Source organism: Bufo bufo, chromosome 2, assembly GCF_905171765.1.
Source record: "Bufo bufo chromosome 2, aBufBuf1.1, whole genome shotgun sequence".
NCBI classification, from domain to species: Eukaryota; Metazoa; Chordata; class Amphibia; order Anura; family Bufonidae; genus Bufo; species Bufo bufo.
In genome coordinates this window covers 323194002-323266090 of record NC_053390.1, presented here as the reverse complement: position 1 = coordinate 323266090, position 72089 = coordinate 323194002, and the positions used below count along the sequence as shown (strand labels likewise).

Below are 72089 nucleotides of genomic sequence, written 5' to 3'. Positions count from 1 at the left end.
CCTAGCGATATGCCATCAATGGCAGATTGGCACAGCTCCTAGAGGTGTGACCCACACCCATCTCCAGAATGGGTGCCCAAAGCAAAGTCACATCACACCCGCTCTTGCCACCCGCCAGCGCTCAGCCATTTCCACAACTCTGCCAGCGGTGACCGGACAGGTTGCCCGCTTTCATGGGGAGCTCTTCAGGGGTCAGTTCTGGAGACAGGAGCGGGTACCAGAGGTGGGGCAAGTATGCAAGCAACATGTCAAAGTCTGAGACAGGAATACCCCTTTAAGTTTTCTTTTTCCCAGCATCCCGTCAGACAGAGAACAAGCAACCCCTTTAAGAATGCCAACTAGTGGCAGGGAAGACAGGACGAGGCTGGCAGTGCCCGCATCACATTACCACGCACCCTCAGAGAGGCGTCCTCCGAGCCACTGCCGCCCCCGGCGGCTCCGGTCCTCACCACATCATGGACAGTGGGCTCGGGGGGAGGCGGTTGGTGCCTGGCCGGCGGTCCGGGGCTCAGGGTGACGTTGTGCGCGTTCTCTCCCCATCGCCACGGATAAACCATGAAGTCACTAAAGCCGGGGCTGGTCGGGACGGGGCTCAGCTGAGCGGATCCCGGGGTCCCGGTGGAAAAGGGCGGGCGGCGGGGCTTGAGAGGTGTGTGGGCGGAGGACGGAGATACCGCCTTGATCACGGACACCAGAACCCGGCGGGGAGGAGACGAGTCTTGAGATGAAGGACACTGCGGGACAGGAGACGGGCACACATCAGACATCATGCTGAAGAGACGCGGCGGTTTCTTCTCTGCCCTCGGAGGACCTCACTTCACCACCCATCCGAAAAGCCTAACCGCTGGACGAGACGACCGGCCGCTGTCACGGAGCGCAGAGCTGGAGGCGATGGATGGAAGGAGGCGGCTTCTCGGTGCTTCTCTTCTCTTTTTCCCGCGTTAGATTTCGCGCCTGACGAAAACCAATCATTTTCCTTCCTCCTGGTAGTTCTGGACGGGCGGATCTCGCAGCCAATCGCAGCATATGTAACAAAGAACTAGCCGCGTATGGAGGGATTCTATTGGGTGAGGGTAATGTCACACACATCACCCTGTGCTCTGATTGGTGGTGGCTGTGTAACATTTGTTTCCCTCTAGTTTGACACATTCTCATCCGTCAGTGAACGGGATACGTCATTTCTTTCAACGCCTCAGAACCACGTCAGCCAATGAGAGCATGGAAAGTGACAGGAGGCGGGGAAGTGACTATGACTGGCACGCACAAGCGCCAATCAGAATGGCGCTGCTAATAGGTGGGATTTGGAAGTAACAAGTGGCGCCAGATTTCTCACAGAGATTCCCGCGTTTATGGTTTAAGCTATTTCTGGCAGTATTGTGTGTGGTGATGCGTGCCACGCCCTCCTATCTGTCCTCACAGAGCAGGAGATGTAGTGCAGCAGCTGCTAGTATGAGGGCAGTTCTTACAAATGGTATAATTGTTAGGAAGACCCCCAGTCTCATGGAGTTTACACCTGTTCTTGCATTTCCTGACACCAGAAGAAAGGGGGAGATTTATCCAAATTGATGTAAAGGAAAACTGGCTTAGTTGCCCATAGCAACCAATCAGATTCCACCTTTCATTTTTCAGAGCTCCTTTGGAAAATGAAAGGTAAAATCAGATTGGTTGCTATGGGCAACTAAAACAGTTTTGGTAAATCTCCCCCATAATGCATGATAATTAGCAATGGTAGCGCAGATTTAGGCCCCTTACAGATGACCGTTCCTCCCGCAGCGCATCTCCCGGCCTGAACTTCCAGCACTGACCGGGTCACATAGCATCAAAAATCAATATAATGCTATGTAACCCTCATAGCATAAATTAGGCGCAACCTCCAGCAGCGCAGGGGATATGAAGGCAGGCACAGAAAGTGCCGATCTTGTTAAATCCCTCCCCCCCTCCTCCAGTTAGGCGCCACTTCTTGGTCTGTACAGATCACTTTTTCTGCAGTTACCTGCTTATCTATCATTCTAATCCTGCCTGTAATGATATCACCTCTGTGTATAGATAAGACAGGATCCACCATTCACTGTAGGTGATTGTCAAATCTTATCTATCCTTTCCTTGTACAATGACCTCTGCACAGGTCACAGAACATGTCTAGAAAACTCTCCTATAGAAGTCAATAAGGTCCCCTCCTGACCATTGTGTCTGTGGACCAGGGGGCTGCCATAAAGCAATTTTCTTAAAAGATCTTTATACTGATGACTAGGGATGAGCGAACCCGAACTGTATAGTTTGGGTTCGTACCGAATTTTGGGGTGTCCGTGACACGGACCCGAACCCGAACATTTTCGTAAAAGTCCGGGTTCGGTGTTCGGCGCTTTCTTGGCGCTTTTTGAAAGGCTGCAAAGCAGCCAATCAACAAGCATCATACTACTTGCCCCAAGAGGCCATCACAGCCATGCCTACTATTGGCATGGCTGTGATTGGCCAGTGCAGCATGTGACCCAGCCAGGGCCGGCTCCAGGTTCATGTGGGCCCTTGGGCGATAAATCCCAGTGGGCCCCCATGAGGCATTTTTTTACATTGACATGTCCCCTTGTGGCTCCTACACGGTATAATGACCCCCAGTGGCCCCTATACAGTATAATGACTACTAGTGGCCCTTCACACAGTATAATGAACCCCCAATTCCCCCCCACTGTATAATGACCACCTGTGGCCCTGCATTCAGAATAATAACCCCCAGTCGCCCCCATTTAGAATATTGACCCCCAGTAGCCCCCACACTGGGGGAATACTGTATGGAGGGGGCTCTGGGGGTATTTATACTGAATGGAGGGTCATTGGTGATCATTACTAAATGGGGGACACTGGGGGTCATTATACTATGTAAAGGGCCCTCACAGTATAATGACCCCACAGTGGCCCTCCATTCAGAATAATGACCCCCAGTCGCCCCCACACTGGGGGTTATACTGTATGGAGGGGGCACGAGGGGTTATTATATTTAATGGGGGCTCTGGTGGTCATTATGCTAAATGGGGGGCACTGGGAGTCATTATACTGTGTAAGGGACCCTCACAGTGTGATGAATGACCCCCCAGTGGCCCCCTCACATACCTATCATTGCAGGGGAGCTGGTGGTCCTGTCATTCACTAACCGCAGCTCCCAGCTCCCCACATGAACCTGGAGCCGGCCCTGAATGACCCCCAGTAGCCCCCACACAGGGGGAATACTGTATGGAGGGGGCTCTGGGGGTCATTATACTGAATGGAGGGTCATTGGTGATCATTATACTAAATGGGGGACACTGGGGGTCATTATACTATGTAAAGGGCCCTCACAGTATAATGACCCCACAGTGACCCTCCATTCAGAATAATGACCCCCAGTCGCCCCCACACTGGGGGTTATACTGTATGGAGGGGGCACGAGGGGTTATTATATTTAATGGGGGATCTGGTGGTCATTATGCTAAATGGAGGGTCAATGGGGATCATTATACTAAATGGGGGGCACTGGGAGTCATTATACTGTGTAAGGGACCCTCACAGTGTGATGAATGACCCCCCAGTGGCCCCCTCACATACCTATCATTGCAGGGGAGCTGGTGGTCCTGTCATTCACTAACCGCAGCTCCCTGCGCTCCTTCTCTCCTCCGGCCCGCTGCAGCAGCGAGCCAGGCCTGGAGGAGAGAAGGAGATGTGCAGTGATGGAGCTAGAACTGACTGGGCCCCACAGCGAAATTTAGTACGCCCCCCTCCCCCCCAATGTGTGTTCACATTACGTTTTTCCTATCGGTTTGATGTATACACATGTGCAGCACTCCACGTTTTTGTATCCTGCAGAGTCAAGTAAAAAATGCATACGTTAACGTATATGTTTTTTCTACCATGGAACTGTATGGTGAACGGACGCCACTATACGGCATCAGTCTGAGGCATCTGTTAACGCATACATTTTCAGTATGCATTAAATGGATGGCAAAAATGTGATGTGAACCCAGCCCTAGTGTCAGAATAAGCCCCAGTACACAGCGGAGCAGCGTGGCGGAGAGGGGAGGCCGCCATGTACTGACAGAGCGCTACCTGGTCCTGGTGGTCAGGGATGAGGACTGTGCTTCCCAAGGATCGTTTTCTACTGGGAAATACAGGGAACAGTATAATACACTAGAATCTATATAATATAAAGATATTAGCCCCACCCCCCGAATAATCATACGATTAGGGGGTCATTTATTATATAGAAATACGTCTATATTAGGCGTATTTCTGACACAGATGTGGCGCAAAGGTCCTTAACACCGCAATCTGTATCTTTTCCCGCTCATGCCAGGTCTAAAAAAAGTGGTGTGGGCAGAAAGGGATACAGTTATGGCCATCCAGTTATTGGATACCACCGCCATATAGTGATAACACCGCCATATAGTGATAACACCGCCATACAAGGATAAAACCACCATACAGTGACCGGATAAAAGGGTATAAGAGGGCATAGTACAGGGAATAACTATGGGCACTGCACAGAGTGTGGTAAGAGGGCACAATGCAGGGTATAAAGGGGTACAGTACGGGGTGGGGGGCACAGTCACATGACCCTGTGATGTTAGAAGGTCCTTATGGTGAATGCGGTTCAGATGCCACCATAATGAGAGGCAGAGGAGTGAGACAGGGGCCCGGGGCCCTGGATGGACAGGAGGGGTGGACACAGCAAGTAGGTTGAAGGGGCTCTGAGGGGGATTCATACAAGTAGTGGCAGGAGGTCTGTGCAGGGCAGCAATAGGAGATAGGAGGGTGGGACAGGAGCCCTGGATACATGAGGGAGGAAAGGAGACAGCAGGGGCTCCATGAGGGTGATATAGGACAGGATATGCGGGGGGGGGGGGCAGGTGTCATGGAGACAATCAGCTTAATAAAACAGTAACACAACTAAATAGAATGAAGCAGCAGTGTCCCCCCCTTTCCTTCTATCCCACAGAGAAGAGACAGTCACAGTGCAGACTCACTCACAGACTGTCTCCACACTTCTCTGCTCCAGCTCCAGCCGTGCGGTCTCTCTCCAGTCTCCTCAGGCAGCAGTGTCCTGTGTAGAGGGGGCGTGTCCTGAGTCTCTGCAGCTCAGGGGGCCCACCAGAGGGGTACTGCGTATGTGAAATGACAGCAGTGAGAGCTCCCATCTGTATTGATGGAAGTGCTCATAGCAGCTCAGTGGGCCCCCCCAGGAGCATTGGGCCCCGGCACTTGCCCGGGGATGCCGGGTTATGACGTGGCCCTGGACCCAGCCTCTATATAAGCTTGGGTCACGTAGCGCTGCACGTCACTCTGCTGATACAAGTGTAGGGAGAGGTTGCAGCTGCGACGTTAGGGCGAGATTAGGCAGTGATTAACTCCTCCAAAAGACTTCATTCAGTGATCGATCTGCAGCTGTGGATCATTGAACTGCTGATATTCAATTGCTCAGTGTTTTTAGGCTGCCCAGAGCGTTTTTCAGTCCCTTTTTTCTGGGGTGATCGGCGGCCATTTTGTGGCTTGTGGTGCGCCAGCAGAAGCTGCCACCAAGTCCATTCAACCATCAATAGTGTGGTTATTTTTTGCTATATCCTACATCAGGGTCAAGCTTTCATCGAGTGCATTTAACCATCAATAGTGTGGTTATTTTTTGGCCATATACTACATCAGGGGCAAGCTGAGCCTGTCACCCAAGTGCATTTAACCATCAACAGTGTGGTTATTTTTTGGCCATATACTACATCAGGTGCAAGCTGAGCCTGTCACCAAGTGCATTTAACCATCAATAGTGTGGTTATTTTTTGGCCATGTACTACATCAGGGTCAAGCTGTCATCAAGTGCATTTAACCATTAATAGTGTGGTTATTTTTTGGCCATATACTACATCAGAGGCAAGTTGAGCCTGTCACCCAGCGCCTAAAAAATAGGCCTCACATTTATATTCATCCAAATCTGTCATTACTGCTTTAGCTGGTCAAGTTATTTAGTGTCCGTCAAAGCACAGTTTTTGTTCTGGGTTGAAATACAATTCCCAATTTTGCAATTCTCAAAATTAGTGGTTTCTGCTGTATCAGGCCTACTTTAAATCTATCCCTAAAAGGGTATATTAGATTCAAGGTGCTGATAGGGTAATTCTCAAGAACTTCACACACACGCTACAGTGCAGATCCAAGTCTAATTCTGTGATTAAACGTATACCTGTCACCCAGCACCTAAAAAATAGGCCTCACATTTATATTCATCCAAATCTGTCATTACTGTTTTAGCTGGTCAAGTTATTTAGTGTCCGTCAAAGCACAGTTTTTGTTCTGGGTTGAAATACAATTCCCAATTTTGAAATTCTCAAAATTAGTGGTTTCTGCTGTATCAGGCCTACTTTAAATCTATCCCTAAAAGGGTATATTAGATTCAAGGTGCTGATAGGGTAATTCTCAAGAACTTCACACACACGCTACAGTGCAGATCCAAGTCTAATTCTGTGATTAAACATATACCTGTCACCCAGCGCCTAAAAAATAGGCCTCACATTTATATTCATCCAAATCTGTCATTACTGCTTCAGCTGGTCAAGTTATTTAGTGTCCGTCAAAGCACAGTTTTTGTTCTGGGTTGTAATACAATTCCCAATTTTGCAATTCTCAAAATTAGTGGTTTCTGCTGTATCAGGCCTACTTTAAATCTATCCCTAAAAGGGTATATTAGATTCAAGGTGCTGATAGGGTAATTCTCAAGAACTTCACACACACGCTACAGTGCAGATCCAAGTCTAATTCTGTCCGTAAACGTATACCTGTCACCTAGCGCCTAAATAATAGGCCTCAAATTTATATTCAGCTAAATCTGTCATTACTGGTGTGCCTGTATTAGTGTAATACGGTACCTAAATAGATAGCCAGATAGTGTTAGGTGTCTGTAAAAAAAGGCCTGAATTTGAATTCAATACATTGGCCCGAATAATATTTTTCTTATTGTGGTGAACGGTAACAATGAGGAAAACATCTAGTAAGGGTCGCGGACATGGTCGTGGTGGTGTTAGTGGACCCTCTGGTGCTGGGAGAGGACGTGGCCGTTCTGCCACAGCCACACGTCCTAGTGTACCAACTACCTCAGGTCCCAGTAGCCGCCAGAATTTACAGCCATATTTGGTGGGGCCCAATGCCGTTCTAAGGATGGTAAGGCCTGAGCAGGTACAGGCATTAGTCAATTGGGTGGCCGACAGTGCATTTAGCACGTTCACATTATCTCCCACCCAGTCTTCTGCAGAAAGCGCACAGATGGCGCATAAAAAACCAAGCACATCAGTCTGTCACATCACCCCCATGCATATCAGGGAAACTGTCTGAGCCTCAAGTTATGCAGCAGTCTCTTATGCTGTTTGAAGACTCTGCTGGCAGGGTTTCCCAAGGGCATCCACCTAGCCCTTCCCCAGCGGTGGAAGACATAGAATGCACTAACGCACAACCACTTATGTTTCCTGATGATGAGGACATGGGAATACCACCTCAGCACATCTCTGATGATGACGAAACACAGGTGCCAACTGCTGCGTCTTTCTGCAGTGTGCAGACTGAACAGGAGGTCAGGGATCAAGACTGGGTGGAAGACGATTCAGGGGACGATGAGGTCCTAGACCCCACATGGAATGAAGGTCGTGCCACTGACTTTCACAGTTCGGAGGAAGAGGCAGTGGTGAGACCGAGCCAACAGCGTAGCAAAAGACAAAGAGGGAGCAGTGGGCAAAAGCAGAACACCCGCCACCAAGAGACTCCGCCTGCTACTGACCGCCGCCATCTGGGACCGAGCATCCAAAAGGCAGCTTCAAGGAGTTCCCTGGCATTGCACTTCTTTAAACAATGTGCTGACGACAAGACCCGAGTGGTTTGCACGCTGTGCCATCAGAGCCTGAAGCGAGGTATTAACGTTCTGAACCTTAGCACAACCTGCATGACCAGGCACCTGCATGCAAAGCATGAACTGCAGTGGAGTAAACACCTTAAAAACAAGGAAGTCACTCAGGCTCCCCCTGCTACCTCTTATGCTGCTGCCGCCTCGGCCTCTTCTGCTGCTGCCGCCGCCTCGGCCTCTTCCTCCGCCTCTGGAGGAAAGTTGGCACCTGCCGCCCAGCAAACATGGGATGTACCACCAACACCACCACTTGCGTCACCAAGCATCTCAACCATGTCACACGGCAGCGTTCAGCTCTCCATCTCACAAACATTTGAGAGAAAGCATAAATTCCCACCTAGCCACCCTCGATCCCTGGCCCTGAATGCCAGCATTTCTAAACTACTGGCCTATGAAATGCTGTCCTTTAGGCTGGTGGACACAGACAGCTTCAAACAGCTCATGTCGCTTGCTGTCCCACAGTATGTTGTTCCCAGCCGCCACTACTTCTCCAAGAGAGCCGTGCCTTCCCTGCACAACCAAGTATCCGATAAAATCAAGTGTGCACTGCGCAACGCCATCTGTGGCAAGGTCCACCTAACCACAGATACGTGGACCAGTAAGCACGGCCAGGGACGCTATATCTCCCTAACTGCACACTGGGTAAATGTAGTGGCGGCTGGGCCCCAGGCGGAGAGCTGTTTGGCGCACGTCCTTCCGCCGCCAAGGATCGCAGGGCAACATTCTTTGCCTCCTGTCTCCTCCTCCTCCTACTCAGCTTCCTCCTCCTCTTCTTCCACCTGCTCATCCAGTCAGCCACACACCTTCACCACCAACTTCAGCACAGCCCGGGGTAAACGTCAGCAGGCCGTTCTGAAACTCATATGTTTGGGGGACAGGCCCCACACCGCACAGGAGTTGTGGGGGGGTATAGAACAACAGACCGACGAGTGGTTGCTGCCGGTGAGCCTCAAGCCCGGCCTGGTGGTGTGCGATAATGGGCGAAATCTCGTTGCAGCTCTGGGACTAGCCGGTTTGACGCACATCCCTTGCCCGACATGTCAGAGCTGCTGCATAAAGTGCGGGCCGTCTGTTCGCGCTTCCGGCGTTCACATCCTGCCGCTGCTCGCCTGTCTGCGCTACAGCGCAACTTCGGCCTTCCCGCTCACCGCCTCATATGCGACGTGCCCACCAGATGGAACTCCACCTTGCACATGCTGGACAGACTGTGCGAGCAGCAGCAGGCCATAGTGGAGTTTCAGCTGCAGCACGCATGGGTCAGTCGCACTGCGGAACAGCACCACTTCACCACCAATGACTGGGCCTCCATGCGAGACCTGTGTGCCCTGTTGCGCTGTTTCGAGTACTCCACCAACATGGCCAGTGGCGATGACGCCGTTATCAGCGTTACAATACCACTTCTATGTCTCCTTGAGAAAACACTTAGGGCGATGATGGAAGAGGAGGTGGCCCAGGAGGAGGAGGAGGAAGAGGGGTCATTTTTAGCACTTTCAGGCCAGTCTCTTCGAAGTGACTCAGAGGGGGGTTTTTTGCAACAGCAGAGGCCAGGTACAAATGTGGCCAGACAGGGCCCACTACTGGAGGACGAGGAGGAGGAGGAGGATGAGGATGAAGCAGGTTCACAGCGGGCTGGCACCCAACGCAGCTCGGGCCCATCACTGGTGCGTGGCTGGGGGGAAACGCAGGACGATGACGATACGCCTCCCACAGAGGACAGCTTGTCCTTACCTCTGGGCAGCCTGGCACACATGAGCGACTACATGCTGCAGTGCCTGCACAACGACAGCAGAGTTGCCCACATTTTAACGTGTGCGGACTACTGGGTTGCCACCCTGCTGGATCCACGGTACAAAGACAATGTGCCCACCTTACTTCATGCACTGGAGCGTGATAGTAAGATGCGCTAGTACAAGCGCACGTTGGTAGATGCGCTACTGAGAGCATTCCCAAATGTCACAGGGGAACAAGTGGAAGCCCAAAGCGAAGGCAGAGGAGGAGCAAGAGGTCGCCAATGCAGCTGTGTCACGGCCAGCTCCTCTGAGGGCAGGGTTAGCATGGCAGAGATGTGGAAAAGTTTTGTCACCACGCCACAGCTAACTGCACCACCACCTGATACGGAACGTGTTAGCAGGAGGCAACATTTCAATAACATGGTGGAACAGTACCTGTGCACACCCCTCCACTTACTGACTAATGGTTCGGCCCCATTCAACTTCTGGGTCTCCAAATTGTCCACGTGGCCAGAGCTAGCCTTTTATGCCTTGGAGGTGCTGGCCTGCCCGGCGGCCAGCGTTTTGTCTGAACGTGTATTCAGCACGGCAGGGGGCGTCATTACAGACAAACGCAGCCGCCTGTCTATAGCCAATGTGGACAAGCTGACGTTCATAAAAATGAACCAGGCATGGATCCCACAGGACCTGTCCATCCCTTGTGCAGATTAGACATTAACTACCTCCCCTTAACAATATATTATTGTACTCCAGGGCACTTCCTCATTCAATCCTATTTTTATTTTTATTTTACCATTATATTGCGGGGCAACCCAAAGTTGAATGAACCTCTCCTCTGTCTGGGTGCCGGGGCCTAAAAATATCTGACAGTGGCCTGTTCCAGTGGTAGGTGACATGAAGCCTGATTCTCTGCTATGACATGAAGACTGATTCTCTGCTGACATGAAGCCTGAATCTCTGTTATGGGACCTCTCTCCTCTGCCTGGGCCTAAATATGTGACAGTGGCCTGTTCCAGTTGTGGGTGACGTGAAGCCTGATTCTCTGCTATGACATGAAGACTGATTCTCTGCTGACATGAAGCCTGAATCTCTGTTATGGGACCTCTCTCCTCTGTCTGGGTGCCGGGGCCTAAAAATATCTGACAGTGGCCTGTTCCAGTGGTGGGTGACGTGAAGCCTGATTCTCTGCTATGACATGAAGACTGATTCTTTGCTGACATGAAGCCAGATTCTCTGCTACAGGACCTCTCTCCTCTGCCTGGGTGCCTGGGCCTAAATATCTGACAATGGACTGTTCCAGTGTTGGGTGACGTAAAGCATGATTCTCTGCTATGACATGCAGACTGATTCTCTGCTGACATGAAGCCTGAATCTCTGTTATGGGACCTCTCTCCTCTGTCTGGGTGCCGGGGCCTAAAAATATCTGACAGTGGCCTGTTCCAGTGGTGGGTGATGTGAAGCCTGATTCTCTGCTATGACATGAAGACTGATTCTCTGCTGACATGAAGCCAGATTCTCTGTTAAGGGACCTCTCTCCTCTGCCTGGGTGCCTGGGCCTAAATATCTGACAATGGACTGTTCCAGTGTTGGGTGACGTAAAGCATGATTCTCTGCTAGGACATGCAGACTGATTCTCTGCTGACATGAAGCCTGAATCTCTGTTATGGGACCTCTCTCCTCTGTCTGGGTGCCGGGGCCTAAAAATATCTGACAGTGGCCTGTTCCAGTGGTGGGTGACGTGAAGCCTGATTCTCTGCTATGACATGAAGACTGATTCTTTGCTGACATGAAGCCAGATTCTCTGTTACGGGACCTCTCTCCTCTGCCTGGGTGCCTGGGCCTAAATATCTGACAATGGACTGTTCCAGTGTTGGGTGACGTAAAGCATGATTCTCTGCTATGACATGCAGACTGATTCTCTGCTGACATGAAGCCTGAATCTCTGTTATGGGACCTCTCTCCTCTGTCTGGGTGCCGGGGCCTAAAAATATCTGACAGTGGCCTGTTCCAGTGGTGGGTGATGTGAAGCCTGATTCTCTGCTATGACATGAAGACTGATTCTCTGCTGACATGAAGCCAGATTCTCTGTTACGGGACCTCTCTCCTCTGCCTGGGTGCCTGGGCCTAAATATCTGACAATGGACTGTTCCAGTGTTGGGTGACGTAAAGCATGATTCTCTGCTAGGACATGCAGACTGATTCTCTGCTGACATGAAGCCAGATTCTCTGTTACGGGACCTCTCTCCTCTGCCTGGGCCTAAATATCTGACAATGGACTGTTCCAGTGTTGGGTGACGTGAAGCATGATTCTCTGCTATGACATGCAGACTGATTCTCTGCTGACATGAAGCCTGAATCTCTGTTATGGGACCTCTCTCCTCTGTCTGGGTGCCGGGGCCTAAAAATATCTGACAGTGGCCTGTTCCAGTGGTGGGTGACGTGAAGCCTGATTCTCTGCTATGACATGAAGACTGATTCTTTGCTGACATGAAGCCAGATTCTCTGTTACGGGACCTCTCTCCTCTGCCTGGGTGCCTGGGCCTAAATATCTGACAATGGACTGTTCCAGTGTTGGGTGACGTAAAGCATGATTCTCTGCTAGGACATGCAGACTGATTCTCTGCTGACATGAAGCCAGATTCTCTGTTATGGGACCTCTCTCCTCTGCCTGGGTGCCTGGGCCTAAATATCTGACAATGGACTGTTCCAGTGTTGGGTGACGTAAAGCATGATTCTCTGCTATGACATGCAGACTGATTCTCTGCTGACATGAAGCCTGAATCTCTGTTATGGGACCTCTCTCCTCTGTCTGGGTGCCGGGGCCTAAAAATATCTGACAGTGGCCTGTTCCAGTGGTGGGTGACGTGAAGCCTGATTCTCTGCTATGACATGAAGACTGATTCTTTGCTGACATGAAGCCAGATTCTCTGTTACGGGACCTCTCTCCTCTGCCTGGGTGCCTGGGCCTAAATATCTGACAATGGACTGTTCCAGTGTTGGGTGATGTGAACCATGATTCTCTGCTATGACATGCAGACTGATTCTCTGCTGACATGAAGCCTGAATCTCTGTTATGGGACCTCTCTCCTCTGTCTGGGTGCCGGGGCCTAAAAATATCTGACAGTGGCCTGTTCCAGTGGTGGGTGACGTGAAGCCTGATTCTCTGCTATGACATGAAGACTGATTCTTTGCTGACATGAAGCCAGATTCTCTGTTACGGGACCTCTCTCCTCTGCCTGGGCCTAAATATCTGACAATGGACTGTTCCAGTGTTGGGTAACGTAAAGCATGATTCTCTGCTATGACATGCAGACTGATTCTCTGCTGACATGAAGCCTGAATCTCTGTTATGGGACCTCTCTCCTCTGTCTGGGTGCCGGGGCCTAAAAATATCTGACAGTGGCCTGTTCCAGTGGTGGGTGATGTGAAGCCTGATTCTCTGCTATGACATGAAGACTAATTCTCTGCTGACATGAAGCCAGATTCTCTGTTACGGGACCTCTCTCCTCTGCCTGGGTGCCTGGGCCTAAATATATGACAATGGACTGTTCCAGTGTTGGGTGACGTAAAGCATGATTCTCTGCTAGGACTTGCAGACTGATTCTCTGCTGACATGAAGCCTGAATCTCTGTTATGGGACCTCTCTCCTCTGTCTGGGTGCCGGGGCCTAAAAATATCTGACAGTGGCCTGTTCCAGTGGTGGGTGATGTGAAGCCTGATTCTCTGCTATGACATGAAGACTGATTCTTTGCTGACATGAAGCCAGATTCTCTGTTACGGGACCTCACTCCTCTGCCTGGGTGCCTGGGCCTAAATATCTGACAATGGACTGTTCCAGTGTTGGGTGACGTAAAGCATGATTTTCTGCGAGGACATGCAGACTGATTCTCTGCTGACATGAAGCCAGATTCTCTGTTACGGGACCTCTCTCCTCTGCCTGGGTGCCTGGGCCTAAATATCTGACAATGGACTGTTCCAGTGTTGGGTGACGTAAAGCATGATTCTCTGCTAGGACATGCAGACTGATTCTCTGCTGACATGAAGCCAGATTCTCTGTTACGGGACCTCTCTCCTCTGCCTGGGTGCCTGGGCCTAAATATCTGACAATGGACTGTTCCAGTGTTGGGTGACGTGAAGCATGATTCTCTGCTATGACATGCAGACTGATTCTCTGCTGACATGAAGCCTGAATCTCTGTTATGGGACCTCTCTCCTCTGTCTGGGTGCCGGGGCCTAAAAATATCTGACAGTGGCCTGTTCCAGTGGTGGGTGACGTGAAGCCTGATTCTCTGCTATGACATGAAGACTGATTCTTTGCTGACATGAAGCCAGATTCTCTGTTACGGGACCTCTCTCCTCTGCCTGGGTGCCTGGGCCTAAATATCTGACAATGGACTGTTCCAGTGTTGGGTGACGTAAAGCATGATTCTCTGCTAGGACATGCAGACTGATTCTCTGCTGACATGAAGCCAGATTCTCTGTTATGGGACCTCTCTCCTCTGCCTGGGTGCCTGGGCCTAAATATCTGACAATGGACTGTTCCAGTGTTGGGTGACGTAAAGCATGATTCTCTGCTATGACATGCAGACTGATTCTCTGCTGACATGAAGCCTGAATCTCTGTTATGGGACCTCTCTCCTCTGTCTGGGTGCCGGGGCCTAAAAATATCTGACAGTGGCCTGTTCCAGTGGTGGGTGACGTGAAGCCTGATTCTCTGCTATGACATGAAGACTGATTCTTTGCTGACATGAAGCCAGATTCTCTGCTACAGGACCTCTCTCCTCTGCCTGGGTGCCTGGGCCTAAATATCTGACAATGGACTGTTCCAGTGTTGGGTGACGTAAAGCATGATTCTCTGCTATGACATGCAGACTGATTCTCTGCTGACATGAAGCCTGAATCTCTGTTATGGGACCTCTCTCCTCTGTCTGGGTGCCGGGGCCTAAAAATATCTGACAGTGGCCTGTTCCAGTGGTGGGTGATGTGAAGCCTGATTCTCTGCTATGACATGAAGACTGATTCTCTGCTGACATGAAGCCAGATTCTCTGTTAAGGGACCTCTCTCCTCTGCCTGGGTGCCTGGGCCTAAATATCTGACAATGGACTGTTCCAGTGTTGGGTGACGTAAAGCATGATTCTCTGCTAGGACATGCAGACTGATTCTCTGCTGACATGAAGCCTGAATCTCTGTTATGGGACCTCTCTCCTCTGTCTGGGTGCCGGGGCCTAAAAATATCTGACAGTGGCCTGTTCCAGTGGTGGGTGACGTGAAGCCTGATTCTCTGCTATGACATGAAGACTGATTCTTTGCTGACATGAAGCCAGATTCTCTGTTACGGGACCTCTCTCCTCTGCCTGGGTGCCTGGGCCTAAATATCTGACAATGGACTGTTCCAGTGTTGGGTGACGTAAAGCATGATTCTCTGCTATGACATGCAGACTGATTCTCTGCTGACATGAAGCCTGAATCTCTGTTATGGGACCTCTCTCCTCTGTCTGGGTGCCGGGGCCTAAAAATATCTGACAGTGGCCTGTTCCAGTGGTGGGTGATGTGAAGCCTGATTCTCTGCTATGACATGAAGACTGATTCTCTGCTGACATGAAGCCAGATTCTCTGTTACGGGACCTCTCTCCTCTGCCTGGGTGCCTGGGCCTAAATATCTGACAATGGACTGTTCCAGTGTTGGGTGACGTAAAGCATGATTCTCTGCTAGGACATGCAGACTGATTCTCTGCTGACATGAAGCCAGATTCTCTGTTACGGGACCTCTCTCCTCTGCCTGGGCCTAAATATCTGACAATGGACTGTTCCAGTGTTGGGTGACGTGAAGCATGATTCTCTGCTATGACATGCAGACTGATTCTCTGCTGACATGAAGCCTGAATCTCTGTTATGGGACCTCTCTCCTCTGTCTGGGTGCCGGGGCCTAAAAATATCTGACAGTGGCCTGTTCCAGTGGTGGGTGACGTGAAGCCTGATTCTCTGCTATGACATGAAGACTGATTCTTTGCTGACATGAAGCCAGATTCTCTGTTACGGGACCTCTCTCCTCTGCCTGGGTGCCTGGGCCTAAATATCTGACAATGGACTGTTCCAGTGTTGGGTGACGTAAAGCATGATTCTCTGCTAGGACATGCAGACTGATTCTCTGCTGACATGAAGCCAGATTCTCTGTTATGGGACCTCTCTCCTCTGCCTGGGTGCCTGGGCCTAAATATCTGACAATGGACTGTTCCAGTGTTGGGTGACGTAAAGCATGATTCTCTGCTATGACATGCAGACTGATTCTCTGCTGACATGAAGCCTGAATCTCTGTTATGGGACCTCTCTCCTCTGTCTGGGTGCCGGGGCCTAAAAATATCTGACAGTGGCCTGTTCCAGTGGTGGGTGACGTGAAGCCTGATTCTCTGCTATGACATGAAGACTGATTCTTTGCTGACATGAAGCCAGATTCTCTGTTACGGGACCTCTCTCCTCTGCCTGGGTGCCTGGGCCTAAATATCTGACAATGGACTGTTCCAGTGTTGGGTGACGTGAACCATGATTCTCTGCTATGACATGCAGACTGATTCTCTGCTGACATGAAGCCTGAATCTCTGTTATGGGACCTCTCTCCTCTGTCTGGGTGCCGGGGCCTAAAAATATCTGACAGTGGCCTGTTCCAGTGGTGGGTGACGTGAAGCCTGATTCTCTGCTATGACATGAAGACTGATTCTTTGCTGACATGAAGCCAGATTCTCTGTTACGGGACCTCTCTCCTCTGCCTGGGCCTAAATATCTGACAATGGACTGTTCCAGTGTTGGGTAACGTAAAGCATGATTCTCTGCTATGACATGCAGACTGATTCTCTGCTGACATGAAGCCTGAATCTCTGTTATGGGACCTCTCTCCTCTGTCTGGGTGCCGGGGCCTAAAAATATCTGACAGTGGCCTGTTCCAGTGGTGGGTGATGTGAAGCCTGATTCTCTGCTATGACATGAAGACTAATTCTCTGCTGACATGAAGCCAGATTCTCTGTTACGGGACCTCTCTCCTCTGCCTGGGTGCCTGGGCCTAAATATATGACAATGGACTGTTCCAGTGTTGGGTGACGTAAAGCATGATTCTCTGCTAGGACATGCAGACTGATTCTCTGCTGACATGAAGCCTGAATCTCTGTTATGGGACCTCTCTCCTCTGTCTGGGTGCCGGGGCCTAAAAATATCTGACAGTGGCCTGTTCCAGTGGTGGGTGATGTGAAGCCTGATTCTCTGCTATGACATGAAGACTGATTCTTTGCTGACATGAAGCCAGATTCTCTGTTACGGGACCTCACTCCTCTGCCTGGGTGCCTGGGCCTAAATATCTGACAATGGACTGTTCCAGTGTTGGGTGACGTAAAGCATGATTTTCTGCGAGGACATGCAGACTGATTCTCTGCTGACATGAAGCCAGATTCTCTGTTACGGGACCTCTCTCCTCTGCCTGGGTGCCTGGGCCTAAATATCTGACAATGGACTGTTCCAGTGTTGGGTGACGTAAAGCATGATTCTCTGCTAGGACATGCAGACTGATTCTCTGCTGACATGAAGCCAGATTCTCTGTTACGGGACCTCTCTCCTCTGCCTGGGTGCCTGGGCCTAAATATCTGACAATGGACTGTTCCAGTGTTGGGTGACGTGAAGCATGATTCTCTGCTATGACATGCAGACTGATTCTCTGCTGACATGAAGCCTGAATCTCTGTTATGGGACCTCTCTCCTCTGTCTGGGTGCCGGGGCCTAAAAATATCTGACAGTGGCCTGTTCCAGTGGTGGGTGACGTGAAGCCTGATTCTCTGCTATGACATGAAGACTGATTCTTTGCTGACATGAAGCCAGATTCTCTGTTACGGGACCTCTCTCCTCTGCCTGGGTGCCTGGGCCTAAATATCTGACAATGGACTGTTCCAGTGTTGGGTGACGTAAAGCATGATTCTCTGCTAGGACATGCAGACTGATTCTCTGCTGACATGAAGCCAGATTCTCTGTTATGGGACCTCTCTCCTCTGCCTGGGTGCCTGGGCCTAAATATCTGACAATGGACTGTTCCAGTGTTGGGTGACGTAAAGCATGATTCTCTGCTATGACATGCAGACTGATTCTCTGCTGACATGAAGCCTGAATCTCTGTTATGGGACCTCTCTCCTCTGTCTGGGTGCCGGGGCCTAAAAATATCTGACAGTGGCCTGTTCCAGTGGTGGGTGACGTGAAGCCTGATTCTCTGCTATGACATGAAGACTGATTCTTTGCTGACATGAAGCCAGATTCTCTGTTACGGGACCTCTCTCCTCTGCCTGGGTGCCTGGGCCTAAATATCTGACAATGGACTGTTCCAGTGTTGGGTGACGTGAACCATGATTCTCTGCTATGACATGCAGACTGATTCTCTGCTGACATGAAGCCTGAATCTCTGTTATGGGACCTCTCTCCTCTGTCTGGGTGCCGGGGCCTAAAAATATCTGACAGTGGCCTGTTCCAGTGGTGGGTGACGTGAAGCCTGATTCTCTGCTATGACATGAAGACTGATTCTTTGCTGACATGAAGCCAGATTCTCTGTTACGGGACCTCTCTCCTCTGCCTGGGCCTAAATATCTGACAATGGACTGTTCCAGTGTTGGGTGACGTAAAGCATGATTCTCTGCTATGACATGCAGACTGATTCTCTGCTGACATGAAGCCTGAATCTCTGTTATGGGACCTCTCTCCTCTGTCTGGGTGCCGGGGCCTAAAAATATCTGACAGTGGCCTGTTCCAGTGGTGGGTGATGTGAAGCCTGATTCTCTGCTATGACATGAAGACTAATTCTCTGCTGACATGAAGCCAGATTCTCTGTTACGGGACCTCTCTCCTCTGCCTGGGTGCCTGGGCCTAAATATATGACAATGGACTGTTCCAGTGTTGGGTGACGTAAAGCATGATTCTCTGCTAGGACTTGCAGACTGATTCTCTGCTGACATGAAGCCAGATTCTCTGTTACGGGACCTCTCTCCTCTGCCCGGGTGCCTGGGCCTAAATATCTGACAATGGACTGTTCCAGTGTTGGGTGACGTAAAGCATGATTCTCTGCTATGACATGCAGACTGATTCTCTGCTGACATGAAGCCTGAATCTCTGTTATGGGACCTCTCTCCTCTGTCTGGGTGCCGGGGCCTAAAAATATCTGACAGTGGCCTGTTCCAGTGGTGGGTGATGTGAAGCCTGATTCTCTGCTATGACATGAAGACTGATTCTTTGCTGACATGAAGCCAGATTCTCTGTTACGGGACCTCACTCCTCTGCCTGGGTGCCTGGGCCTAAATATCTGACAATGGACTGTTCCAGTGTTGGGTGACGTAAAGCATGATTTTCTGCGAGGACATGCAGACTGATTCTCTGCTGACATGAAGCCAGATTCTCTGTTACGGGACCTCTCTCCTCTGCCTGGGTGCCTGGGCCTAAATATCTGACAATGGACTGTTCCAGTGTTGGGTGACGTAAAGCATGATTCTCTGCTAGGACATGCAGACTGATTCTCTGCTGACATGAAGCCAGATTCTCTGTTACGGGACCTCTCTCCTCTGCCTGGGTGCCTGGGCCTAAATATCTGACAATGGACTGTTCCAGTGTTGGGTGACGTAAAGCATGATTCTCTGCTATGACATGCAGACTGATTCTCTGCTGACATGAAGCCTGAATCTCTGTTATGGGACCTCTCTCCTCTGTCTGGGTGCCGGGGCCTAAAAATATCTGACAGTGGCCTGTTCCAGTGGTGGGTGACGTGAAGCCTGATTCTCTGCTATGACATGAAGACTGATTCTTTGCTGACATGAAGCCAGATTCTCTGTTACGGGACCTCTCTCCTCTGCCTGGGTGCCTGGGCCTAAATATCTGACAATGGACTGTTCCAGTGTTGGGTGACGTAAAGCATGATTCTCTGCTATGACATGAAGACTGATTCTCTGCTGACATGAAGCCAGATTCTCTGTTACGGGACCTCTCTCCTCTGCCTGGGTGCCGGGGCCTAAATATATGACAATGGACTGTTACAGTGGTGGGTGACGTGAAGCCAGATTCTCTGCTATGGCATGAAGAGACTGATTCTCTGCTGACGTGAAGCCAGATTCTCTGCTATGGGACCTCTCTTCAATTGATATTGGTTAATTTTTTATTTTAATTCATTTCCCTATCCACATTTGTTTTCAGGGGATTTACCTACATGTTGCTGCCTTTTGCAGCCCTCTAGCTCTTTCCTGGGCTGTTTTACAGCCTTTTTAGTGCCGAAAAGTTCGGGTCCCCATTGACTTCAGTGGGGTTCGGGACGAAGTTCGGGTCGGGTTCGGATCCCGAACCCGAACATTTCCGGGAAGTTCGGCCGAACTTCTCGAACCCGAACATCCAGGTGTTCGCTCAACTCTATACATGAGCGATTTTTTTCAAGCATCAGTTCAGCATGTTCTATATTCTGCATTTTTCACGCAGCCCTGGCCCCATAGAAGTGAATGGGGCTTCAGTGAAAAACGTATTGCATCCGCAAGCAAGTGCGGATGCAATGCGTTTTTCACTGATGGTTGCTAAGTGATGTTGTATGTAAACCTTCAGGGTTTTTTTATCACGCGCGTGAAAAACGTATCAAAACACATTGCATTCGCGCGGCAAAAACTGACTAAATTTGCTTGCAAAATGGTGCGAGTTTCACTTAATGCACCCGGAACGCCTCCGGAGACAATCTGTCATGCTCGTGTGAAAGAGGCCTAACAGATGCCCACTGACCGACTAACAAATGGACAGTGACAGATGCCCCCTGACCACCAGTGACAGATGGACAGTGACAGATGCCCACTGACCTTCAGTGACAGACGCACACAGGGTCCCTAATGAAAGTAACTGACCGTCCCTAATATACGCCTAATGACGGATGCCCACTGACCGCCAGTTACGAACGGACAGTTTATAAATAGATTTTTCTTTTTTCCACAGTAAATCGCACAGCCAGGACAGAAGTCTGATCTCTCTCTCTCCTCACAGAACAACTGCACTGAGGGAGAGAGAAGCACAGCCCATGTCCTGGCTGTGTTAGTAAATATAATGGATGTGATCTCCAAGATAGGGTTATCATGGAGACCACATGATCAGGGACCAATAGTAATGGTCCCCGATGGTTACTGTGCTGAAGGCAGATCTTCAGCCCAGTAGCCAGTGCGCATGTCTGCACCATTTGGTTTGTTTGTTTTATTTTATTGGTAGGCCCTTTATTAAACTTTTTTAAAACCTAATTAGGCGCCATATTACCCCGATCGGGGTGCTGGGGGACCCGATCGGGGCGTCCTTGTATACACTCTCTCCTTTTCTGCGGAGAGAGAACTATTACGGGGGCGGCGGTAGCCGGCATATAGTTGCGCATGCGCCGGGCCACCGCCATCTTTGTTGAGGTACTGGGGGGGTGGGATGAGGATCGGGACCCAGCTTTCCCTTATCAGGAAGCTGGGGGACCCTATCCTTGCACCGGAGACTTTCTCCCTCCTCTCTTACATGAGAGGAGGGAGAAAGTTTACTGCCGGCAGCTCCACTGCTGGCATTTTTGGTGATCATCACGGCGATCACGTGATCAGAGACCGCTTGTCACGGTCTCTGATCACTGCCCACAGCTATCTCTGGTAGCTGCGGGCAGGGAGCTCCTGCGCTTTTTTGTAGAGCTAGCCTTTTCCACCGTAAAAAGACAACGCTCCAGCCCAAGGCCCCTTAGTGAACGCCGTAAAAACACGTATGAGTGGTCACTAAGGGATTAAATGATTTATAATGGCTTATTTAGTTTAGGGGGCAACCAGTAGTGAAATTAACATGGCTGCTGTCAGATTAGGCCCCTTTACACTGCTCAATTCCTTCCCAACAATCGCCTTCTCGTCAGTGAAGGAGACTACTGCATTTACATGCAGTGATCCCCTCCACAGTATCACATGATCGCAACCCGCAGTTCCTGCTGAAATCCTCACGCTTACCAACTCATGTGACCTCACGTTGTCATGGGGGATCATCAACAAAATCATATCATATAGGTCACGGACTCTCCACTATGCAGTGCTCTAAATTCTCAAACAAATATAGAGGAATATAATCATGAAGATAACTGTAGCCTACATAATATGCTGATTTTGCAGATCGCCAACCATATATCTTCATGCATGATAAGGGTCCAGCGCCGAAAACCCTCCACCTATATGAACAAAACACATGGGAGGTGACAGGGACATGATTTTGAGGAAGAAAGAATTAAAATGGATTTTTACTTTGAGATCACTGCAACCGTATGGATTGAACATAGAGTTTAATGTAAGTGGCATTGAATAATGTATCTTCGTCAATAGGATTTTCTAGGTGATTAGTATGAAAACTGTTTTTAAATTGATTTTAATAATTTCCCATATGTTTTGTTCATATAGGTGGAGAGTGTTCGTCAGGACGAAGCCTTCAGGGTGAAGCGCGCGTCGAGGTTGTGCGCGTGGGGCTCTATGCCTCTACTGCTTCAACCATGTCCCAGGGTATGTTCATTGGATGACTGGACTGTGGATATACCAATTTATGCCATAGTGTCTATACCTACCTTGGTTTTTCCTTTGAGGTCGGTGTCTTTCTATTTTCCAACATTACATTTGCACTCTATGGTATACCCCTGGTCTATGTATGGTCAGTATATTTTGTTTCTTGCATCAAACCTATATTGTCTGTTTTTTGCAAGAATCATTTATTTTGACTCCTTATTTGGTAGTCTTGATTTATCTTTTTTGTTCAGTAGAGACGTAATGCACTCTCTGTTCAGTAGAAGCTTAATGATTCTCTGTACCATCCATGATTCATATAGGGATTTTAATATAGCTATATGTTTGGCATTATTATATCATATTGCGGGGCATATGGTGGACGTGGCTATTCAGTGAGGTTTTGCCCCTCGCTTTTCTTTGTATCTTTTTCCAACTCGCCTTATTTTTCTCCTGATCTTTATATATGTACTACTTAATAAAGTTATTTTATTGATATATGGTTCCACCGGTTGTTTCTGTTGTGATATTAGGAATCAGTCAATGACAGCACCGCTTGTAGGTTTCCCTGACCTCCTCTTGGCATCCTGATGTCCTTGCCCTGGTGCTCAGCCTCTGGTCTGTTCCCCTCCTCATTCCTCGTTTGCACACTACCAATGGCAGAAAAAAACACCTGGTTTTGGCCTCATGCACACGACCGTTGTTCTGGTCCGCATCCGAGCCGCAGTTTTTGCGGCTCGGGTACGGACCCATTCACTTCAATTTGTTCAAGTTGCTCCGTTCCGTGGTCCGCAAAAAAATATAACCTCTCCTATTCTTGTCCGCGCTTTGCGGACAAGAATAGGCAGTTATATTAAAGGCTATCTGTGCCGTTCCGCAAATTGCGGAACGCACACGGACGCCATCCGTGTTTTGCAGATCCGCGGTTTGCAGACCGCAAAACACACAGTGGTCGTGTGCATGTAGCCTTTTGCAGACTGTCCATAGATTTATGGATGGCTGACAACCCCGAATGTTGTCATGGCATTCTTTTCCAAATGAAAAAAATGAGGGAAGAGAATGTCTTCATTAGTCAGTGGATGTAAGAAGCATCTAGCGCTGTATCCTCTTGTATGACCAGGCAGGGTGCTGAAGGTAGGGATGGCTTCTAGCGCTGTATTCTCTTGTATGACCAGGCCGAGTGCTGAAGGTAGGGCTGGTGTCACGGTGGGGAGTGGGGGAAACCCCCCACCGCACAATATGGGGAATTGGGGAAAGCAACTAGGCCTGAATACCAGGATAAGGGAGCAGGACACCTCTTATGCATCCCTAAATACAATCCCTGACCTCCTGACTGTATGAGCCAACCCTGATGGTGGGAGGGCTCATACCCGGAACCTCGGGCCCTACTAGCCCTCGAGATCCCTTGTAATAATGTCAGGGCTAGGAGACGATCGGTTCATCCACGACACGGATGAACCGGAGTCTCACACAGGCCTAGCAACTAGGAAGGAGAAGACAGCAAGCAAAACACATAGCAGCAGGTAAGAGCCCAGTGCAAAAGGACATGCACTGGAACAACAGCACTAAGGCTACTTTCACACTCACATTTTGGCTTTCCGTTTGTGAGATCCGTCATGGGCTCTCACAAGCGGTCCAAAACTGATCAGTTTTGCCCTAATGCATTCTGAATGGAAAAGGATCCGCTCAGAATGCATCAGTTTGCCTCAGATCAGTCTCCATTCCGCTCTTGAGGCGGACACCAAAATACTGCCTGCAGCCTTTTGCTGTCCACTTGACGAAACTGAGCCAAACGGATCCGTCCTGGCACACAATGTAAGTCAATGGGGACGGATCCGTTTTCTCTGACACAATCTGGCACAATAGAAAACGGATCAGTCCCCCATTGACTTTCAATGGAGTTCATGACGGATCCATCTTGGCTATGTTACAGATAATACAAACGGATCCGTTCATGACGGATGCATGTGGTTGTATTATTGTAACGGATCAGTTTTTGCAGATCCATGACAGATCCGCCCAAAACACGAGTGTGAAAGTAGCCTTACCTGCCACAACGACTGGGTGGAACAACTACTGCTTTCTGACTTGTGGTTCCCGCTCTGAAGAACCCCTGGGACACCCTCACCGGAGGTACAGACAAACGGGGGGATGTCTAGAAACCATGCCGGGCATTATACCAGACATAGAACACCAAACTAGACATGACAACAAATCCCCAAAACAAACCCACACCAAACATAACAACAGGTAAGGTAGAAAACAAGGAGGAAAACCTAGGGAGACATCGCTAAAGACCTTGATGTTCCACAAGGAGGCTGTCACGGACAGGTGACTCATCCAGAGAGGAGCAAAGCTCCTTCTCATACAAAGGCAAACAACTGTCCTCCTACTCACAACTCCAACATAAGAAGAAACACACCCAGCTCCACCTTGCACACACCTTAACCCCGTACACACCAAAATGGGAAGGAACACCAGACTAAAAGGGGAAGTGACCACACATGCTAAAACAACACATTGCCACCAACAATAAGCATACATGGCACAAGTGTCACTGTCCACTACCACCAGACCATGACACAGCCGTGACAGCTGGCTTCTAGCGCTGTATTCTCTTGTATGACCAGGCAGGGTGCTGAAGGTAGGGCTGGCATCTAGCGCTGTATCCTCTTGTATGACCAGGCAGGGTGCTGAAGGTAGGGCTGGCATCTAGCTCTGTATCCTCTTGTATGACCAGGCAGGGTGCTGAAGGTAGGACTGGCTTCTAGCGCTGTATTCTCTTGTATGACCAGGCAGGGTGCTGAAGGTAGGGCTGGCATCTAGCTCTGTATCCTCTTGTATGACCAGGCAGGGTGCTGAAGGTAGGGCTGGCTTCTAGCGCTGTATTCTCTTGTATGACCAGGCAGAGTGCTGAAGGTAGGGCTGGCTTCTAGCGCTGTATTCTCTTGTATGACCAGGCAGAGTGCTGACGGTAGGGCTGGCATCTAGCGCTGTATTCTCTTGTATGACCAGGCAGGGTGCTGAAGGTAGGGCTGGCTTCTAGCGCTGTATTCTCTTGTATGACCAGGCAGAGTGCTGAAGGTAGGGCTGGCATCTAGCGCTGTAATCTCTTGTATGACCAGGCAGGGTGCTGAAGGTAGGGCTGGCATCTAGTGCTGTATTCTCTTGTATGACCAGGCAGAGTGCTGACGGCAGGGCTGGCATCTAGCGCTGTATTCTCTTGTATGACCAGGCAGGGTGCTGAAGGTAGGGCTGGCATCTAGCGCTGTATTCTCTTGTATGACCAGCCAGGGTGCTGAAGGTAGGGCTGGCATCTAGCGCTGTATTCTCTTGTATGACCAGCCAGGGTGCTGAAGGTAGGGCTGGCTTCTAGCTCTGTATTCTCTTGTATGACCAGCCAGGGTGCTGAAGGTAGGGCTGGCTTCTAGCGCTGTATTCTCTTGTATGACCAGGCAGGGTGCTGAAGGTAGGGCTGGCATCTAGTGCTGTATTCTCTTGTATGACCAGGCAGAGTGCTGATGGTAGGGCTGGCATCTAGCGCTGTATCCTCTTGTATGACCAGGCAGGGTGCTGAAGGTAGGGCTGGCATCTAGCGCTGTATTCACTTGTATGACCAGGCAGAGTGCTGAAGGTAGGGCTGGCGTCTAGCGCTGTATTCTCTTGTATGACCAGGCAGGGTGCTGAAGGTAGGGCTGGCATCTAGCGCTGTATTCTCTTGTATGACCAGCCAGGGTGCTGAAGGTAGGGCTGGCATCTAGCGCTGTATTCTCTTGTATGACCAGGCAGGGTGCTGAAGGTAGGGCTGGCATCTAGTGCTGTATTCTCTTGTATGACCAGGCAGGGTGCTGAAGGTAGGGCTGGCTTCTAGCGCTGTATTCTCTTGTATGACCAGGCAGGGTGCTGAAGGTAGGGCTAGCTTCTAGCGCTGTATTCTCTTGCATGACCAGCCAGGGTGCTAAAGGTAGGGCTGGCATCTAGCGCTGTATCCTCTTGTATGACCAGGCAGGGTGCTGAAGGTAGGACTGGCATCTAGCGCTGTATTCTCTTGTATGACCAGGCAGAGTGCTGAAGGTAGGGCTGGCTTCAAGCGCTGTATTCTCTTGTATGACCAGGCAGAGTGCTGAAGGTAGGGCTGGCATCTAGCGCTGTATCCTCTTGTATGACCAGGCAGGGTGCTGAAGGTAGGACTGGCATCTAGCGCTGTATTCTCTTGTATGACCAGGCAGGGTGCTGAAGGTAGGGATGGCTTCAAGCGCTGTATTCTCTTGTATGACCAGGCAGAGTGCTGAAGGTAGGGCTGGCTTCTAGCGCTGTATTCTCTTGTATGACCAGGCAGGGTGCTGAAGGTAGGGCTAGCTTCTAGCGCTGTATTCTCTTGTATGACCAGCCAGGGTGCTAAAGGTAGGGCTGGCATCTAGCGCTGTATCCTCTTGTATGACCAGGCAGGGTGCTGAAGGTAGGGCTGGCATCTAGCGCTGTATCCTCTTGTATGACCAGGCAGAGTGCTGAAGGTAGGGCTGGCTTCTAGCGCTGTATTCTCTTGTATGACCAGGCAGGGTGCTGAAGGTAGGGCTGGCTTCTAGCGCTGTATTCTCTTGTATGACCAGGCAGAGTGCTGAAGGTAGGGCTGGCATCTAGTGCTGTATTCTCTTGTATGACCAGGCAGAGTGCTGAAGGTAGGGCTGGCATCTAGCGCTGTATCCTCTTGTATGACCAGGCAGGGTGCTGAAGGTAGGGCTGGCATCTAGCGCTGTATTCTCTTGTATGACCAGGCAGAGTGCTGAAGGTAGGGCTGGCATCTAGCGCTGTATCCTCTTGTATGACCAGGCAGAGTGCTGAAGGTAGGGCTGGCTTCTAGCGCTGTATTCTCTTGTATGACCAGGCAGGGTGCTGAAGGTAGGGCTGGCATCTAGCGCTGTATTCTCTTGTATGACCAGGCAGGGTGCTGAAGGTAGGGCTGGAGGAGACAGGACTCATCTAAGGTTAATTTACATATCTATAAAATCGTTTTTTTGACACAATAAAAGCACAGAGAGCTATGGGGACTGGGTATTGCGGATGTGCTAGCGGCCATCTAGCAACCCATGTCCTCAGCTCTATACCCAAAATCCAGGTGACAGGTTCCCTTTAAAGGGTTTCTACCACCAGAAATACTGTTATGTAGCTGACTGACATAGCGATGCGCTAATGTCAGCACTACATAACAGTATGTTTCTAACATTTGTCCCTGCAGCCGTTTTTGTAAAATAAGCACTTTTATAATATGCTAATGAGCCTCTAGGAGTTTAGGTGCTATGTGGGCGTAAAATCAGCACCTAGAGGCTCCTCCTGATTGATGCCACGGTCCACCGCATCGTTGACGAAATCCCGGCGCCTGCGCCATTCACTTCTGGTTTCTGCGCAGTGAGTGAATGATGCGCTCCTGGTGCCTGATTCCTCACTGCGCCTGCACCGACTACGTCACAGTGAGGAAGCCGGCATCAGGAGAGCGGCCTTCACTCACTGCGCCGAAGACAGAAGTGAACGGCGCAGGCGCAGGATTTCGTCAATGATGCGGTGGACCGTGGCATCAATCAAGAGGAGCGGGGCGGGCAGAACAGGGGACCTGGGCAGGATAAAGCGCGAGTAGACGGAGCCTCTAGGTGCTGATTTTACGTCCACATAGCACCTAGAGGCTCATATTAGAGGCTTATTTTACAAAAACGGCTGCAGGGAGAAAGGTAAAAAACATACTGTTATGTAGTGCTGACATTAGCACATCGCTATGTCAGTCAGCTACATAACAGTATTTCTGGTGGTAGAAACCCTTTAACTTTCTCTACATAATAAATACCACTTGCTGAAGTGACACAAGCCCTTTAAAGGGAGTCTGTCACCAGATTGTGACCTTATAGACCGCTTACATAGCGCTCTACCATAGCACTCTATGATTCTAATGGTACCTTTGATGTTTTCTTGTGAAGTTCCCCCAAGGCAAAAACGGACTTTTATTCATATGTAAATTAGGGCTCGCAAGTGCCCAGGGGTGGCGCTCACCTCGTTGGAGCCCAGGCTGTTCTGCATCTTTTCGTCATATCCCCGCCCCAGCCTCTTCCTCTGCCTGCCCCGCTCTTCCTTTGCGTCCTCCTTCTCTGCAGCGAGATCCCGCGCCTGCGCTATCCATTGCTTGGCCGGGGCATGCACACTGCGATGCCCATTGTGGGTGTCTCTGGTCCGCCTCCTCGCCTCTGTTTCTCGCCGTTGGCCGGCGCATGCGTAGTAGCTACTGCAATGCCGTGCGATGCCCATTGTGGTAGCTACTACGCATGCGCCGGCCAACGACGAGAAACAGCGGCGCATGCCGGAAACAGCGGCGCATGCCGGTAGCAGCCGCATCCTCCTTTCATAATGACGCCCCCTCCTCATGTTGATTGACAGGGCCAGCGAACGCGCTCGTCCTCTGGCTGGCCCTGTCTGCGTTCAAAATCTCGCGTCTGCCCATACCGGTCTTCATTCGGCGCAGACGCACTGAGAGGACGACGCTCGCTCGGCCGCTCCTTCCTCAATGCGCCTGCGCCGATGACGTCACATCTACACCCGGCGCAGGCGCACTGAGGAAGGAGCGGCCGAGCGAGCGTCCTCCTATCAGTGCGCCTGCGTCGACTGAAGACCGGTACGGCAAAGGCGCGAGATTTAAAATGCAGACAGGGCCAGCCAGAGGACTAGCTCGTTCGCTGGCCCTGTCAATCAACATGAGGAGGGGGCGTCATTATGAAAGGAGGGTGCGGCTGCTACCAGCAAGTAGCCGCCCTACTTGCTGGTAGAGAGGTAATTTACATATTATAAAAGTCCATTTTTTGAAAAAACTACTGAACGAAAATGAGTAAGAGCCCTATATATTGATAAATCGCAGCATAAGGATTTTAATGACTTTAGGGGGGTGACAGAAGCCCTTTAAGGCCCCTTGCAGATGAGCGTTCCTCCAACAGCGAGTCTGCAACGTAGCTCCCGGCCTGACCTCCCAGGGGTCACATAGCATTATATTGATTTATGATGCTATGTAGCCCTTACAGTTCTGGAATGTATTGGATAACACTGGCATAATGCTGCCGGCACTTAATAGAAAATGCCTAATCTTGTTCGCAATTGCGGACAAGAATAGGACATGTTCTATTTTTTTCGGGAACGAAATTGCGGACCCGGAAGTGTGGATCCACAATTCCGGATCCGGGCAGCACATCGTGCGGCCCCATAGAAATGAATGGGTCTGCAATTCCGTTCCGCAAAATGCAGAACAGAATTGCGGACGTGTGAATGGACCCTTAGGGTCCATTCACACGTCCGCAATTGGGGTCCGCAATTTGCGGACCCATTCACTTTCAATGTTCCATTCACTTTCATGTTCTATTTTTTTGGGGAACGGAAATGTGGACCCGTTAGTGTGGGTCCGCATTTCCGGATCGGGGCCACACGATGGAAATGAATGGGTCCGCAATTCCGTTCCTCAAAATGCGGAACGGAATTGCAGATGTGTAAATGGAGCCTTATTTTCAGGAACGGAATTGCGGATCCCGAAAATGCGGATTCGCATCCATTCCATCCCCATTGAAAGTGAATAGGTCCGCAAATTGCGGACCCAAATTACGGATGTTTGAATCTGAGGTGTGCTGAAGGGGGTCCTATGTACTTTTAGGATTCCTTCCTGGCCTACACTAGAGCTGTGTCAGTGTGAACGCTGCCGTAAAACCCCACCACACCGCCATGTGCACACTATCTGCAAGAAATTCACAACCCAACCGCCACCCCCACGTGCGCGCCAACACCTCCCCCTCATTAATAATGAATACGGGCTCTCATTGGACACGCTGCCACCTGGGCTAGAACCCCTCTGATTGGCCACATGAGAGCGCTTGGTGCCTTGGTGCAATGTGATTGGCTGGGTGAGAGCGCCCTTAGCTCCGGCGGAGGGGTGTGGCTCTGTGATGGCCTGTAGGAGGAGTCTACAGGCGGGGCGGACTCGTGATTGGCAGCGGTGAGGATGCGGTTAACGTGCCTGGCTGCGTATTTAGGTTGGAGATAAGTGGTGGCGGTTTGCTGGAGTCGGTGGAGTTGTGGCGGCAGTGTGCAGGGTCAGTACGGGGCACTTCGGAAGCTGGCGGCGCTGGCTGATACACGAGGTGACGCAGTTGCTGCTCGGTGGCGGGTCTCCGCAGTGCACTCCTGTGGGGGCACCTCTGCAGGCTGCACTAAAGTCTGGCGTGGGGCAGCACTATGGCAGCATGCAGCCTTGTGTCCGTTACTGGTTGCCCTCCAGCAGGGTCTGCCGGAGTCCGGGGCCTCAGTAATGGAGAGTGTGTATAGACACGGCTTGTAGGAGCCCTTAGAAGCCATGGTGGCGGCTGCCATTCTGCGTGCAGGGAGGGGACACTCGTGAATGGTGGTTGTCATGCTGTGACCACACCAGTAAGGGGAGTGTGCACCTTTGGGGCCTTTGCCAGGACTGGAGTGGCTTGGAGCAGGGTAAGTATGATCCTTTCTCTAGTGGATAATGGCCGCTGGGAAATACTAAAAGTAGTTGGAGCCAAACTGATGGAAGACAGGGCCAGCAATACTATATTGTGGCACATTATACCACCTCAAAAGAGCCAGATACTGCAGTCCACAAAATACATCCCCCAAAATCTTCCACAGGCTGGCATGGAAGAGGGCCCAGGCGGCCCCCTGGACATTAGCCCACCGGGAAACTTCCCTGTAAGGTCTGAGGCCAATCTGCTGTGCCTGTGCTATGACGAATGATGGCTTCAGCAGTGATGTGGACAGCGGGGCAGATACAGGGCAGTTTTTTGCTGTTCGGTAAGGGAACGGAATGCATTCTGGAGGGTTCCGTTCTGTTCAGTTACTTTTTGTCCCCATTGACAATTAATGAGGACAAAACGGAAGTGTTTTTTTTTTCCTGGTATTGATCCCTTATGATCTCAATACTGGAAAATATTAACGCTAGTGTGACAGTAGGCTAAGCTGGTTTACCACTACATGTTGGTCTGCCAAACCTGAGTTCGGAGGCAGTGGCTGTCTAATGTTTAGCGGGGCTCCTGAGTGCCCCCCAGCATGGGGGAAAGGGTCAGACGTGTTGGGTTTCAACATGCTGTATCCTTTTGTTCTTGGGGTTAAAGGGGTTGTCACTTTAGCAAGCAGCATTTATTAGGCTACTTTTACACTAGCGTTGTAGTCTTCCGTGTTGCGATTTGTCATAGGGGCTTAATACCGGAAAAAAGAGTGCTTCCGTTTTGTCCCCATTCCTTGTCCATGGGGATATAACTGAACAGAATCCTCCAAAATGCATTTAATTTAGTTGCGTTCCTAGACTGGAGAGCAAACCGGAACATGTTGTAGTTTGCTTTCCGTCCTGGGATGCGGAGCAAGACGGATCTGTTCTGACTCACAATGAAAGTCAATGAGGACAGATCCGTTTTCTCTGACAAAATAGAAAACTGATCCGTCCTCCATTGACTTTCAATGGTGGTGAAAAGTGATCCGTCTTGGTTATGTTAAAGATAATACATCCGGATCCATTGTGAACGGATGCAGATGGTTGTATTATCGGTGACGGAAGAGTGCTGAACCCGGCCGGATCCAGCAAAAACTAGAGTGAAAGTAGCCCTACGTAGTGAAAGTTAATACAAGGCACTTACTAATGTATTGTCCATACTGCTTCCTTCACTGGCAGGATTAATTTTTCCATTACTTTATATACTGCAATGAATCCAGCCAGCAAAGGTGGCAATATGGACAATCACAATACATTAGTAAGTGCCTTGTAGTAACTTTCTCTACATGATAAATGCTATTTGCTGAAGTGACACAACCCCTTTAAGCTGCTGCCAGTGTGTTTGGTAACAGTTTCCTCCTCCCCTACTATTCACAGCAACCATGTCTGGCCTTGCATGTGTGTGAACGCTGTCCTAGTCCTCTCATGTGTATGGCTGGCGTCACTGCCTGCTGGAGAGCAGCCTCGTGTGACTAAAGAGCTGCGCGCCCCTCCCCCCCAACTACCACTAGGGAAAGGCTGTGGGTTGGAGCAATTGCTCTTGAATATGCATGACTCTTCTCCAGCAGGCACTGCAAAGGTTAAACCATGAGTTCTCCACCCCATGACCTTAGCAGGTAGGTGACGGACTGCAGCGATCAGCATGCCTGTCACTATTTTTCCCAGGCTTTCTTTGCTGCAGTGTGGTGTAAGAGCCTTTAGCTTATACTGAACCAGAGCGAGCGCTCAGTAACTTCTGCGGGGACCACCCGTGCAGGGTCTTCTCTACCGCACGGTCGCTCAGTTTGTGTATCTTGGCTCATACTCTGCATGTGATGCTCTTTCATGTGTACAGTGTAATGGTGCTTTATACGTTTGTGAGCATGATTCCTTACCTTAGGGCTGATTCACATGACTGTTCGGCCTGGGAAACTCTGTCCATGTCGGCTGCATTTCCCACACTGACCATGCCCCTGGTGTATTTTGCACACAATAGGGCAGATTTATTAAATAGGACCATTCACAACTCCTGACAGGCCTGTTTTTAGTAGGTTCATGCGTTCCTCATGTAGTAATTCTGGACCGTCTAGTCTTATGGCGCTAGGCTGTGCCATTCCTTTTATTTCTACTAGAAGCTATGAATGTATTACTAGCAGTCTGCAGTAAGGGTACAGAGGGGTGTTACCATTTGGGGGCGGGGGGTGGTGTCCCTGCATAGTCTGAAAATGGCAGCACTGATTGGATAGTGAGTCTGTGCAGGTATACCCCCCCCCCCCCCCAAACTGGTAACACCCCTCTGTACCCTTACTGCAGGCTGCTAGCAATTCAGTCATAACTTTTAGTAGAAATAATAAAGGAATGGCACAACATAGTCGTAAGAATAGATGCTCCAGAATTGTTATTACATGGGGAATGCATGAAGCTATTAAAACGGTCATGTCGGGGGTGGTGACGGGTCCTTTTTAGGTGTCACACTTTTACAGTCTAAGAATATGAATCAGTCTTAAAAGGGTTCTACGGCCCCTACTTGCGATTTCTTCCATAAGAAAAAAAAACCTGTGAAGGGAAGAATATTGCAGATGTACTTGCCCTTCGCAGTGCAGGTATTTCCACCATTATCTGTACGGTCACCTGACTGCTCCTGCTGTGGTTCAGCCTTCCTTGGTCCTGACGCCTGCACACTACTGCGTAGACGCTGGGAGTGCCGGCTTTCTGCCATGTACAGGCTTGTATGTGAAGCCTGTACTGAATAGTACATAGCGCGATGTAAGTGCTGTGTATGAGTCACAGCCTAGCGATTGGCCTCAGAGGCTGATTGCTGTACTGTGGAGGGCACTGTTATGGGGACTCAGTAGAAGTTATAGGGCTCATGCAAATGACTACAGTCCAGGAATCCAGGTGACCATGGTCAGGGAGACCCGCACTGACTGAACTATAGTAATTTTTGACACTACCAGTTTGTATCTGCCTGCAGGGCGCTTGTTGTGCACTCACCTAATCATGTGTACCTACCCCCCACCCCAATCAGAGTGGCTGTATCATACGTTGTCATATGCGGCATGCATATGGACTGCGTTCCCCGGGCTTATCATGGTCGTATCACACGATAGGCTAAGATAAACGCTTCAGCCGACAGGACCGAAATAGATGGGATGTGGCCTTAGAATTTGCACAAATGTTTTCCCGGAAGAGTAAAAATACTCCTGACCATTTTTGAGGAGTATTTTTAGTTGAGGAGGGAGGAGTACGAAAAGCCTATTGTTTGGCGGGGGATCGCCTCCACAGCCGTTGGCACTCCGCCTGTACCTGTTATACAGCTGTGCTGCCCAACCTTTCTTTCTTGTATGTGTGTGTGTATATAGAGATAATTGGCCGATATTCAGGATTTTGACTGTTATCGGCATCTATTTTGCGGATATTCCGATAACATATTGGGAACACAGATCGTGCTGCTGACAGCGCTCTGTGTTCCCTCATCAGCACAGGGGGGAAGGAAGCAGTGTCTCCCTCCCCCTGTGATGCTGCTGCTGCCAATGAAGAGACAGATGGGAAGGGGAGGGGCTGTGGCCACTGCGCTACCAATGAATTGAACATGAGGCGGGAGCTGGCTGCAAAATCACATAGCTGGCTCCCGACCTCTATGAGCGGTAGCCGCGATCCGCGGTAGTTAACCTCTCAGGTGCCGCGGATCGCAGCTACCGCTCATAGAGGTCGGGAGCCGGCTATGTGATTCTGCAGCCAGCTCCCGCCTCCTGTATATGAATAAATGAGATTCATCTTCATTGGTGGCGCAGTGCGCGCCCCCCCCCCCCCAAGCCCCCAGTATGAATCATTGGTGGCGCAGTGTGCCCCCCCACCCCAGTATGAATCATTGGTGGCGCAGTGCGTCAGACTGTGCAAAACTCAATGCTTTAAGAATTGAACAGGGACGTCTGGTGGTTGTGGCAGGGAGCAGTAGTGGTCTGGTGGCACTGGGTGGGGTCTAGGAAGAATGTACAGGAGGCAGTTATAGGACAGTCTTGTACACAATATATCGGACTGTTGCACAGTATAATATACCCTATAGTCCTCTGTGATCTCTGAAAAGTGTGCTCCATACTAGAAAATAGACCTCGGGTCCAGGGTACTTGCATAGAAAAACTAATAGCAAAGAGGCTAAACAAAACCTTGCTTCTGGCCCTTATGTTAAATCACAGCTTTCATTTGATTGCTCTGATACCTAACACCAAAAGGAAAAAAAGAATTTTAGAAACCAGCTGTTTCTCTATATGACCTTATATTGATTGTAGTTTTAAGAGTCTCTGGGTCTATAAAAGCTGGTACCCTACCTTTATAAACCTTTGAGACTCTATTAACACTACTATCAATATAAGGTCATCTAGAGAAACAGCTGGTTTCTAAAATTCTTTTAGGTATAGGAGCAATCAAATGAAAGCTGTGATTTAACATAAGGGCCAGAAGCAGGGTTTTGTTTAGCCTCTTTGCTATTAGTTTTCCATTGATAAACCTCCACATGGAGCTCCCAGCAGCAGATAGAAGCCTGCAGGGCACTTCTGGTGTGACATCACCTGGGCACAAGCGTGACACTTCTCTCATTGTCTTTGCTCATCAGAGGCTCCATTCCTGCCATGCTTTTCCTTCAACAGCTGGCAATGGCGCAGGTGGCGGCGCACACACCACCCTTCATAATTGATGAAATGGAGGCTGCTGCTGTGTGTTCAGTGCGTGTGAGAAGATTAGCCAATGGCACGGCAGCCTGTTGATACTGACAAATCAGCAGCCTCCTCTCTAATAACAAAGCTCTGTACTGTGAGGAGCTTTGTGATTGGATTGCTGTGCTGCCTGTGCCATTCACAGCGCTTAGTGCGCTCATGAATGGCAGTGAAATCCTTGTGCGTATTCATACGCGTCAGACAATTTTTTTTTTTGGAGTAAAACTGCCTATACAGGCGTCTGACGCTTGTACAGGAGTTATTGAGACCCCTATTTGGCCTCATGTGCACAACCATATCTGGGGTGGGCCGGGGATGATCTTATCAGTCTGGTTTTTTCTATACAAATTGTAATTGCTGAGATGATTAAAATAAAGGAAAATTATTTAAAGGGGGAAAAAAAAAAAAAAAAAGATTACCAGACCAATATACAAAAAATCTCTGCAAGGAGTGTATTTACAATACTGAGAGGAACAGCCATCCATCATGGAAGAGTTCAGATCTATGATGCATGAAGTAAAAATCTTCTCTAGCTTCCTTGAGAGACGTGAATCCAGGTCCACAGCCTCCCAAATGCTAAAAGCTGTCATTAGACTCCTCCTTAAACTCCGATGGCCTTGAGGATGAGGCATCCTCAAAGCAGTGGGATGATCCTTTATCTGAAGATCTGGGGAGATTGTGGAAGAATCAAAGAAGTTTGTTGTTTTTAGTTGTTTTTTTCTCTATTGAAGAAATGAATGACCTATTAAGACTAATTAGCCCTACAATGGTTATAGAAGAAATTCAAAAACTCTATTTGATACAGGATGAAATGTTTGGGGGTCTGAGAACCAAGTGTTCCAGAGTTTTTCCCATTATTGTGAACATAAGATATGGTACTGGACAAATGGTTAGATCCAGAAAAAAGGCAGGGTATATCATTCTAGAGAATTCAAGAGCAGACTTTTATTTGATCCGAGTAAATCTAAAAAATTTGACGAAATACCCAAGATTGAAGTCCAGGTAGCCAAAGTAAGTAAAAAGACCTCATTACCTTTTGCCTTCTGTGCAATTCTTGGGAACGGCTATGTTTGGTCTGATGACAAATAGAACAGTGACAGCAGTAGCCAGATAATTGCATCTCTGGTTAAATGAACTGGAAAGTCGCCTAAAAATAAAACTTCCAGGGAAGATATAATGACATTTCCCTGCTAAAGTCTGCAACAGCCTTCCTAGAAGATGCTTCAGCTGAATCGGTCAGATTCTCAGCGTCAGATGCAGCTCTATCTAATGTGACTAGAAGAGCGCCGTGGAAGTCCTGGGCTGGAGAAAACTTCCAAAATGAAATTGTACTCCATAGCATTTTCTGGAGAATCTGGCCCAGTTTTGGACGATTCTTGAAAAAGCAGCTGAGTGTTTTCCCGAAGAAAGGCCACTCAAAAGGAAATTTCCCTTTCACCCCTCTGGTAGCCAAGAGAGCTCATACAGGGGGAAAGGAAAAACAGGATGTTGGAACTACCACAAAGGTGGACGAGGTACAGGATTCCTCCTGAAAGGGAGTCTGTCACCAGATTTTGACCTTATAGACCGCTTGCATAGCGCTCTAGCATAGCGCTCTAGCATAGCAGTCTGTGATTCTAATGGTACCTTTTGATTTCTTGTGAAGTTCCCTCAAGGCAAAAACTGACTTATTCATATGTAAATTAGGGCTCGCAAGTGCCCAGGGGTGGCGTTCACCTCGTTGGTGCCCAGGCTGTTCTGCCTCTTTTCGTCATATCCCCGCTCCAGCCTCTTCCTCTGCCCGCCCCGCTCTTCCTCTGCATCCTCCTCAAGTTCTCTGCAGCGAGATCCCGCGCCTGCGCTCTCCATTGTTTGGCAGGGGCATGCGCACTGCGATGCCAATTGTGGGTGTCTCTGGTCCGCCTCCTCGCCGCTGTTATGTGCCGTTAGCCGGCGCATTCGCTACTGCGATACTGTGCCCACAATGGGCATCGCAGTGCACATGCCCCAGCAAAGCTATGGATAGCGCAGGATCTCGCTGCAGAGAAGGACGCAAGGAAGAGCGGGGTGGGAAGAGGCTGGGGCGGGGATATGACGAAAAGGCAGAACAGCCTGAGCACCAATGAGGTGAACGCTGCCCCTGGGCACTTGCGAGCCCTAATTTACATATGAATAAAAGTCTGTTTTTGCCTTGGGGGAACTTCACAAGAAAACATCAAAGGTACCATTAGAATCATAGACTGCTATGCTAGAGCGCTATGTAAGCGGTCTATAAGGTCAAAATCTGACACTCCCTTTAATCCTCAAAATAAACCAAGCAAAAAACAATGATGCCAGAATGGGGGGGGAACGGGACAATTTTATTTTAGATAATTTTTTATTTTTATACAGATCTGGCAGGCCATACATGGATAAAAAGGTTCGTCAGGGCAGCCTCTAGATCAGGGTTTCTCAACGCCGGTCTTTGGGACCCACCTACTGGTCAGGATTTGAGTATATCCCACAGAATGAATACCTGTGGTAAGTCCTGATGCATGGGCACGAATTATGACCTGCTCCATACTAAGGAAATCCTGAAAACATGACTGGTAGGTGGATCCCAAGGTCCGGAGTTGAGAGAACCTGCTCTAGATTAAGGCGTTTCATTAGGCCCCATTAGGGGTGGGCGATATGGCCTAAAATCTATATTGCGATATAATTTTAAGCATGTGCGATATATATTGCGATATATTGTTTTCTATATTTGGGGGGGCGTGTTTAAACTTTTTTTTACTTTTTATTTAATAACTATTAGTCTCCTTAAGGGCTAGAACGTAGAACCCTTGTCATATTCACCCTAATAGAGCTCTATTAGGGTGAATAGGACTTTACACTCTCCCTGCTGCCCTGTGCTTTGTGCACATAACAGCAGGGAGCTGATCCCCCTCCCCTAAACGGTGCCATCCCCAGACCCCCCCCTCCCCTAAACGGTGCCATCCCCAGACCCCCCCTCCCCTAAACGGTGCCATCCCCAGACCCCCCCTCCCCTAAACGGTGCCATCCCCAGACCCCCCCTCCCCTAAACGGTGCCATCCCCAGACCCCCCCTCCCCTAAACGGTGCCATCCCCAGACCCCCCCTCCCCTAAACGGTGCCATCCCCAGACCCCCCCTCCCCTAAACGGTGCCACCCCCAGACCCCCCCCCCCCTAAACGGTGCCATCCCCAGACCCCCCCTCCCCTAAACGGTGCCATCCCCAGACCCCCCCTCCCCTAAACGGTGCCATCCCCAGACCCCCCCTCCCCCAAACGGTGCCATCCCCAGACCCCCCCTCCCCTAAACGGTGCCATCCCCAGACCCCCCCTCCCCTAAACGGTGCCATCCCCAGACCCCCCTCCCCTAAACGGTGCCATCCACAGATTTCCCCCCCCCCCCCCCCAAATGGTGCCATCCAGACACCCCCCCCCTCCCCTAAACGGTGTCATCCACAGACACCCCCCCTCCCCTAAACGGTGCCATCCAGATTCCCCCCCTCCCCTAAACGGTGCCATCCACAGATTCTCCCCCGCCCACCCCCCGAGGCGCTCACAGGAATACATTTAAAAACGAATCAGTAACTTTAACTTTATTCATTGGTGATCTCTTTACTGTATACCTTACTAGGTCTTAGCTCCGGTAACAGCAGGCAGTGCGGGCGGGCGGCGCTCACTCACTGACGTCACGCGCCTGCGCCGCCTAGTGGGAGGAGCAGGCGCGTGACGTCAGTGAGTGAGCGCCGCCCGCCCGCACTGCCTGCTGTTACCGGAGCTAAGACCTAGTAAGGTATACAGTAAAGAGATCACCAATGAATAAAGTTAAAGTTACCGATTCGTTTTTAAATGTTCTACTGTCAGCGGCGTGGCCCTGTATGTTCTAACCCCCAGGCAAGCGTCCCTGTCACCATGGGAACGCCTGGGGGTTAGAATATACCATCGGATTTGAGTTTTCACGCGCTCACTGAGATCGTGAAAACTCAATGATTTACTGTCAGTCCCTCCCCTCCTCCTCTTGTCATTGGTGGTCAGCGGCAGCCGCGCACAGTGGGGAGGGAGGGACTCTCTCCTTCTCCACTGTGCCGGCTCAGGATCATATCGCGGTCCGGCGATATAGGCGATATGCTCAAAATCCATATCGTGGCACAAATTTATATAGCATATCGCCTATATCGTCTATCGCCCACCCCTAGGCCCCATGTCCCTTAGGTCCTAAATATTGTCCTTACGGGTCTTACAAAAAGTCTGTTTGAACATCTGGAAGACAGTTCAGTCAAGCCACTTTTTTTCTTACAGGACTGCTTTCTTGATGGCTATCTCATCAGCAAGAATATTAGGGGAGATCCAGGCCCTCTCAATCTATGAACCTTAACTCACAGTATTGAATAACAGAAAAGTTCTAAAACTAGACATGGGGGTTTCTACCCAAGGTGGTCAGATTTCTATGGGGACAGGGAGATAATTCTTCCCTCACTCTGCAATAATCCCACAAATTCTAGAGAACTAGAGTTCCATTCTCTAGCTGTAAGGACAGTCCTCATACCTTGAGGTTACCAAGGAATTTGGAACAGTTGATAACCTTTAGTCCGGTTTGCAGGGAAAAACCAGAGGTAAAATTGTATCCAAAGCATCCATTGCTAGATCGATAAGACAGACTATCTGTAACCTATAAAGTCCAAGGTCAGGATTGTCCCGTTAATGTTAGAGCCCATTCCACTAGGACTGTCTTTTATGCAGAAAAAGCAGCAAAGCTGTGACCTGGTCCAATATGAACAGGTTTGTCAAACATTAGACTTGATTTAGGGCTCTTTGACACTTGCGTTCTTCTGTTCCGGCATAGCGTTCCGTCGTCGGGGCTCTATGCCGGAAGAATCCTGATCAGGATTATCCCCATGCATTCTGAATGGAGATAATTCCGTTCAGGATGTCTTCAGTTCCGGACCGGAACGTTTTTTGGCCGGAGAAAATACCGCAGCATGCTGCGCCTTTTGCTCAGGTCAAAAATCCTGAACACTTGCCACAAGGCCGGATCCGGAATTAATGCCCATTGAAAGGCATTAATCCGGATCCGGCCTTAAGCTAAACGTCGTGGCGCATTACCGGATCCGATGTTTAGCTTTTTCTGAATGGTTAACATGGCTGCCAGGACGCTAAAGTCCTGTTTGCCATGGTAAAGTGTAGTGGGGAGCAGTATACTTACCGTCCGTGCGGCTCCTGGGGCGCTTCAGAGTGACGTCAGGGCGCCCCCATCCATGCACATGGGGCGCTCTGACGTCATTCTGGAGCGCCCCGGGAGCCGCACGGACGGTAAGTATACTGCTCCCTACTACTACTATGGCAACCAGGACTTTAATAGCGTCCTGGCTGCCATAGTAACACTGAACGCATTTTGAAGACTATCAGTCTTCAAATGCTGTCAGTTCACTTGCGGTGTTACGGATCCGGCGGGCACCTCCGGCAAATGGAGTACATGACGGATCCGGACAACGCAAGTGTGAAAGAGGCCTTACCTTTGTCAGATCTGTCCTTTGAATGGAAGATTCTTCAAGCTGTAGGCCAATCCCCCCGCCCCCTTAATGTTGATCTGTTAGGTCTCCAGTTGTATACTGTCAGGGTGGTGAAATGGAAAATTGGAATTGGTTTTACCAGTAATTCTGCTACCATGATCCTACCCCCAAAAGTTTAAATCTACTTATGCAACTATATCACCTCATCATGATGGGGTATGAAGAAATACCCCAAAAAGGCTTGTGTATGGTGGTGGGGGTCAGTCTCCAGTTGTATGTCGTCATGGTGGATTCATGGAAACAGAATAACCCGGGTAAGACTTATTCTCTTCCCCCCCCCTGGCTTAGATGCAGTAAGCATGCTTATGTCTGTGTACTCCACATCCTTATGCCAAAAATGGAACATGTCCTATGCAGACCTCGAATCCATAGAAGTCAATTTCTCAAAAAAAAAATCTCACATGCATTGTATCCTTATTTAGCAGATCTGTGATCTTTGACTTGCAGACTGCAAAACTGATCTGGTTGTGTGGATGAGGCCTTAGAAACCCACTTCAGCAGGCAGTATCCTACAAGAGGTTTAGATACACAGCTCAGCAGGCAGCATCATACGTAAGAATCTTTTGATACAGGAACAGTAGACTGTGTATCTCAGATTTAGATGGAGGCACAGCAGACTGTATGACAAGCTTAGATACCCATCACACCAGACAGTATAGTACGAGATTAGATACATAGCACAGCAGGCAGTATCATACATGATGGGATTAGATACACATGTAATTTGATATGCTTTCTGATTCATGCTGTTTGTTACACTCTGAAGATGGCACAGGAAAAGCCTGTGGACTGTCAGTGATGGGATTTGGGGTACTTTCACACTTGCGTTGTGAACATCCGGCAGGATCCGTCTAACAAATGCATTTAAACACCGGATCTGTCTGCCCCAGGACAAAACTCAATACTGGAAAACTTTAAAAGTGAAAGTAACCTTAGACACTCAGTGAGAAATAGACTAGCAGGATTATATATGGGTGTAGTAACGTGGCCACATGTAGTGGGAGTAGCTCCTGCAGACTGAACAGTGGGGTGTGTGGGCGGCCTGTGACTCATCACTCTGCAGTGCAGCCAGGCTTTAATGGGGTTGTTTTATCAGACAATGGGGGCATATAGCTAGGGACCTTTCTGGGACCTGCACCCATATCAGAAACTGAGCCCCGCAAGGTGGTGGCTGGAAGTCTCCGGTCCGGCCGCCACCAAGCACTCTCCCTATAGAACCGCACATGACAGCCAATGGAAATAGCAGGGTGACGCTAGGGAGACTTGTCCCCGCCTGCCATTGGCTTCTCCCTGTTTTCATCCAGGCACGGGGAGGAGCGGGGTAAGTATATTCCCTATGGGGGGCAGTTTCCAGTATTGGATAATGGCTCTGTAATAAAGGGGTTAATGTTAGACAAATTTGCTATTTTAACTTGTAGACCTTTATTTTGGAGCATCATAAACCCTGTGCCAGACTTGTGCTTGAGTTTTGTATGTGCGCCCAAAAGTTGATGCCACCTACAATTTGCCTGAGGTGTAACATGCTTAGAAAAGTGCAAAATAATTGGTAAATCTGCCCCACTGTGCCTTACCATAACCATTTCTTCATGGTGGCAGCCAAAAGTGCTGATGCAAATAACACTGCTAAACTTGCATGTGAAAAAACCCTAAAAGGGTTGTCCAGAAGTGGAAAAATATGGCTGCTTTCTTCTGGAGTGTCAGGTACTCGGGTAGTATTAGAGATTGCACTTTGGGCTGAATGGGGTTGAGCTGTATTACCAGATACAACCTAATGACAGGTGTGGCATTGTTTTTCAAAGAGGCAGCCATGGTACTTTTTAAAGGGGTTTTCTGAGATTCCTCAGAATAGGTCATCAGTATCTGATCGGCGGAGGTCCAACACCTGTGATCCTTGCCGATTAGCTGCTTGAGAAGGCAGTGGTTCTGAGTGACTACACATTCATGTGTAAAGTGGCCTAGGAGCAGCACAGCCCCATAGAAGCTGCAATACCAAGTACAGCTGCTACACAATGTACGGTGCTGTGCTTGGTAAGCAAGGAGAAGGCTGTGGTACTCACAGGTGCTCCAGTGCCTTCTCAAACAGCTGTTTGGAGGGGTGGGGGTCATCAGTTAGAGTCCTGGAAAACCCTGTACAATTCTGCTGGTTAGTAGTCGTTGTTCTTTAGGAAAGCCTTGCCTCGCTAATGAATAACTTGGCCCTCGTGTATGGTGGTCTGCAGACTGGCAGTATGTGGCTGCAGCAACTCTATGGGCAGTGTATGGTGACGGTGTTCATAGGCCTTTTTTTTTCTCTTTGCAGGAGGGTATGAAGCCAGTACAAGGGAGCCCTGTTTCTGTCACTATGCAGGAAGCTTTTGGCTGTGCGGTGGCAAACCGCTTTTTCCAGCTTTTGGATGATGAGTCTGATCCCTTAGATTTTCTACACCAGACATCTACTGAACTTGGTCATAAGAAGAAAAAAGAGGAAACTCCAGTTAAAAAAGCTGGCACCCAAAAGAGCAACAAAAAAGAATCCCAAAAAGACAGAAAGGCAAACACAAACACAGAGTCCCCAGGTCAGTATCGGGGTGCATCCACACACTGGAATAGTCTGTCAGTAATATATTTATATTTTAATCCCCCCCCCCCCCTTACCAGACACATTTTAGGCTACTTTCACACTAGCGTTCGGGGCTCCACTTGTGGGCTCCATTTGGAGGGTCTCACAAGCGGCCCCGAACGCATCCGTACTGCCCCAATGCATTTTGAGTGGATGCCTATCCGCTCAGAATGCATCAGTCTGGCAGCGTTCAGCCTCCGCTCAGCAGGCGGACACACAAACGCTGCTTGCAGCGTTCGGCTGTCCGTCTGGCCGTGCGAAGGCAAACGGATCCGTCCAGACTTACAATGTAAGTCAATGGGGACGGATCCGTTTGAAGTTGACACAATATGGCTCAATTTTCAAAAGCATCCGTCCCCCATTGACTTTCAATTTAAAGTCTGGATGGATCCTTCTGAATTACTTTCACACTTAGAATTTTTTCTAAACTATAATGCAGACGGATCCATTCTGAACGGATCCAAACGTCTGCATTATAGGAGCGGATCCGTCTGTGCAGATACCAGACGGACCCGCTCTGAACGAAAGTGTGAAAGTAGCCTTAAAGAGGACCTTTCACTAGCTTAAAAACTAACTATATCAGTGGGCAGAGCGGCACCCAGGGCTCCCCCTGCACTTACTAGTATGTCTGGGCGCCGCTCCGTTCGCCCGGTATAGGCTCCGGTGTCTGCAGCTCCCTCTGTTGTACTGGGCGGAGTTTTTGTATAAGGGTTGTCCCTTGCTGCAGCGCTGGCCAATCGTAGCGCACCGCTCATAGCCTGGGAGTCCCAGGCTATGAGCTGTGCGCTACGATTGGCCAGCGCTGCAGCAAGGGACAACCCTAATACAAAAACTCCGCCCAGTACAACAGAGGGAGCTGCAGACACCGGAGCCCATACCGGGCGAACGGAGCGGCGCCCAGACATACTAGTAAGTGCAGGGGGAGCCCTGGGCGCCGCTCTGCCCACTGACTTTTAGTTTTTAAACTAGTGAAAGGTCCTCTTTAAAGGGATTCTGTCACCAGTTTTAACCCTATTTAGCACATCGCTAATGTCAGCTAAACCTAACTAGCCTATTCCTACTTTTATCTATTCCCCCGTTACGCCAGAAATCTAACTTTTATAATATGCTAATTAGCCTCTAGGAGCAGGGGGGGGGGGGTGCTCCTGCTCCTAGAGGCTCCGTTCTCCCACCTTTGTCTCCTCCCTCCATGTCCTGAGTGACAGGGCCAGGCAGCGCTTGCATCTGACTGAAATCTCGTGCCGTTTAGTATTCGACGCATGCGCGGTGAGGAAGCTGGCAGCCTGCAGGCATCTTTCCCTCACTGGGCCTGCGCTGAATGGTGCCAGATTTCACCAGCTAGCTTAATAGGGTTAGATCTGGTGACAGAATCCATTTTAAAGGGTGGAACCTGGTTTCACAAACTGGAGGTAGAATTGACATGCTGCGTAACTGCACACATTGCAGGTTTTCGTGCAGAAAAACCGCAGCATAATACATGAGACACGGTACATCTCATGTACACTTTGCATATATTTTGTGTAGATTTTAAAGTCGTAGCATGTCAATTATTTGTGTGATTCCACATCTTTATATGTAGTGGGTTATCTGGGAATTAATATTGATGACCTATGCAATCAGCTGTTGGAAGAGGCCAGGTGCTCCATGAGCATGTTCATTGGTCACATGGCCTAGTTGCGGCTCAGCCTTCATAAATCAATTTCTGCTGTAAAAAAAAAATTATTCCCCGAACCCTGGTTCAGTTCCAGGGTTCCACTTGGAACCGAACCTGAGTTTTGGGAAGTTTTTTTTTTTTTTTTTACAGTAGAAATTGATTTCTTGCTAGACTTTGTAAAGTAATAACTTTAGCTCATAGGAGCCTTTATATTGTAATACTGTACTGATCGCTCATCCCTAGTCAGAACCATGGTGTTATAAGCCTGATATAGATCTCATTACTGATGCTCTCACTACATGCACTCTCTTCTGAATACAGTATTGTGTGCAGTCCGCAGTGAGCGGTCACTTCTCCCACACAGATTAGTACAGTGTGACGACACACTATGCTATGTACACATAGAAGTACACAGTGGGGGAGATTTATCAAAACTGGTGTAAAGTAGAACTGGCTTAGTTGCCCATAGCAACCAATCAGATTCCTTCTTTAATTTTCCAATGGAGCTGTAAAAAATGGTGTCATCTGGTTACTACAGGCAACTAAACCATTTCTACTTTACACCAGTTTTGAAAAATTACTATATTAAGAAAGAAAAAAATGACAGCATTCAAACGCTGTGGTGCAATGTTTTCAGCTCATTCAGCTTGATTTATTTTTTAGGCTACTTTCACACTTGCGGCAGAGTGATCCAGCAAGCAGTTCCGTTGCCTTTTTGTCAAAATGTATGCCAACTGATGCCATTTGTAAGACTGATCAGGATCCTGATCAGTCAGAAAAAGGCATTAAAATGCCAGATCAGTTTTTCTGGTGTCATCTGGCAAAACAGATCTGGTATTTATATTTTTTTCACTTTTCTGTCTGATCCGGTATTTTGAATGCTCGATCTGGTACGAATACATTCCTATGGGAAAAAATGCCGGATCCGGCATTCAGGCAAGTCTGTTTTATCTTTGTCCTGATCAGTCAAAAAGACTGAACTGAAGAACTCCTGATGCATCCTGAACGGATTACTCCATTCAGAATGCATGGGGATAAAACTGATCAGTTCTTTTCCGGTATAGAGCCCCTAGGACGAAACTCTATGCCAGAAAAGAAAAACGCAAGTGTGAAAGTACCCTTAAAGAAATTACTTTCTCTACAAAATGGAAAACAAAGGTGTCCATACCCTTTAAGTTGGCTTTGGACCCCAATCATCTCCTCCCTGCATATTGCTGTTTTGAGGAATAGCACTTTTCAGCTTCCAAGATGGAGCTCCAGAATAGTGACTATATATACCAGCAGTGGCAAGGATGTTCATCTTGTCTGTAGTCATGAAATCCCAGAACTCTGGCAATCTGGCTTTGTACATGGTCTGACGCTGGGTCAAAAAACCGCCTTTGCTCCATTCCCTGTGAGGGAGATAGATTTGGCTTGAGTTAGACGATATTCTTGAAAAGGCCTCGGGTAAAAAAAAATATTTCCCCTCAAGCCGTTGCTTTCATCAAAGATGGTCCTTTCAGAACCAGAAAAAAATCGAGGCTGGATCAGAAGGGTTAAGGAAGTGGCAGCCTTCTAGGGGCAGAGGAAGAGGATTTCTATTCAATCCTGAAAGCTCCTCACATCCCACACAATGATGCCATATGTCATGTCGGGGCAAGGTTAACTTTCTTTACCTCAGCCTGAGAGCAAATAGGAGCCTCCCCATGGGTAATGTCTACCCTAAAAGAGCACTTAAAACTAGAGTTTTCCCTATGCCCATGACGGCACCCTTGAAAGACCGCCTCTATCCAGGACAGGAAACGGGAACTTTCGTGGAGAGCTCTTAAGGAGGAGCATGGCCCCAAGACCACCAGTTCCTGTTTCCTGTCCTAGACAGGACATGTGGAGAGCAAAAGGATTTAGGCTGCAGGGCCCCTGAGTGTTGGTTTGGAGAGGGGTTACCTGTCCCGGCGTAAGTCTCCTCTAGGAGCTGCCGACAGAAGTCTGGTGCTTGCTGCTGGGGTCTGGCTTATGCCGCGCTGCCTCTACTCTGCAGTCCCGGCCGCACTGGGAGGTGTCTGGCACGCTGCCCCTTCCTGACAGTGTTCAGGTGTACCGGGGCCTCCCTCTTCACTACAGCATCGCAGTGGGACAAAATCTCGTGAGACAAGCGAGATCTGGATCTCTGCTGCGGGACTTCCGGTATTTGGAATGCACACAGCGTGCGTTCCGAAAGTAGGATGTAGATTTCCTATTAATGGCCGCAGATGGCTCCAGCAGGACCCGACCGAGGGAATTCTCACCGACAGGAGGCGCGTGATCAGTAGCAGCCCAGCCAGCCTCATAGGAAGCTGGATTTGGATCCTGGAAATCACTATCCCACACACCATGGAGAAGGAGAGTGCCCGACGTGCCGAATCAGCAGGAGGGTCATGAGAGCAGACCGGTACTCCTGGTGGGGTAAGGGGGATCATTCCCCATCACTTTTTTCCTTTAGTCATGCTAAATCTCCTTTTTTCCTTTGTCTTCCCTTTTAGACTTTAAAAAAAAGGGGCCAGAGGGAAAGAATGTGCCGTCTGTAAAAAGAAACTTGCACCCTCTTGGTCAAAATTACTATGTCAACGTTGTGTTGAGAAGGTAATAGAGGAAGAGCCCCATCCCTTCTGCAGAATATTAGGGATATGGTGAAGTCAGAGGTTCTGATTCCTTGAAAATTTTTTAAAAAAGAGCCTCCCTTCTGTAGTCGGGCAGTTCAGGCATGGCTAATAAGACATCTGACTCAGATCCATTAGAAGAAGGTGAACCAGGGGAAATCCTAGATAGCCCAGACCAATTTTTTCGCTAGATGATACGGAAGCTTTACTAAAACGTCCGTGCTACCATGAAGGTAGACTCGAGGTCCGTTCAGGATATCATGTTTGACAACCTAGGGCAGGAAAAAAATCCAGAGTTTTTTTCCGTGAATGAGAATATAAAATTTTTGATACAAAAGGAATGGAAAAAACATAATTTTTTTTATCCCTAAAAATGTAAAAAGGAAGTATCCTTTTGATGAGGCAGACTCATTTATTTGGGACAGGCCTCCTAAGTTGGATGCACCTGTTGTGAAGATTTAAAAAAATAAAATAAAATCTGCTCTACCGTTTCAGGGCTTGGGTACTCTAAAGACCCTATGGATAAGCTAGCGGAAGTATACCTCAAAAAGGTTTGGGAGACCTCAGCTCAAGCTTTTAAGCCGAATATTGCTGCCACATCCACTGCTAGGTCTTTAAAGTTATGGCTACAGGAATTAGAATCTCACATTCAGAATAAAACCCTGAGAGATCAATTAGCCGTTTTTCCCACTATTCTTAATGCGGTAGATTTTATTTCAGATGCCTCAGCGGATGCATTGAAATTAAACGCTAGGTCAGCGGCACTCTCTAATTCAGCCAGGCGAGCTATTTGGCTCAAAGGGTGGTCAGGAGACACTAGATCAAAAAATAAGGTCAACGGTTATTCTAAGCTGAATGTACCTGCACTAATTGACTTAAGGGTTTCCTGTTTGGAAAATTCCCAATTGTCCTCAGCTTCTAAACCCTCTTAGCAATGACTGTTTCTCTCCTGTGAGCGGCAGACTTGCTCACTTCCTTCACGCTTGGGGAAAAAATCTTCTCAAGCCCCTGGATTTTAAGCGTCATAAGGGAAGGTTTTTGCCTAGAGTTTGTCTCTCACCCTCTGGGCAGGGGCTTCTACTCTTCCCTTTTTTCTGGTTCCCAAACCGGATGGAACATTCAGAACCATCATAAATTTAAAAGATCTAAATCAGTCTCTTACAAAAAAATCAGAATGGAGTTGATCCAGTCAGTTTTAAAACCTCCTTTTTGGGGGCTGTTTTATGGCTACAATAGACATAAGAGATGCATACTATCACATCCCTATTCATGTAGACTGTCAAAAATTTGAGTCGCTGTTTCAATAGGAGGTCATTCATCACCTACAATATACAGCCATTCCTTTCGGGATTTCTCAGGCTCCCAGACTATTCATGGAAGTCATGGCTCATATAAGAGAAAGAGACATTCTAGTAATTCCTTACCTAGACTATCTCTTGGTAGTAGCGGAGTCGGAAATCCTTCTCGAGTTACACCTCAAAGTAGTGCAGATCCTAGAAGATCTCGGCTGGCAAATTGGGAAAAATCACATTTAATACCTTCCCAAGTACATGTCTTTCCTGGAATGATTCTGGACTCGAAAAATCTACTCTGCATCCTCCCCCCAAGACAAGATTCAGAGATTAATACGGGGGGTTCAGTCTCTGATGTCTACAAAATGCCTACTATCAGGCAAGCATTGGCGGTTTTGGGCAGAATGACTTCCACTATACCAGCGGTCAGTTGGAGCCAACTTCACTCCAGACCCCTTCAGTGGCAAATCCTGAAAGAATGGCACGGTACCCTCCGCCCATTAGATATACCCCTCACACTCACCCCCCCAGGTGATTCAGTCTTTTTGCTGGTGGCTGAATCCTGTAAACCTGTCCCAGGGGCTCCCTTGGAACCAACAGAATTTTGTTACCCTTACCACCGACGCAAGTCCTTTTGGTTTGGGGGGGGGGGGGGGTTGTTGCCAAGGATACCTAAGGCAAGGCGTTTGGAAAAGAGGTGACTCTAGTCTCTCAACATGAGGGAGCTGAGCGTTTTTTTTTTCCTCGCCTTAAGAGTCTTCCTCTACTTCAGGGAAAGGCTATAAAAGTTTTTTCGGACAATGCCACAGTTGTCTCCTATTTGAACAGGCAAGGAGGAACTAAATCAGAAAATCTTATGCAGTTGGCAGCAGACTTTTTTTTTTTTTTTTTCTTATAATTCCTTGTGTTCCGTCCCTTATGGCAGTACATCTAAGGGGTACGGAAAACAAGGTGGCAGATTTCCTAAGCAGAAACACGCTAGACCAGGGGGAATGGTGTTTAAATCAAATGGTCTTCAATCAAATAATTCAGCTTTGGGGTCGCCCACATCTGGACTTGTTTGCTACCAGGGAAAACAGAAAATGTTGTCTTTTCTTTTCCCTCAGCGCGAGAGATTCACCAACGGGGATAGATGCCTTATCCCTCAATTCTTCCAAGATTCCTCCAAATGTTAAGACAAGAACGAACCAGAGTGATCCTAATTCCTCCATTCTGGCCCAGAGGAACCTGGTTGAGGAAGCTATCCCTGACAGACCCTTGGATTCTCCCGGAGAGGCAAGATCTTCTGTCTCAAGGACCTGTCAACCATCCGACCGTGAGGCAGTTACACTTAACAGCATGGCTCTTGAGGGGGAAATCCTAGAAAGTAGAGGCCTCCCCAAGAAAGTAGTTTTCACTTCCTTCCCTGTGTCAAAATCTGAGCAATGAAAGGGAGAAGAATCTCCATTGCTTGGATGTAAAAAGATGCCTATTTCATTACCTGGAGGTTACTAGTCAGTGAAGGAAAACCTCAAAGCTGTTCATTCAACTTAGTGGGAAGAATAAGGGTCTCGCAGCCTCTACTAAATCCCTTTCCAGATGGATTGTGAGCGACATTACTTTGGCCTATTCTTCAGCTGGAAAGACTTCCCCCGAACGGTTTTGATGCTCATTCCACTAGTTCAGTTTCCACCTCTTGGGCAAAAAGGGCTGATGCTACCTTAGGACAGACTTGTAGAGCAGCCACATGGCAGTCACCCTGTACCTTCTTTCGTCACTACAGACTAGACCTAAGTTCCAGAGAACTAGCTTTCGGTAGGAAAGTTCTCCAGGCAGTAGGGATTTCTATTCTAGTCGTCTCAAGGGTGCTGTCATGGGCGTAAGGGAAATTTAAGATTACACTCGCCGGTAATCACTTTTCCATAAGCCCATGACGGCACCCTTGAGACCGCCTCCATCCAGGACAGGAAACAGGAACTTTCGTGGAGAGCTCTTAAGGAGGAGCATGGCCCCAAGACCACAAGTTAACCGCAAGAACTTGTCCTAGAATACACTTACAGAAAATTGATTATAATTATATAATCCATTTTCTGTAAGTGTATTCTAGGACAAGTTCTTGCGGTTAACTGGTGGTCTTGGGGCCATGCTCCTCAAGAGCTCTCCACGAAAGTTCCTGTCCTGGATGGAGGCGGTCTCTCAAGGGTGCTGTCATGGGTGAGTGTAATCTTAAATTTCTCCCCCCTTCCCCAGATCAGTTTACGGTCCATTCACGCGTCCGTAGAATGGGTCCGCATCCGTTCTGCAAATTGCAGAACGTGTGTGGACCCATTCATTCTCTAGGGGGCAGGAATGGATGCGGACAGCACATTGTGCTGTTCCCACCTCCGCATTTCTGGAGCGTGCCCCTGATTTCTGTCCGTGGCTCCGGAAAAAAATGGAACATGTCCATCTATAGCAAGATGGATTAGAGATGTTGTTTCTTTTGCTTATGTCCAAAAAATCTGCATCCCCCTTCCGGGTAAAAGCCTCCTCCACCACCACCAGGGGCAGGCAGGACCAGACTGATTGCTCTCACAGAGCAATTATAAATTTAAAGGGCCTAAATCAGCTGGTCCAGTACAAATGTTTCAAAATGGAAATTATTAAAATCTACTATAAATCTTCTTGGAATAGAAGTTTATGCCAACCTTGGATCTGGCCGCTGCATATTATATCCCTATATGCAGCGGTCATCACAAATATCTGAGTTTTGTGGTTCAGTCGGGGAAAAATTGTTCCATTTTCAATTCCAGGTCCTTCCCTTTTGGCCTATCGTCAGCCCCCAGAGTCGTCAAGGTAGTGTCGGAGGTAGTAGCAAATTTAAATCATAAAGGGATACTTGTTATCCCTTATCTGGACGATTTCCTTATTACCGCAGAGTCAAAAGAAAAATTGGATAATCACTTGAACATAGTACAGCAGGATCTGAAAGACCTAGGCTGGGTTGTAAATCTAGAAAAATCAGATCTTCGTCCCGAAAAGGTTTTTCTTGGCATGTTGGACTTGCATTTTATGAAAACTTTCATCCCAGTAGAAAAGCTATCAAAATTAAACCCGGAAATTCCTCTTTTGGAGCAGGAGAAAAGTGACCATTCGAGTAGTGGTGAAGGTGCTGGGCCTTATCTTCAATTCCTGCAGTAAGATGGCACAAGCACACTCAGGTCCTAAAGACATTCATGTTAACAAACTGGGACAAGACCATATTCTCATTAGAAAAGAAAGTGAGTCCCTCAGCAGGTAACTCTTTAATATGGTGGCTAGACAGAAGAAACCTATGAGTGTCATGGCAACAGACTCCAGCAGATCCGGTTTGGGGTCTCATTCAGACTTGTCTGTAGTACAGGGAACATGGTGTCAAAATATAAGCCTATACTCCTCAAATCTAACGGAGTTATCAGCAGTGTAGAAGCCTGAAATCTCCATTTGGAAATAAAAGGAAGTTATATAAAAATCCTATCTGATAACATCACTACAGTCACCTACCTGAACAAACAAGTAGGTACAAAGTATGTCCTTGGCAAAGGTATCAAGAAAAAACTTTCAATAGGCAGAAAAGTCAATTATGGCAGTCCATATAAAGGGAAAAGACAACAGGATCATAGACTTTCTAAGCAGATACTTTGAAAGGAGAATGGAATTTAAATTGACAAATTTTTCTTCAGATAACAAAGTGGTCGTTACCACACCTAGACCTGTTTGTGACCCGGCAGAACAGACAGACTGAGAAATTTTGTACCCTATCCTACAAAGGCTGCCCTTTGTTCGTGGATGCATTCTGTCATCCTTGGCCGAACGAGATCCTGTACGCATTTCCCTCCCTGTTTGCCCTAATACTCAAGGTTCTGTCAAGTGTTGCAAGAAAAGTCCAAACTAATTCTGGTCGCTCCATACTGGCCAAGAAGTTCTTGGTTTCCCCTACTATTGAACATGTCAGCAGGGGATTACTGGATCCTGCCGCCTCTCCTAGACCTTCATCAGGGTCCAGTCTTGCACCCCAGGTCGGCACAACTACATCTGGCAGCCCTGAACCTAAATAGGAATTAAGGAGAAAAGGACTTTTGGAGGCGGTTGTCTCAAAATTCCACTGTCTGCAAGAAGTTTCGTTGCCATCATCCAGTTCTCCAACAGGTTGTTTGGAGGAGAGGTGTTTTTATAATCTGAACGTTCGCAAATGTGTTTACCTGAAAGCAACAGAAACCTTCAGGAAGACAGACTCTTTATTCAGTTTGCTGGGCCAAATAGGACAGGCGGCAAGCAAGACACCCATTGGAAGATGGATCAGATCAGCAATCCTTTTTTGCTGTAACTTAAAAGATGTCATTCCTCCAAAGGGACTAAAAGCTCATTGAACTCGTTCAGTCGCAGCTGCAGTGGTCCCATCCTAGTTATTAATTTGTTATTCCTCCTGTGAATCCATGCTGCTGTGGAGGAGTTTGGAAAGATTACAATTACTTACCGGTAATTGGTTTTTCCTTTAGCCTCCACAGCGGCACAGGAAAATCCCCCCCCCCTCCCACATTTATGTAATCTGATGCTGTATTCTGATATTTTGGTTTATTTGAAAGAAATGGATAAATAACTTTGTTGCATCCATTTCAGAGTTTCTTGGTTATTTACTGGAGCAGGTAAGGGGAGGGGGTTAGTTAAAGATAATGTTTCCTGTCCCTGGGGGAGGTGGCGTAACCATGCTGCTGTGGAGGCTAGAGGAAAAAACTATTACTGGTAAGTAATTGTAATCTTTCCTTTTGTCTCTTTGCAAATGATGTAATTTGTTAATGGTTAACATGTTTTGTTCCTTCATCACTTCCGTGTCCTCGCTTATTGACTGAATAAGTAAGGGGAGGATTTTTTATTTTTTTATGTGCTTCTGCATTTTCCTGTCCGGGGGCGGGGATACCCTCCTGTGAGTGCTGTTGTAGAAGCTATTGGAAAAACCAATTACTGGTAAGAGTAATTTACCCTATCCTGACTGTATTGCCAAAGTGGTTAAAAATGAACAACCCTCCTTCCAGGATCATAAGCCTCAGGTCTGATAGGAAGAAGTCCAATCTTTCATGTCTATTACTCACTAGGTCGGCTCTTCGTCTCCTCAAGCAAAAAGAGCTAGGCTGGAACCACATTTATCTGCCTATTTCTATTGAAGTGGAAATGGCATATTATCATGTGATATGGGTTCTCTATTGACAGCAATTAGAGAAATGATGAAAACCCTGGTCGCTGCAAGACGAGATGTTTGGAGGTCTTGTGGCAAGGAAGAAAATAATTGCACTTGCCAGTAATGTGATTTGTCTGAACACGTGACAGCACCATAGAGATGGATCCACCCCCACATTTGGACAGGAGGCTTCAGAGCAATTAAATCCACTTCCTCCTTCAGTGTCGATTCCAGAGTAGATCAGTAGGAGCCGTACAATTGCAATTCTTGTATCTTCCTCCTTTGTCATCAAGCGCCAGGGAGGGAATTGGAGGGGTTCAGGAAAATCTAATTACTGGTACGATACCGGGATTTCCATTTTTTTCGATACTGGGCTGCGCTGCTGCAGTCTAGTATCTCTGAACATGAGCGCACTGCTGTCGGCAGCACAGGGGAGAAGAAAACAGTCTCTTCCTGCGCCACCAATGATGGGACTTTTCATGGGTCCGGCCTTTAAGTAGCAGGCTACACAGAGTGGCGCCCAGAGATGTCCCAGCACCTGCTTTTTTCCTGGGCGTCGTTCCTTCTCCCTGCGCTGCAATTGCACAGCGCTACAGCCAGGAAGAAGTAACACCCACATGAGAAGAACTCTATTAGGGTGAATAGGACTTTACACTCTCCCTGCTGCCCTGTGCATAGTACACACAGCAGCAGGGAGCAGACTATGGCAGCCAGGGCTTCAGCAGCGTCCTGGTTGCCATAGTAACTGATTGGAGCCCCAGGATTACACTGCTGGAGCTCTGATCAGAAGCTGCCACTGCCACCAATGATTTTAATACTGGGGGGTTTAGAGGGGCGGGTGCACTGTGCCACCAATGATTTTAATGGGGTGGGGGAGTTGAGGGCACACTGCACCACCAATGATAACCCTTAATACAGGAGGCAGGTACTGGCAGCAGATCAGTGGCAGGTAACCCTTCAGGTGCCGCACCTGAGGGGTTAACTGCTGCTGATCGCAGCTCCCTGTCAGAGGCAGGGTGCCGGCTATGTGATCTGCTGCCGGCACCTGCCTCCTGTATTGTGTTAAAGACCACCTTATATGGGTCCAGACTTTAAGTAGCAGGCTACACAGAGCAGTGCCCAGGGATCTCCCAGCACTTATTATTCCTGGGCGCCGCTCCGTTCGCCCGCTGTGCCCCCATTACGGTCTCCTGCTCCATATGCTAATTACTATCGGAGCTATGGGGAGGAGACAGTTCTCAGGGTGAATGACAAGATTCTAGCCCCTAAGGGGGGAAATGGTTATTAAAGTGTAAAAAAACAAAATATGTATAAATCGCCCCTTTTCCCAATTTCACATATGTTTATTTTATATCGCCACGTCCGAAAAGTCCAAACTATTAAAATATTAAAAAATCTATGCGGTGAATGCCGGAACAGAAAAAAATGAACTGTGCGATTTGCTTTTTTTTTTTTATTATTCCATAAGAAATGTGCTATTATAACTCAAGTTCAAGCCATCATAAGGTGTTCCTTCATTCACAGCCCTGGAGGCTGCATGCTCCAGTCTCCTCTGTCTGGAGGACAGGAAACCACGCTGAAGGAGGAAGTAGGTGGTCCCCTTTTTAAATTGCTTTGAGGCTTCCTCTCCAAATGTGCGAGTGGATCCATCTCTCTATGGTGCTGTTATGGGTGAAAGTAAAAAGTTGTTTCCAGTAAACTCTAATGTAAGAGCTTATTAAAGGGTTTCTATCACTTCGTTTCACATAATTAGCTGTCAGACACTAGCGATCCGCTAGTGTCTGCTCTAACAAACCATCCTAATATAATTGCTTTTGGGGCAGCCGTTTTGCTAAAAAAAAAGAACTTTTATTAATATGCTAATGAGCCTCTAGGTGCTATGGGGGGGCGTCATTAGCACCTAGAGGCTCGGTCTACCTTCACAAACTGCTGCCGCCCAGCGCGTCTCTCCAGCCCGCCCATCTCCTGCTGAATGCGATCCTCCCTGTGAGCGCCTGTATTCGGCGCATGCGCAGTGAATGTCTGACCGCTTCCCTGCTCAGACATCTCCACTGCGCCTGTTCCTCGGAGCACTATGTCGTCATCGCGCAGGCGCAGTGGAGATGTCTGAGCAGGGAAGCGGTCAGACATTCACTGCGCATGCGCTGAATACAGGCGCTCACAGGGAGGATCGCATTCAGCAGGAGATGGGCGGGCTGGAGGGACGCGCTGGGCGGCGGCAGTTTGTGAAGTTAGACAGAGCCTCTAAGTGCTAATGATGCCCCCATAGCACCTAGAGGCTCATTAGCATATTAATAAAAGTTCTTTTTTTAGCAAAACGGCTGCCCCAAAAGCAATTATATTAGGATGGTTTGGCAGAGCAGACACTAGCGGATCGCTAGTGTCTGACAGCTAATTATGTGAAACGAAGTGATAGACACCCTTTAAAGATGCGAGGAAGTGGTAAAGAGAATTGGTGGTGTAGCGTATTCCAGAGAACGGGTGCAGCTTGAGAGAAATCGTGGAGATGGCGGTGAGTGCTTCTGATTGATAGTTGTAAGTCGTTAGCTGAACAGAGCACGGGAAGGATGGTAGACAGAAATGAGGGGTGAAGATGTAGGTAGGTACAGCGTTGTGGGTAGGAATTAGTAATTTAAATTTGTGTTCTATACTGTATGGACAACCAGTGCAATGACTGGCACAGGATGGAGGCATTGGAGAAGTAGTTAGATAGATGAGCCTGGCATCTGCCTTCAAGCTTGATTAGAGGGGAGGGGCTGGTGAGGGGACCGTCTAATAGTTTCAGTAATCAAGATGAGAATGGATCAGGGCAACAATAGTTTGTTTCCATAGGCCCCTGGTGTCATGCGAAGTACAGCTTCATTCTGTATATCCAGTAACGCTGGTTATTGCACATAGATCATTCATTTATACCCTGTGCAGCCATGGAGTGAATGCATTGGAAAGACAACAGATTAGCAGCACTCCAGGAGTCCATCTTGGATCTATTTTTTTTTATCTTTGGCAGTCGGGCTGCAACTTGTAAGCCCCGGGACATTTAGAAATTAAGAAAACTGCAGCACTCCATGTCCTAGTGAAAACGGAGGGTGTTTACACAGTAGGGTGAAGTTTCGACTGCATGGTGTCTCTAGCACTAGTAAAAGACTGTGCTGTCTAAATGTCGCCCTGCTGAGTGACTAAAAATCATTGTTTTCACTAGGACATGGAGTGCTGCAGCTTTCTTCATGCAAATCTATTTCTTTTGAAGGAGTTCAAATGGTAACATACAAAAACCTTTAAGTATTTTTTTATTTATTTTTTAGACCTGAAACCAACTCCAAAACAGCCTGTGCCAAAAGTGACGCAGAATGAGAAAAGAGGGACGGAAGTAGAAAGATCAGAACGCCGGACTGCTTTCAGAGAGTTCCGTCCAAATGTCATAGAAAAGCCCTTGGAGTACAGCATTGAAAAGTATGTGCGAGTCTTCTCAGACAAGTCTGTTAAGCACTTCAGGGACCTGTCTAACTGCAAATAACTACCAGTAATTTGTGAGCCAACCTACGTGTATTTGACACTATTTTGCCCAAGATACAGCCCTTCTGTGCCATTTTAGATGCTAAATTTTCCCCATCATATCAATTTTTTTTCCTAACTGTTGCAAAAGGTTTAAAGACATTTCTAAAACAATTACATTATGTTTGTACTGTGAAGATGGATGCTATTTGTACAGTTTGTGGAGAGCATAATTTTTATTTTTTATAATACAGAGGACTTAATTACTGTGAAGGGGGCACAATGTGGGGATTACTGTGATGGGGCACACTTCTGTACAAAACTACTGTGAAGGTTGTACAATGAGGGCAATACTACTGGGAGGGGATACAATTTTTTTTAAGTATTGGTGGTGCCAGAGAGTGAGGACCCACCCCAGGTGCCAAACACCGTAGGCATGCCACTGAAGCAGGGAACTATTCGATCCACTCCACCACTGAGCCGCCAGCACTCCACCGCAGCAGCACGATGTCCTCACACATCGTCCTTCTGATCTGTGTAGGAGGAGCGGGGCAGGCTAGGAATCGGCCTCTGCTCCTCCTACACAGCAGTGCAATGTGTCACAGTATCCTGATATTGGGGGAGCGCAGATCATGGGAGGAGCCAGGTGATTGAGGCGAGGAGTATTTTTGTTTCACTTCCTGTGAGGGGGCACATATCTTGGCATATCTACTTTGAAGGGGCACATATCTGAGCAGACCTGAGGGACAAATACTGGGTAGAAAATAAAGGGCACATAAGGACTGATGCACATATATCCGCTCTGTGTAAGGTATTTAATCTATAATACATGCAGTTTCATTACTGTAAGCACCGTGCAAAATGCCACAAGGGGCCCACTGACTATCGCTTAAGGGCCCACATGAACCTGGAGCCCTTAGTATCTGTGAGGTGACATTCCATCTGTCACTGAAGATGGAGACTGGTTATTTTTTGGGGGGGGGGGGGGGGGGGTGCCTGATAAGTGGAGAAAGATTTGTTTCCTTAAGGCCGAATGCACATGGCTGTGTTCCGAGAGCGGTCCGCGGTATGCCGGGCTGGATTCCTGTTCAGAGCCAGAGCGCACGGTGTCATTGGTTGCTATGCTGCCGTGCGCTTCATGCCACCGCTGCACTATAGTAATACACTTGTATGATCTATACATTACTATAGTGCAGCGGTGGCATGAAGCGCACGGCGGCATAGCAACCAATGACACCGTGTGCTCCTGTGCATTCGGCCTAAGTTTAATGCCCGTACTATACAAGTAGAGAACTGTTCTTATGGGAGAAAACACTTTGCCTTATGATTTCTATAGGTTGGAATCTAACTTGTTTGTTTATTTCAAGCTTTGAGAAGGAGAAACAGGTGAGAAACTGGGTTGCAAACCAGAGAGGAGGAACACGTGGTAGAGGAAGAGGAGGCTTTTCACGAAGTGTGGAAAATGAAAATCAGAGAGGGAAGAGAGACTTTGATAGACACAGCGGCAGTGACAAAACGTAAGTATGTTCCCTGAAACATGAAAATGAATGAGGGTTTTTTTTTTGGTTTTTTTGCCAGAAAAAGAAACCCAAAACAAGAGCCCCAAAAAATCCACCTAATTAATAAAAATGCCTGTGTGCTGTTTTCGTATTGTAAATTTAATCTAATGAAAGGCCTTGTTAAGTGGCAAAGACTGGTGTTACAGAAGTTTTATTTTACCACAGCACACTGAAAGACACATCGGGTAGTTGAAGGATGGAAGAGTAGAAAAGAGCACTTCATTTCAGCTGCTGTATTGTGTTCCCCTGCTCACTGGTCTGTGCAGTCTGCAACACACTTCCATAGAAAATACAAATCTGACCCAAGGGGCTAGTTCTATTTTTACCTTCAGGTCAATTATGATGGCTATACAGTGCATATCAATTATAAAAGGCCAAGAATCGCACAGATCATCGCTAACGAAAGTTCATAGTAACGCTCATTAGTGATTTTCTGGCAGTGTAAATGTGCCACTGATGAACGAGCAAAACAGTCTTTCATTGGTTAATTGGATCGTATCTGCAAACCCAAAAATCCTTTTTTCCCGGTGGCAGATTGTGCTGTGTAAACACGATCTGCCAGTAAACAACAAATCTGTATGGAGAAGAGCGATTTCATTAGTGATCACTCCTTCTCATACTCTGGAGGAGAATGCAGCAGATAGTCAGTGATCCTTCCAGACAATCTGCTGTAATAGCATCCCATGTAAAGGGACGATAAGGGAAACCATTTCAATCAGAACGACCAACACTGGTGTGAACGTAGCCTAAGTGACAGTAACCTCTACTTTTCCTTAGACCAGCCGGGAAGTTCTAGTTGTTGGTAGTAAATATTTTTTCCTCTTCTGTTGTCCAAAACCTAGGTGCATTTTATAGTCAGTAGCTTCTTGTAGTCCGAAAAATACAGTGTACCAATTGGGGCATGAAAAATTATGTATGCAGTTCAGGGCAGCACTCCTGGTAGTAGGTAATTGGGTGCCAGCGATGGTGAAGAAAAAGTGGGATCCTTTATTCACCTATGCGACGTTTCGGTCCGCTTACTTGAGGTTCTGTGAGAACCGAAACGTTGTCAACTTTTGATGTGTGAATAAAGAGCACATTTTATTTTTCAAGGAGTGCTGCGGATTTTCTTTATCTTCCGTTCTGAATCGAGGGACCACCGCTTGCACCCTGTGGTACTGCTGAAGGGAGTGCTGCCAGTATGTGTATGTATGTATGTATATATATATATATATATATATATATATATATATATATAATTTTTAGATTTTTTTGAATTCTTTCACCCCAAATTTTTTCATTTCTGAGTAAAAAAAAATCTCCCGAGTACACAAGTACCCTGTATGTACTGCTGTTTGGGCAGCACTTGGCAGGGAAGAGGCAGTATCTGGATTTTGAAATGTGGTTTTTAAGAGCCATAACTTTTTACTGTTTTCTTTTGACTGACCTGTGCATTTTGGGGGACATTTTGGCTTTTTGATCGCCCTTTCATTGCAAAAAACGTGTGTGTGTGAGGGTTTTCTTTAGTTGCATCGCCATATCGAAGACTCAACTTTGTAAGACCTCCAGCTGCTATAGCAACTGTTTGGACCCTGTGATTGCTGAGCGGGGGTGAGAAGGATCTTCCATCTCTAAACTCCTTAGATGCTGTGGTCGCTATGGACCATGGCATCCTGGTGATTAAAGATTAGATTGGTGCTAGGACAGACCACAGCCATTGCAGGGTGTCATGTGAAACAGTTTGTCCAGCTCACCTATTCGGCATGTCCTATCTCGTGTGCTCGGAATCAGGCCAGCAAGTCCTTGGAAGAGGAAAAAATAGTATAAAGAGGTTGTTTCTGAGCCACCTCCATTGCTATGCCCTAAATGTATGGCATGGTGAGACTAGCCCCGACTTGAGGTACAGGTCACAACAAAGTTTTTAGCATCTCCTGTGGATGTTATAAACGCCAAGATTAGAATAACACATTAAAGGGAGTCTGTTACCTACATAACATATTTTAAGCTGATGTAGCTCTGGGATGCAAATACATGGAGCTCTGGTACTTTGGCTCAGTTTTTCAGAGACTTCAAAGCACCAAAAACAAAGCATTAAAGATATGCAATTTAGGCTACTTTCACACCTCCGTTAGGTGCGGGTCCGTCTGGTATCTGCACCTATAATGCAAATGCTTGTATCCGTTCAGAACGGATCCATTTGCATTATTCTGTCAATCTGTCAAAACGGATCAGCCTTGACTTACATTAAGTCAATGGGGGACTGATCTGTTTTCAATTGCACCATATTGTCAGTGAAAACTGATCCATCCCCATTGACTTACATTCTAAGTCAGGACGGATCCGCTTGGCTCTGTATCGCTAGGCGGACACCAAAGCGCTGCAAGCAGCGTTTTGGTGTCAGCATCCAGAGCGGAATGAAGGCGGAACAGAGCCAAACTGATGCATTCTGAATGTATCCTTATCCATTCAGAATGCATTGGGGCTGAACTGAATCCGTTTTGAACAGTTTGTGAGATCCCTGAAACGGATCTCACAAACTGAATTCAAAACGCCAGTGTGAAAGTAGCCTTAGCTGTTGCGAGTGCTGCAAGTGCCCAGTGCTTCCTGCCTTACTTGCTCCTGACTCCTTCCCTCTGTTGCCTGGCCAGCCCTGTATCCTTGTGACCCCATTTTTATCTCCATTCTAAATCTAGTTCCTGCACGCATTACTGCTGGGCCCGGACTTGTGCAGCACATTGCCCACTGTGGTCAGAGGCCTAGTGATATGCAGTGCACACGTGCCAATTACTTAACCAGTGCATGCGCACTGCATATCACTATGCCTCTGCCCACAGTGGGCAAAGTACTCCACATATAATTTAAATTGCTGCTTGTGTTCTATAGCTGTCCTGCGTCTTTGCCATTCTAAAGTCCAAAAAGGAAGCTAAACACTCTAAAATGTCAGACCAATGTCCAGAACTTCCCATAGTGACTCTAACATTACACCAATCCATGCAATGCTCTTCTGTGGCATCTTTATCAAGTTTTCTAAAGAGAACAATAGAGCAGTCATCTGTAAAGTCATCCCAATTCTACACCTAGTAGTAGTCTAGCAGATAACCCATCTATGTAGGAGTTCTTGTCACTTGTGCCGACTGCTACAGGGAGCCAATGTATTGTAGTTAAAGGGGTTCTGCATATTTTTTGTAAACTATCCTCTGGATAGATGATCAGCATCTGATCGGCGGGGGTCTGACACCCGGGACCCCTGCTGATCAGCTGTTTGAGAAGGCAGCGGTGCTTGCGGTAGTGCCGCAGCCTTCTCGCTGTTTACTGCAGGCCCAGTGACATCACAACTAGTATCAGTGGCTTGGGCAGGGCTAAGCTCTGTTCACTTGAACACTTTACTGCCAGCGCTGCTGCCTTCTCAAACACATGAGCGCGCATTTTGCATGCAGTAGCATCTGTAAACGTTCCACCTATGTAATTTATTTGGTGTAAAACAAGTGTTCTCTGTCTATAGTAGAATAAAAGCGGAAGACAAGAGGGGTGGCGGTGGACCTCACAACTGGGGCTCAATTAAAGATGCTTTCAGGTACAGAATAATGTAGCCAAATAGGACAATTACATAAATTAGTTTTTTGTGTGTATTTCATGTTGTAACCCTGGATGTTCTGACTTGCTATTGTACTCCAGCCATCTGTATTTCGTTTTTTTTTTTTTGTCATGGGTTTAAAACTTTCCCTATCTGGGGAAACATAGCCACTAATCATGATGCTCTTGGAGGTCTAATCTGCCAGTGATTATTTGCCCTCAGCTTAAAGGGGTTGTCCGGGTTCAGATCTGAACCCGGACATACCTCCATTTCCACCCCAGTAGCCCCCCTGACTTGAGCATCGGAGCAGTTCATGCTCTGATGCTCTCCTTTGCCCTGCGCTAAATTACGCAGGGCAAAGGCTTTTTTTTTTTTTTGGAGATCCGGTGACGTCACCGGCACTGATGGGTGGGATTTAGCGCTGCCCTAGCCAGTAAAACAGCTAGGGCAGTGCTAAAGCCTGCCCATCAGAGCCAGTGACGTCACTGAACACACTGCTGGGAGGAAGCGCAGGGCAAGGGAGCTGCGCATCGAAGCATGAGATGCTCCGATGCTAGCCTCAGGGGGGCTGCCTGGGTGAAAATAAGGGTATGTCCAGGTTCAGCTCTGAACCCGGATAACCCCTTTAATGTATGGGAGATCTGATGGCCTGCTAACATACAATGAGGGTTGGCCTCTATGTGCAATCATGAGAAGGGTTAAATCTACTTGTTCTATATATAGTCATATAAAATATGGTAAAGCTGTGCCAAGTAAAAATCTCAAAGGCAAGGTGGCACTTCCTCCATTTGGAGAGGGAAATCTTTAGATGACAAGGTTACTTCACCATAAAAGCTGTGAATGTGTGGCACAAGCCACTTCAGGATCTGTTCACAGCAGACACTTTCAGAAAAATTGTGACTTCTTACAAGAAAATCGCATCCACCCTCATGTAAATGTATGGAATTATTGAAATTGGGAAGGAAAATGTTTCCCATTTGGGGCAAGTTGGCTTATACCTTTATTGGGAATGGGGTGTTGCCCTCCACTGGATCAGTGGAGTTCTTTCCCATCCCTTAGTTGTCCTTGATGGCAGTGTTTGGGAGATCTTTGGAAGCCCTAGTAAAGCACACTTTCTGCTTTTTTTTTTTTTTTTTTTTTTTTTTTCTTCCCCCCCTGTTCCAGCTTGGTGCTGCAGCCCCTTTACATTTGCACACAATGAGGAACGTATATCAAAACTGGCATTCCCATATGCCATTCTTGATCCTTCTGCATCTTCATGGGATGTGCTTAATTTATTAATATGCAGAAGCCTCTTTAAAGAAGTACTCCCACATACATTTTTATTCTGACCTGTATATGATTTAAACTGTAGTGAAGGTAACTCTTACCAGTGACTATTTGAGTTATAACCTCCCTTCTGATACTCAGCTGTGTCATGTGACCAACCCAATGCTACTTTAATAACGTAGTTGCATCTCTGGCAGTCCAAACTGTTGTATACTTCAGACAGTTTTTGGTGGAAGTTGTAGTAAATCTGGCAGGCCCTATCCCTTTCCCAACCACCTTTTGAAGGTTCACCACTTTTCTAAAGTCGCAAAATATAGAGCACATAATTTGCAACTTTTTTACCCCACTTTTGTGGTATAAAGACCTTAGTAAATGCCTCTCAATATGTCCTATGAGAAACTCAATATCCCACCAGGCTGGCTTTAATCCATTGATTCATATGGTTTCCAGAAAGTGTATTGCTGCCATTTGCAGTCTGTTTCCCCCTCTTCAGGGTTGGGATCTATCAGTTTTTATTTTTATGTTTTTAGCGAACAAGAGTGGAACCTAGTGATGTCTATATAGCAAGTCTAGCCATTTTCAGCCTATATTCACTTGAATAACATGAAGAAATGGTTATATGAATTTCCTTACCATCCTTTTCTCCACAGCTTTAAAGGGAACCTGTCACCGGGATTTTGTGTATAGAGCTGAGGACATGGGTTGCTAGATGGCCGCTAGCACATCCGCAATACCCAGTCCCCATAGCTGTGCTTTTGAGTAAAAAAAACAACTATTTGATACATATGCAAATTAACCTGAGGAGTTCTGACTCGTCTCACGTACAGGACACATCTCAGGTTAATTTGCATATGTATAAAATCGGTTATTTTACACAATAAAAGCACACAGAGCTATGGGGACTGGATATTGCGGATGTGCTAGCGGTCATCTAGCAACCCATGTCCTCAGCTCTATACACAAAATCCCAGTGACAGGTTCACTTTAAACAAGATTTTGCTTCAGACATGTCTTGTCCACTCCTGAGCTTGGTTCAAAAAATTGCATGTCTGAATCCTAATGGTGGTTTACATAGCAGCCGTCCAGTTGATGGGTTTCTACTGCTTTAGATAATTTAACACTATCTTTCCACAATACTGCTTATGGAGATGTTGGTAGATGTCTACCACAGCAGCCTAGGAATAGCATTGGTTCCTCAGTTTTGATGTTGGCAATGAGGGTAATAACAGAGGCTTCTTCTGACATACACCTTGCTTTTCCAGTGAAGTAGAGCCAGCACCTATGGAAAATTCAGAAGCCATGGAGCCAGTTGAGACAACAGGGGAAGAACAAGAGGTCAAGTAAGTCCCCAAGATTGACAATCCTAGCGTGTGATTGGTGGTCTGACCCTGAAACCCTCACTAATTTGTAGAATAGAGGGGCTGCAGCACTCACTGGGAAGTTATTTTATCACTCCATCTAGACTGCCAGATGAGAATATTGAAGACAGTGCTAAAGAGATGTCACTGGATGAATGGAAGAGTATGCAGGACCAAAGCAGACCAAAGATTGAATTCAACCTCCGTAAACCAGATTCTTCAGTGCTTTCCAAAGCTGTTGTTATCCATAAGTCAAAATTTACAGACGTAAGTTCCTGCAGTGATGTGTGTTACCATATACAGTATGTAGCTATCCAGGGTTATGAACTACATACTGCCATTGTTAAACTTGCCACACATTTTAGACAATGATTGGCTGCATTGCTAGACTGGTCCAGCAACATGCTAGACTAAACTGGCTGACCAGGGAGTCAAATCTTTAAAAAGGTCCTGGTCCTTGAGCACAATGACAAATGATCAGCCGATCATGCCAGAAATGTTCAGGCCAACGGCGGGAGACGTTTTTCCAGCTTGGCTAATTACATTTTTGGCAGACGAGTCTAGCCGTTTGCACTAGTTTTTCAAGACAGTTGCCCAAAATCAGCCATTCTGGTCAACTGTTATCTTTGTATGGGCAGCATTAACTTCAAATTAGGGCTTTTGGCTTTGGCCAGTATACTGATATACTTAAAGAGGACCTTTCACTACAATAAAAAATCTAAACTAAGCATAGACATAAAGAGCGGTGCCCGGGGATCTCCCTGCACTTTTATCCCTGGGCGCCGCTCCGTTCTCCCGGTATAGGCTCTGGTATCTTCATATGTTCAGTTCAACTGGGTGGAGCCTGCCGGCGTCTTTCTCCCAGGCTGTAGCGCTGGCCAATCGCAGCGCTCAGCTCATAGCTTGAGAGAAAGAAAAAAACCCTCTCAGGCTATGAGGCGAGCGCTGCGATTGGCCAGCGCTACAGCCTGGGAGAAAGACGCCGGCAGGCTCCACCCAGTTGAACTGAACATATAAAGCTACCGGAGCCTATACCGGGAGAACGGAGCAGTGCCCAGGGATAGTGGTAAGTGCAGGGAGATCCCAGGCACCGCTCTCCATGTCTGTATGCTTGCTTTAGATTTTTTTTATTGTAGTGAAAGGTCCTCTTTAATTAGTTGACTTTATATAGTATAGAATTTAGTATTGCAGTATTTTTGTGCTTGAAACAGAAAACGCCCACATACAGCAGAAAGTCACTGCAGACCAGTCCCCACCACGTTGCAGATGGATTTTTGTCAGAAACGTATTGATTTGGCAGACTTCATGTGCTCAATTTTAATCGACTGTTACAGGGTAGTTTCAAGTGTATGGCGATTTACATTTATTTTAATGTCGCTAGTATTTAAAGGAGAATGAAGAGGACTACAATTCTGGCATCCGCAAACCTGTCAATGATATCACGTCCCAGCTGGATATTAACTTTGGGAGCCTTCCTCGTCCAGGACGTGGGGGAAGAGGTGGAGCACGTGGATGCGTTAGAAGAGAAGAGGCCTTTCCACATGAAGTCTGTCATGTATGTGTATACGTTTTTCTTTACCAGTTTCATTTGTTCAAGAGATTTAGAAACTGATGACCTATCCTCAAGTCATCAGCATCTTATCAGGGGGGACCCCTGACTATCAGGTTTGAGAAGGCACCAGCGCTCCTGTGAGTGCCGCAGCCACCTAGGTGCTTACCAAGCACACCGCCATACATTTTCTAGCAGCTGTGCTTGGTATCTTGCTCAGCCCCATTGAAGTGACTGGTGCCAATCGCGATACCAAGCGATGTGCTTGGTGACCATAGAAGGCCACAGCGCTCTTGGGAGCACTGGTTTATTTTCAAACAGCTGTTTGTTGTGGTTCTGGGTGTTAAACCCCCACCTTTCAGATAAGATAGGTCATCAGTATCAAAATCCCAGGAAACTCTTTTAATGCATGTTTTTGTCACTAAATTATGCAAGCTTGAAAACGAAATCAAGGTAAACTTTTTCTTAGCAGTTAATGGTCAGCAAAAACTAAGGTATAGTAATGGCTTAATTGGTATTGCTGTAACCCTGTGCCCCCAACATCCACACAGCTTGATTTCTGGAGTGAATGCAGACAAACCAGATTTATTGCAAAAACGTCTAAGTGTTGGAGCGGACTGGAAACCTAAAATTGGCCCCGTGTTGTTGCTGGGTCGAAATTGATGGAAGGCAGGGTAACGCAACTAGCCAGGGTCAGCAGTACCATAGACCCCCCCCCCCCCAACTGTCCTCCAGTTGCCTCTGATTAGGATATGGAGCAGGGAGCTTCGGAAGTGAGATGCGGCCACAGCAGTTGAATTCAGGCATGTGTGGTCACTGGCTGGGTATGAGTACCTGATTCTCAGAGTTAATTACTGCTGAGAGCTTATTATGGAGGAGGGCTTGGGCAGCCCCTGGGAAATTTCCCTGTAAGGTCTGTGGCTAATCTGCCCCTGGTGAGTGACCTCACGTGTAGTTATCACTGGCATTGCATTTTCTTCATGGAGTCTTTCACCTGTGGAGTTGGTGATGAGCTACAGCACACAATATTTTAATTGACAAAAGTACCAGGAGCAAAAGTTTTTCACATTTCCTATAGTCCAGGGATGCTCAACCTGCAGCCCTCCAGCTGTTGTAAAACCAACTCCCACAATGTCCTGCTGTAGGTTGATAGTTGTAGGCTGTCTGAGAATGCTGGGAGTTATAGTTTTGCAACAGCTGGAGGGCCGCAGGTTGAGCATGCCTGCTATAGACCTTCAACAGACATTTGGAGCTGGCATTTCTGATGCACAAAACAAACCAAAAACACTACAAACACAAAGATTCACGTTTACAAATCTGAATGACATAACCAGTCTAGACTGAGATGATAAATGTGGTGCTTGGGTAGTTGCATGCCTAACACTATACTAACTGTTGGTTGGCAATTTTGCTGAAAATTGGTGCATTTTAGGTCTCAATCTCATTCCTATGAAGCTCTGCCTCTTTCTGATGAGCCCCTTTCCCTTTGAGCTAGTCAGGGGGTGGGAGGGTAGGAGTGTAGAAACCCTAGCTGTGCCATATTTTGCCACTTTAGACAGAATTTAGGCACAGACACATTAAATGCTTGATGCCAGAGGCAACCCCACTCATGTTTCAGGTTGTCCTTAAAGGGGTTATCCATAAGTAATGGGGGAGGGGGGGGGGAATGAATTGTACCTGACAACCTCTTTCTAATATAGCTAGAATCAGCCCTGTATCCAGAAATTTCCAGATCATTTCTCCAATTGTGCTTCTACATTTATTTTAAGCTGTCAGTTAAGGGAGTGTCATTTACCTGGAGGGTGTCCTTTCTGCTGCAGCGGGTGGCAGTTGAAGGATTGAACGGAGCATGTGGTTCCATCTCGGCAGGAGAGAAATTACAATGAGCAAATAGCAGATTTCATAGAAAAACACAGCAGCTTATTTTTAATATTACCGTATATGCAATTACAAAAGTATTCGCATCCAGTTGCTGGTTTGAAAACTAGAATATTTTTGTGTGACAGCCCCTTAAGGGTTTGCCCGTACAGATGGGACAGCTATTCTGCCATAGAATTGCAGGTTGGAGCGTTTAGAGTAGCAACAGTTGATTTGTGTCTTAAGAAATCTTATCTGTGTGGATTTTTAAAATTGCCACTGTCTATTTATGCTGCAGATTTTTATTTATTTTTTTGTACTATGCCTTATTTATGTATTTTCCTCTATTTACTTCTGTTTAGGCGCATGAATTTGTCTTCAACGCGGATGAAGATTTTCCAGCTCTGATGTAATCAGACAAGTTTTTGGCTTGTTCTGCATCTTTATAACTGCATTACACCAAAGCCAAATAAAAAAAGTTTGTGGGGATTCTATAAAGGTTTTTTGTTTTTTTGCCAGTGGTGAAAGTACTGCACTTTCATGTTGGAAAGATGGTGGAAGAGATGCATACAGTAAATCTTGACTGTAGTTCTAATCTGATTTAGGGTATCAAAAGCATTTAGGGAGGAAATGGATCGAAACTGGTGTAAAGGAAAACTGGCTTAGTTGCCCATAGCAACCAATCAGATTCCACCTTTCATTTTTCTGTGCTGCTTTGGAAAATGAGGTGGAATCTGATTGGTTGCTATGGGCAAAAAAACGGTTTTCTTTCAACACCAGTTTTGATCTCCTCTTTAGTGTTTCAGATGTTCTACTTCAAACTATTCAAGGGTGTACTTGTAAAAAAAATAAAAATACTGATTCTGTGTAAACAATGATACAACATGAATAGAGTGGATATCATAAGAGCTGCTTTCCTTCCTTCAGTGTAAAGTATAACTTTTACAACCTTGCACTGCAGTTTTGAAGAGACTGGAATTAAAGTTGCTGATTTGTGCAAATTGATGGTTTTGGTTTTATTTTTATTTAAATCCTGCTTCAGATCTATATGATGCCTTTTAAAGTATTCCTCCTGTTGAACACCAAATCTTTGAATTCTTTATAGTAATACACAGTATTGCTCATACAGCCAATGCATTCCAATACAGAAGTATTGGAATGCGTTGTAAAGGAATATGCCCCCCCAAAGTTGAAGTCCCAAAGTGGGACAAAAAATAGTGGGAAAAATAAAGTTTTTCCCTTTCATCCTCCATGACTGCATACCATGAGATGACCCGCCTCCAACCAGGTAAGGACAGGAAGTATAAAATAGACCCTCCTCCAGCATCTCCGCAGTGTCTTCCTGTCCCTCCAGGTGGGAGATGGGTCAACACTCATGGCATTTGCTATGGGTCCACCTCTGTGTAGGCAGGCAGAGGTGGGGGAAATCAAGGAATGCCTTTTTCTCGTACTTTTTTTCCATTGGGGGGGACAGACCATGGGTATAGCTTAAAGATATTAGTAGGAGGGACACTATGCAAATACAAAAGAGCTCCTCCTCCTCGGGCTATACCCCCCAACTCCACCAGGAGAAGCTCAGTCTTTGCTTAGTGAACAAAGTTCTCGGCCACTGAGCGCATGAAAACGCTTTATCCTTTCTCTGCTGACGGTGAAGAGGTGTCTTCTCCCCCTAAGGTGGATCCCCCGGTGGCCAGACTAGCCAATTATACAGCCCTCCCTGTCTTAGACAGCTCCTCTTGCAGGACGCTGTAGACAGGTGCATAGACTCTCTTCCCAAGTCCATTTTTCACTGGGAGGCGCGTCCCTGCGACCTGCCCTTGACTCAGCAGGGGTGGCCAGAGCCCTCTCGGTGTGGTTACAGCACCACCACCAAGAACTGGCGGAACAAGATGTGTCTACTGACACACTGGATTTGGTTCTCCAGATGTCTCGGGCTTCTAAGCTTCTTTGCGAAGCTTCTAGGGACATTGCTTCCCTCTTTGCCCGCATGTTAGCCATCTCGGTCATTCAGTGCAGAGGTCTGGTTAAAAGTGGGGGACGCCTCCTCCAAACGTTCCCTCGCTAATCTCTCCTTTGGGGGTTCCAGACCTTCTGGGGCTCAGCTAGGCGAGTTCATCTCTGCTGCCACTGGGGACAAGGGCACTCATTTTCCCCAACCAAGGTCCAAGCGCACTTTTAGGACCAGGTCATCCAGCTCCGGTACTAGTCCTTTCGTCTCTTCTCGTCTGGTAGGACGTCGCCTGGGGGTTTTCAGGACGCCCGCAAAAGGGCCTCCTTCAAACCCCAGCCTTCTTGGCGTTAGAGGGCCCAGTCAGCCCGCCCTGCTGCTCCTAAGCAGTCCTCCGCATGAAGGGGACTGCTTGATGGCAGTTTATTCCCTTCTAGACCGGGGGGTTATTACCCCAGTTTTCCCAGACGAACAGGGCACAGGTTCTGGTCTAACCTGTTTGTGGTCCTAAAGAGGAAAGGGTCGGTGTGTCCGATCCTGGATCTAAAACTGTTCAACACAGGACACCTACCTGCATGTCCCGATCGCAGAATCTCACCAGTGATTCCTGCGCTTCGCCGGGGGTGGTCGACTATCAGCCATCGCCCATCCTTTCGTGTTAACCGCCCTTCGGGTCTTTACAAGATCCTAGAGTCGCTCATGCGCTTCTTCATACCAGGGGCTTTCCTTGCTGCCCTACCTGGACATCATTCTGATCCAGTCTCCAAGTCGTTCCAGTTCTGGAACGCAGTGTCGCATCTGCTGCGCTCCCCGTGTCTCTCCATCCGGGAGTACATGCGGGTCCTGGGTCTTATGGTAGCCTCCTTCAAGGCCGCTCCATATGCCCAGTTTTCACACTCGTATGCTGCAACAGGAGATACTTTCCGTCTGGGACAAGACCTCTCGGGGTCTGGACAATCGCATCCGCCTGTCTCGGCGGGTTTTGGACAGCTCTCTTGGTGGCTGTTTCCGTTGAACCTGAAGTCGGGATGGTCCGTTCTCCTGGACGGTCTCCACCAATGCCAGCCTTCTGAGTTGGGGTGGCGTTCTCCAAGCACGCACGGGTCAGGAGGTTTGGTTGACGGCAGAATCTGCCTCCTGATCAACATTCTGGAGCAGAGGGCGATTTTCCACTCCCCTCTCCCAATGGACTCCTTCTTGCGGAACGCCAGGTGAAGATTCAGTCAGATG

General features: G+C 47.9%; 2 protein-coding genes across 2 annotated transcripts in view; one reads left to right on the top strand and one right to left on the bottom strand.

Moving 5' to 3' along the window:
• Positions 1–934, bottom strand: part of ZNF367 (zinc finger protein 367) — a 21236-nt gene extending 20302 nt beyond the window's left edge. The window contains exon 1 of the mRNA XM_040416981.1: positions 396–934. Coding sequence (XP_040272915.1) covers positions 396–770 — 375 coding nt within the window. The 5' untranslated portion in view covers positions 771–934. The remainder of the gene's footprint in view (positions 1–395) is intronic.
• A 29639-nt stretch (positions 935–30573) lies between these two features.
• HABP4 (hyaluronan binding protein 4) lies at positions 30574–69912 on the top strand. Its single transcript, XM_040416980.1, has 9 exons — positions 30574–30666; positions 43241–43496; positions 57577–57724; positions 59134–59283; positions 62807–62878; positions 65410–65487; positions 65610–65772; positions 66887–67060; positions 69274–69912. Exons 2-9 carry the CDS (start codon positions 43247–43249, stop codon positions 69322–69324), a joined length of 1086 nt encoding a protein of 361 aa, XP_040272914.1. The 5' UTR covers positions 30574–30666; positions 43241–43246; the 3' UTR covers positions 69325–69912.
• The last annotated feature ends 2177 nt before the right edge of the window (positions 69913–72089 follow it).

Bases quoted from the DNA above. Each gene is read 5' to 3' on its own strand.
- HABP4 (XM_040416980.1), top strand. From the start codon at position 43,247: ATGAAGCCAGTACAAGGGAGCCCTGTTTCTGTCACTATGCAGGAAGCT. The intron at 59,284-62,806 runs GTAAGTATGTTC...CTCTGTCTATAG, and splicing joins CACAGCGGCAGTGACAAAAC to TAGAATAAAAGCGGAAGACA. The intron at 62,879-65,409 runs GTACAGAATAAT...TTGCTTTTCCAG, and splicing joins TCAATTAAAGATGCTTTCAG to TGAAGTAGAGCCAGCACCTA.